Consider the following 72,089-nt stretch of genomic DNA (forward strand, 5'->3'; position numbering starts at 1 on the left):
CTTTGGATGAATAGAATTACATATTGCAGACATGCCAATTTACAAATACATCCCTATGATCATCTGAAATCACACCTAGGATTTGTACAAAGGCATCAGATCCATTAAGTAGGAGGTATGTGTGTTGAATTATAACCTTTGAATAATCCTTACGACAATTAATGGATTTTGATATTAACAAAAGTGCAATGCTTAGCAAGATAATCATAGCATTCCAAATACCTTCTCTGGATTCAGGTGTCTCTTTAAACATTCTAATATTACCAGGGACTTTGGCAATTATGGGTTGGATTTAACTGAAGAACTACCAGCCTTAACAACTGATGAAAGGGAACAACTCTGTTTGGGAAGTAAACGTGGCAGCTGTTGCCACCTCTGACAATACAAAAAGCTGAGATTGTTCTCAGATGTGTAGTCTCTGTACGTAGGCTGGCTGACCATTGCAGTGGGCCTCAGCCCTAAAGAGAAGCCGTTGCAGTGGGCCTCAGCCCTAAAGAGTAGCTGTTGAACAAGTTTTTGCATTGAAAAGCTAGTGCAAGATCCCATTTACCCTTTATCATGCCTTGCATTTTGAAAACTTAAACCCGCCAAACTGCTGTCCATTATGCAGCCGTCAGATGCAAAGTTTAGGAAGCCGTAATAAGGAGGAATTGGGTTGCTACTCTTTAAAAGACCAAAGAAGGCCCTCTGCCCTGAATTGTTGCCCTGTCTTTGACAGCAGTTTGATAGACAGAAATTCCCCATATGAAATGTTTCCTACCACATTCCCAAAGAAGTGTATCTGCTTAAATGTCCATACCCCACGCCATTAAATGCACAGTCAGTAAACAGTAAAAGCTGGGAGAAGGCAGTTGGTGAGCTGCTGTCAGAGTCTGTCATTATGGGGCTAGAAATGTACATCCCTATACATCAGTACATTTATGTATCTTATAATACCATCCCAAGCTGAATTACACCTGTCTAAGCCCACTGATTTCAGCGCACATAAAAAGGTATAACTCTTAAGGGAATCAATAGTGTGTCCACTAATTGCCTTGTTCTAGACTTGTTTTTATTCAGCTGCTTGATAGAATGATGCCTGAGTTTGTGGACATAGGATTGTAGTCTAGTGGTTTACCAATGGGACTGTGTTTCTTTGTTTCCTGCTTTTTCCATGAATCTGATTATCCTTTGTTTTGTTGAAGGAAGCCTGTTTTGTTGAAGGAAGCCTGGAAAAGAATTCCACATGGGCTTCAAAGGATAATATGCAAGACAGGGGAAAGATGAACTGGCATTTTCCTGTGACTCACAAAAACATAACAACGTGACAGGCTAATGAATGCATTTTATTTTCAGTTTTCAAAATCACGGGCTTCAAGAGTCATCTGAGTGAGCTGACAAAGTTTTGGTCGTTGTAGTCTGACTTCACATTCATAATGCAATCTTAATGCAATTTTCATAGCAGCAGCCATGATGAGAGAGAGAAGTGTGCCTAATTCACCCAATTCGCCTTAGGAACAGATCCCAAGTGATTCGAAAAGGCAGGTTAACATTAAGTAATTTCTTCAACAGGTCAGACACAACATTGTACTGAACATTTTGTAACAGTTAAGATGAATTGCATAACCATTGTGTTCATTTGTAGCATGTTCACTACAACAATTCACTTTAGAGCCTCCCCACCCCCTGCCCTCACAACTGCACAACTTCTGGTGCCGAATCTTCCCAAAGAGCATTGGTCATTCCATTTAAATAAATCCATTATTTAACATGGCACACACATAACATAGGATTTTGATTACAATGGTGATTAGAATCACTGTCCATTTACAAACACTTTCATTGAAAGTACCCAAATAATCAATTTATATTAAAAAGGATCAGTTAACCCTCCCCCTTCAAATCCAACAAAAAAAAATAGTCCTTTGCAAAGTGTTTACGCAGTCAGCAGCTCTCAACTGTACAAATTAGTCTTAAAAAATTGTATGTATTGAGACGATGAAGAGTTTGGATTTACACCCTGCTTTTCTCAACCGCAAGGAGTCCCAAAGTGACTTACAAACCCCTTTCTTTCCCCTCCCTACAACTGACACCTTGTGAGGTAGGTGAGGCTGAGAGAATTCTCAGAGAACCATGACTAGTCCAAGGTCACCCAGCAGACTTCAGGTGGAGGAGCAGGGAAACAAGCTTGTTTTACCATATTAGAGTCTGTTGCTCATGTGAAAGAGTAGGGAATCACACCCATTTTGGTTTTATTCAGATTAGAATCCACCTGCTGGCTCTCTAGGTTCATATAGTTATGAAAAGTAGAGATTTTTTAAAAAAAAATCCTCCGTGGACATGTTATATGCAGTGGTGGGATCCAAAATTTTTAGTAACAGGTTCCCATGGTGGTGGGATTCAAACAGTGGTGTAGTGCCAGTGGGGCTGGGCGGGGAATGACGGGGACATGGCCAGGCATTCTGGGGGGGGGGGCATTAATAATTTCTCTGTTACTGGAAAAAACTCTTACTGTAAAAAAAAAGTTCCTAATTTCCAGCTGGTATCTTTCTGTCCATAATTTAAACTCATTATAGCAAGTCCTATTGTCTACTGCCAACAGACACAACTAAAGACTCCCCTGGACCCAATAGTTGTTAAAGGGTCCCCCCTCTTCCTAGCCGGCAAGCTCTGGGCTACAAGAAAGAAGAAGAGAGGGGGAGGCAAGGGTGTGGAGATGGAAAAGTGGACCCAATTAGTAACCCCCTCTCGGCACACACAAATAATTAGTACCCCACTCTCGGGAACTGGTGAGAACCTGCTGGATCCCACCTCTGGTTATATGAGGATGTAATTTGGCACTGCCTATCTACAATTCTCCAATAAGCATTTGGAACCAAGTAAAGTTATTTATCCTTTCTATAGCACTCACCCTCACAATAACACTCTGAAGCAGGTCACTGTTATCTTCCTATTTACTCTGGCTGAGGGACCATGACTGGCTTAATATCGTGTTTCCCCGAAAATAAGACAGTGTCTTATATTAATTTTTGCTCCCAAAGATGCGCTAAGTCTTATTTTCAGGGGATGTCTTATTGTTCCGCTCCACAGGTGCATGCTCTGGTGTTCTGTTCGACGGGCATGCTTCCAAACAAAAACTTTGCTACATCTTACTTTTGGGGGATGCTTTATATTTAGCACTTCAGCAAAACCTCTACTATGTCTTATTTTCAGGGGATGTCTTATTTTCGGGGAAACAGGATGAAGCCCCAAGTGCAATATTTTAAGAGCAGTGGGTATGGTTTGAAAGTACCCTCACTATGTTCAATATGAACATATATTTTTCTACTCTGGAGTGGTCTTCCAAAAACTGTTTCCATGCTTTTAGCACCATTTGGTTTGAACTTGGCAAAAAATGAGTATAGAAATCCCCTACGGGCTAGCACCTGCAGTCACCAACGTATCTCTCCCACCCTAAAGCAGTTTGGTCCCCCATCTTTACAAAAATTTCATAGGGTAAAGGATGAATGAATAGTTCACAAAACATACAGGCACCACTTTAAAATAAAGCAAATTGTGAAGCTGAAATGTTAGTGAAAAATCTGCACTGACTACTGATGAGGGGAGCTGTGACTCTTGAAAGCTACTACCCTGACAATCTTGTTGGTCTCTAAGGTGCTGCTGGAATCGAATCTAGCATTGTCAAAATGCTAGGCCTGCTTCTTTCCCAAAGTGAATTATCTGCTGAGTTTAAAGCAAACATTCCAAGTCTTCCCCCCCACCTTCCCCACTGGCTCATAGTTCAACCTCAGAATTGAAAAGTGCAAAGCAAATGATTGGAAACACGAAGGCTTATTCCCATGTTTCTTAACTGTCTACCAGTAGAGAAAACCCCAAATAACACTCCTAGAAATGCTTCTGAAGCAACAGTGCTCATGTTGCACAACTTAATCACTTGCAAAACGTTAAGAATACAGTATCTTGGCAGACCTATTTCCACATGCCAGCATCAGAAGTCCACTTCCTGTTGGGCCTCATTCTCATAATCTGGCCATTGTTGAACATTACATGCCAATATGTCCTCCTGGTGCGATGAGCACATCCCATTGAACAAAGGAGCACTGTGGATAGTTAATGGCTGCAAAGTGCTGTTGCTGGGATCCGCACGACAATATCACAACCGACATCTGACTATGATGCTAATTGGCACTTTCACAGTAAATGACTGTCAGTCATACACATACTAAGGGTCCATCTAGACCAGGGGTAGGGAACCTGCGGCTCTCCAGATGTTCAGGAACTACAATTCCCATCAGCCCCTACCAGCATGGCCAATTGGCCATGCTGGTAGGGGCTGATGGGAATTGTAGTTCCTGAACATCTGGAGAGCCGCAGGTTCCCTACCCCTGATCTAGACACACATTTTTTTCACTCTGCTGCTGTCATATACAAGAGAAGAATCCACATTGTCATTCTTGAAAGCCATATACTATCTAGATTTCTCACCCCAAAGGTGGACATTTTCTTCTAGACTGAAGGTTTCCACTGTTTCTCCTTCAGGGCATCCTCCTCCACAGGTGATTTTTCTTTACTGATTTTTTCTGAATGAAGTTATTATGCCTATGTACTTCTTCACTTAGACAAGTGGCTAATTTGATCTCTTAGCAGAAATTACAAATGTAGCTGCTCCACGATTTTGTCTCAAGATTCCCTCTCTCATTACTAGTCCTTACTTTGGCATACTTGCAAGACTTCATGGAGGGAGAGGTAAGCTAGTGTATAGGTACCCAGGTGTAATTAGGGCGGAGGAGGAGGAGAGTTGGAGGAGTTTTGATTACACCCCGCTTTTCTCAACCGAAAAAAGTATCAAAGTGACTTACAAACTTCTTCCTCTCTCCACAACAGTCACCTTGTGAGGTAGGTGTGGCTGAGAGTGTGTGGAGAGAATTGTGACAAGCCCAAGATCACCCAGCAGGCTTCATGTGTAGAAGTGGGGAATCAAATCCTACTTAGAGACCACCTGCTCTTAAACTCTGCATTACATTGGCTCTCCATATCTAAAATAGGCACAGAATTCTGGGAGAGGGAAATGTTTGTCCTGTGACAGGAGGCACAAATATGAAGAGAAATGAGGCAGAAGCACTTGTGTGGACACACACCTAATACTTAGATCTGATATACATACTGGATATGAAAAGAAAGACCAGACAATGAGCGTCTTGAAAGCCTTCAGTAGTTTTTAGAAATGGTCGGAGCAGACACAGCACTGAATCCTTTGGTCACTAGGAGTTCATGAACAACCTTTGTTCTGAGGTTCACACAATCGCTTCTCCTCTTGGGTCATGAACAGATCCAAGACTGAAGACTTCTTATATTATGGGTTAAAAATCCCAGTTTGTTGGCAAGGAAATGCTTCAGTGTGTTGAATTCCCCAAATTAAGATGTCACATCAAATGAAAGACTTCCTAAATCAGGAAGTGTTCAATCCTGGTTGTTTTTGTTGTGGGAGGAGGAGAGATTCATGAGCACAAAAACAAACGAAGTGCATTCTCATCATGAACACACTCTGGTTTATAATTCCAAAGAGCTCGATTTCACAAAGGCTTATTTGGGAATAAAATCTTCTTGGTTTTTAAGGTGCCACTAGACTCTTGTTCATTTAAACATCAAAATGCAGTTTAGGTATTCCTATAATTTTTCAACCAAATGAGCTGTCTGACTGCGGCATTCTCCAAGTTGTTCCCTATTATTCTTAACATAACTGTTTTGTTCCACCTCATGAGGCTGTGCCCCCTCATTTGCAAAGGGCCTGTGCAAACCTGAAAGGAACAATGGAGGGAAAATATGCCTTGTTTTCCTAACTATTATATTCCCATTTGTTGCATGTAGTTTTCTCCCCAATTTGCTGCCTGATCTCAGAAGGATCTTTAAAACCCTGAGCTCTCAGTCATCACCTTGGGCAAAGCTTGTTCATCTGATTAACAAAGTCTGCTCTTTATTCTAAGGAGTGGCAGATGCAGCTAGGTAGCCCCCACCCCAGACAAATGGGACAAAAGAGATCCTGTGCTTGATGCTGACTGATTTCGGTGCCCAGATCTGAAGGTAGTTGCTCCCTCTCAAAGATGCTTTGCTCATGATCTACTCAGTGAGTTCAAAGTGATATTCTGAACATCTTCCAGAAGAAAGGTGGTGTTGGTATTTTCCAAATGCATGTTGGCCCAGGCAGGGAACGTGCCTATCTGGAAGATGCTCTTAGCCCAAGTGTTGATAGCCAGGCTCAGAAGTAAAACCCCCATCAGATTCATAAGCAGACCAGCCTTCGCCTATAAGAGGAAAAAACAAAGGAATGAGTTGCTTCTGATTCACAGAATACAGGGAATTGAAGGGATGGGTCATGGCTTAGTAGTAGAGAATTTGCCTTAAATGCTGAAGGTCCCAGGTGCTCTGTCATCTCCAGTTAAAGAGAACAGGTAGGAGGTGATATCAAAGGCCTCTCTCCTGAGACTGAGGGGTAGACTTGTCCTTCACAAAAGCAGGGCTTACTTAGATAGATGCTGGGGAGGCTGGCGGTCTACTGTGAGATGGACAAGCTAAAAATCAATCACAGTAAAACTAAAGTAGTAAGTGTTGGAAATAATAAAATCCAGCACAAATGGGTTATTCAGTGACAGGAAACAGAACAATGTTTTTCCCTCAGATATCTGGGTATAAATTTGCAGTCCACTCTACCATGGCAAGCAAATCTCCATAGTCCCAGAAATCTTTAATGCAAATCTCATTACAGCATGATGTACAATAGGTGATCTACTAAAATTTTACTATTCAAAGGGTGGCCAGTTGGTCGTGCCAGCTCTTAATGTGTTTCAGAACAAAGTACTTGCCCAACTTCTTTATGATTCAGAAATCTCGGGCAGGAAATTGAGTTTCGCTGAAAAACTAGAAACCACCCAGAACAAATTTCTGAGGAAGATCCTGGGTCTCCAACAAGCTACCCCTGCAGCACTGTTACGATTGGAGGTGGGCCTCCCTGCCATTTCTACAAGGATTAATCTCAGACTGCTACTTTGTTACATAAAACTAGAAAGTATATCTGAAGACCATTTAGTGAAGTTCTACTCTTGGCATTTGGAGAAAGACAACTTTTTTTCAGGATGGTTTCATAGTTTTCCGAATGATTAATGGTATTCCAGAATTTTCTGGGACTATGGAAATGCATCCTGTACATTTCTGTAATAGGGATGGGGAGTGTTCAGGTTTGGGCTTTGCTTTGCCAGCTTCAGTAGTTTTGTTTTTCTTCAAATGTACTGATTTCCTGAGCAATAGAGGGGAGATACCATTGCCTTCTAATGGGATCACTGGGAAGGATCAAGAGAGCATTTCCAGTAGCCCGTCGCATGAGTCCAGTCTCCAAGACAATCTCCAGAGAAAGTTACTTTAAGGGAGGATAGTTGTTGTATGACTCTCCCCACCTTCCTGTTTGCTTCTGTTCTAGGAGTTGTGACCTTTTTAAAAAATCTGGTTTGTCCTCTGATTTGCTTTTATATGGACCTGGTGTGATTTTTGGATCGGCTTTTTCATTATTTGTACTTTTTTGTTATGCGGAGCTGTTGTGTGGGCAGCCAAGCCTTGTGGGATTCCAGAAGCCCGTTTGAAAGCCTGACCACCTTTTCTCCATATGTTGGGCTGGGCCTTTGATGCCAGTGATGGGGGCATTACATCTGGAAGGGAGAGCTGCAATGTGGCCCTAAGCCACCAATGGGGTCAATGCCGCCCAGAAAAGTCTGTGCCTGATTAGGTCTTCCTAAGCATTAAACTATAAAATAGGAAGTTCAGCATGGTAATCACCCCCCCTCCCCCCATGTGGAATGTACTATTTTCAGGAGTCTGTGAAACCACATCCCTTTGCTGAATTCTTGTGAAATGGTATTTTTTTGCGGGGGGGGGGGGGCTTTTGAGTAGAGGGAAGACATTCAGCACAAATGTGGTGTCATAAGCTTAAAAGAATAAGTTGCCTCAGACCCTCCACATTGATTTTCCTGTAGGAAAGAACGTATCGTTAACCTGAAATTGGGGGGGGGGGGGAGGAGAGCAGAACAGAATCCCAGAACAGTAACCAAAATTCCACAATAATGAAAAAAATGACCCCTTGAATTGGCCCCAGATTTTTTTCCCCTTGTGCACACCACTAATTAATATAGACGTGACCACAGACAATAACTACTGGTTCATTTGTAATTTTCTGATAAATTCAAGGATACTAAACCACGTGTTCCTACCACGATCTGTGATATGAATAGAACATAGGACAACTTACCATATCTTTGACCATTAAGTGCCCGGAAGCAAAAGCAATTGAATTTGGGGGTGTGGCGACTGGAAGCATGAAGGCAAATGAGCATCCTATCGTTCCTGGAACCATTAAGTAGAGGGGATTCACTTTCAGATGAATGGCCTTAAAAGAACAAAGCAAACATTAGGGAACTGGTATGCTGATATTTATTAGCTGGATTGTAGTCACCTGATAAAACTCTTCAAAAGACTATTAAAGCAGTAGTGGTGTGCATTATTAATTCTATATGTTTCCACTACAGGATCCTCTTTGAACATTCTGGACAGAGTCTACTATTCAACCTTCTCCTTGGGTTCATTTCTCCAGAAGGCCCACAGTTAAGATTTCCTTCCACCCCTGCTGTGTATTTCGAAAGAAAGGAAGAAAAAATAGACAAATGAACACACATGACACTGCCTTATTCTGAATCAGACCATTCGTTCGTCAAGGTCAGTACTGTCCTGTTCCACACTGCCTACTCCCTGGTCCTCTCAAATGGAGATGCCAGGGATTGAACCGGGGACCTCCTGCATGCCAAGTTCTACCAGTGAGCCATGGACCCTCCTCTAAATGGCCCCTAACTCTTGGATCATGAATTCAAACCTCTAATCCAGCTGCAGTTCAACCCCATTCTTTCCCTTCTCCTGAGCTAGGATTAGAGCAGGGGTAGGGAACCTGCGGCTCTCCAGATGTTCAGGAACTACAATTCCCATCAGCCCCTACCAGCATGGCCAATTGGCCATGCTGGTAGGGGCTGATGGGAATTGTAGTTCCTGAACATCTGGAGAGCTGCAGGTTCCCTACCCCTGGATTAGAGTTTTCCACTATCAGAGAATGAAGGCCCAGTGCAGAAGGTTGAAGCTTCATTAGTTTCAGATTCAACCAGACCCTTATTGGCTTGGGATCCTGCTAATCCCATCTCGGTCATGTTAACCTCTCTTCTGCCATAATCTGCTTCGCTCTTCCAGCTCCCATTTGCCCTTCTCTGCTTCCCCACATGCGTAATTACTTCCTTGGATTTTCATCCCAGCTTCTAGTCATACTTTTTGGCACTTACCTTGGAGACTTAACAATAAGGCTCACGGCTAAGTCTGGAGGACCAGAAGGATTACTGAACTCATCAACCACCACCAGCTATCTCCTGTGCCAGCTGACAGATTTCTAGCAGCCTGTGCTGCTCACCACCGCCAATGTGGGCCTATATTGTCCTCCCACAAGGATACAGAAGTTGGCAGCCAGGCATGAGAAAATCACACAAAGCAGCAGCAGCATCTGTTGCTATTGTGTGCCATGTGTAGCATTCATTGCTACCCCTGCAGTGCATGGACTGGAATGAGGATTCCTTGCATCTAGAGACAAGACAGGAATGGGGTGTGGTGGGGTGTGGAGGAACAGATCGTTTGCCTGGTACACATGCTGCTCTAATGCAAAGCAGGGATGAGTTTCAAAGCAGATGAAAAGTGTCCGTCCAGCATTAATATTCAGGACTTGGCACTAGCAGAGCCTTTTCCCTGGCAATGAGCAGAAGAAATTGTTGCATGGATGGGTGACTTGACTCGTTTTCAGTTACACACCCCATTCTGGCAACAGGTACTAGGATTCCTCCTTCTTTGATGAACATGATTTGTTAAAAACAAAGGCAGCTCAAGCATACTATTTACACGAATTCAGGCTGCTCCTACATGGAGGTTTTCCTCAGCTTTGGCTTCCTTACAGAAGTGTTGTTTTGGTCCACATGACATTGTCCTCCCCTTTTCCCTGACTTGGCTGCAATATTTGCTAAACCTAATTTGATGCTTTAAAAAAAATTAAAGACTGAAAATGCTTTCTGATGGTGGAAGGGGCAGCCACTGTGACTGTGGCAAGGAAAGAAGAAGAGTTTGGATTTATATCCCCCCCTTTCTCTCCTGTATGGAGACTCAAAGGGGATTACAAACTCCTTCCCTTCCTTTCCCCGCAACAGACACCATGTGAGGTAGGTGGGGCTGAGAGAGCTCTGAGAGAACTGTGACTTACCCAAGTCCACCCAGCAGTTTTTGTGTAGGAGTGGGGAATCAAACCCAGTTCTCCAGATTAGAGTCCACCTGCTGTTAACCACTACACCACACTAGCTCTAAGAAAGGGGAAAAGTTTCATGTGGACACTCTGTTGCCACTGTGACTGCCTCTGCATGGGAAGCAGCAATGAGAGCTACACAGAGACTCATCTCCGGGTGGAAGCAGCCCACAAGTCAGCTGTATGGTATTTGGAGCTGAGCTGCTGATTATGTCATGTGTCCACGCTGTTAACCAACACCAGAAGGGAATTGGTGTGGACCACTGTGGGCTTTATGTTTGAGCTGATTTAATCTTCACGTGTGAGAAAGGCCTTCATTGATGCAGCTGCTATGTGGCTGGGAGATTTGCAAGCATTTCTTACCAATTCTGCCAGAACGGGAAGGAATATTATGATCGTGGCAGTGTTACTAGCAAATTCAGTGAACATGGCAATCACTATGGTGATGAGAATAACAGCCAAGGGAGGAGGGAGATTCTCCAGAGGGCCCAGGCGGCCTCCAATCCAGATGGACAAGCCCGATTCCTACAATGGGAAAGAAAATCCAGACGTTTCCATAAGAGAGTTGACTTGACTGTATTTTTGTGACTTCAGCTCTGCTTGCAAAATGATAAATTGAAGGCATGAAATAGTTGTACCAGAGGAGTATACACAGAGACTAGCTAGGACCTCAGCGAACAGAAGCAGAATATGTTTGAATGCCAGTTGCTGAGAGGAAATGAAAGGGGAGTTTTTGGCCTCTCTATGCCCTCTTTCTGGCTGTTTTAAGAAGGCATCTAGTTGGCCTGTCTGAGAAACAGGGTGCTAAAACAGATGGACCTTTGAACAGACCCAGTACAACTGTCATGCTCTGATAATGTCATGTGCAGGGATGGGGGGGGGGGGGGCAGAATACAAGTGGCCATTTTACCTCACTTTCTAGCTAATTAGCATGGTGCAATAGTAAGAGTATTGAACTAGGATCTGGAAGACTCTGCCAGGAAAACTTGCTGGGTGACCTATCTCCTAGAGCTGTCATTAGACTGAAAATGGAGGAAGGGCAAACAATGTCAGCTATCCTGAGTTCCATGGAGGAGAAGCAGGATAAAAATGGGGCACTGCTCTCCAAAATCCTAATACTACTTCAAATTAAGGCCAACTTTCATGGCAATGTATGAGTCCTGGAAAGCCCCTCTGCAGTGGCTTTTCTCTCTGTATAATGTTTTCGCAAAGATCTGGAGATTATTATCATATGCCCTGCCCCCTTTATCCTCAAAACAATCAATTGAGTTAGGTTAGGCTGGCAGAGAGTAACTGGTCTATGGTCACCAGTGAATTTCAAGACAGTGCAGTGATTTGAATAATGGTTTCCTCAGTCAGACATTTTAACCACTCCACCACTGCAGCTCTTGAACCGCAGATACAACTTTTCCAGGAAAAGTCAGTACTTAGAAAACTGGATATTAGACAAGCATACCTCACACCCTTTGGCCATAGCAAAACCTCCTCCGAGCAACAAAATTATGCTCCAAGGTACGCTTTCTTCAGCTTTTCTCCATGATAGCAAGGGTTTGCTTTCAGTGTTTGGTGCTACACAAACAAATTAATGACACAGAAAAGAAACAGATTATCATCATCATCATCATCATCATCATCATCATCATCATCATCATCATCATCATCATCATCATCATCATCATCATTATTATTATTATTATTATTAATTACATTTTTAAACCGCCCTCCCCTGGAGGCTCAGGGCGATGTACAACATTTTCATATCAAACAATACAATAAAACCAATATAAAACAGTAGATTAAAATTCCCAGCTCAACAATTGTATACAAGTATGGCGACTTCATTCTCCCAACCCCAACCCCGCCCACGGGAGGCCTAGATGATATGGGGTCTGATGGTTATCTCGGCTGGCCAACCTGCAATTCCTCCCCACCCACCCCCCACACCACTTGCTATTAAACCATGAGTCTAAATCATGGCCCAAGGTTGGTTTGGAAACTTGGCTCACAGGCCAGGGAATAACTACACGATGTTGTTCTGTGAGGTTTAAATGGCATGGGGAATGTACAAACCTTTATTGTTTGAGCTGGGGGCAAGGGAGGGGAAGAGAAACCATGAGAATGTTAGCCTGAAGATTTCCAACCACGTTCCTATTAAAGGCACACCCCAATTTGTTATTATGACTTACTGCAATTTCACATTAGTTTCCATACACAGAATTTCATATCTATATATTGAAAGTTGTATATCTGGACAATATACCAATGGTCATGGTATGGGGGTTGTTCCATTTGGAAAATGGTAAAAGTGGTACATAACTTTGTGATGAGTGGTAACATAACATGGTAAAAGTGTACATAACTTTGTGATGAGTGAAAGAGGTGAGAAATGATCTCCCTGTATCATAATTCCAGAAGTTGGTATTTGGTAGTACTAACTTTAGAAAATCAGCATGGCATCGTGGTTAGGAGTGGCAGATGAATCTAGCAAACTGGGTTTGAGTCCCTATTCCATGAAGCCTGCTGGGTGACCTTGTCCTAGTCACAGTTCTCTCAGAACTCTCCCCATGGGGAGACAGGCAATGGCAAACAGCCTTTGAACGTCTATTGCCGTGAAAACCCCCTTTGTTTGTATGGGAGGGGTCACCTGGTTTCTTTAACAGGCAAGGGCATTTTCTTCAAATGTCATCGGGCATCTTGTGAACTGTGAAAAGAGTGTGGCTATTACACAAGAATATGAGCTGATGCAAACAGGAAGATCCTCTGAAAATTGATGTGCGTAAATGCCTAGGATGAGGCACAACAAGCACAGTCATAGCACAAGATTATAAATGAACATCAGAATGGGAGGAGAGCATTTAATACCAACACAGTTAGTGCTCTTGTTAAATTGATGCCCTTGCCTGTTAAAGAAACCAGGTGACCCCTCCCATACAAACAAAGTGACAGTGACCGAGACAGCCAGCTGCTTCTTGCATATTCATTGGAAATTAGCTTGATGATAATGTCTACAGAAAACTCAGAAGACAAGAACAGGGTCTTGGTGTTGGCCAAACAGCTCCTTACCTTTCAAGTCAAACCACCATTTAAGGGATGGCCTTTTTGAAGGGAAGAAGAACAGCACTGTCACTATTGTGACTCCAGTGACTGCATCTGTGACAAAACTGAAAAAAGAAGAAGGAAGAGATACACTGAAAGTAGAAAAAGACCATCCTTATTCACAGAGAAAGGAATGGAAGAGAATCAGGGATCTGTCAAAGAAGTTTTTGCACCAGATATCAGTAACACTCATGGTTTGTGTCTCTCTTTCTCTTCTGTGAATTACAGGCCCACAATTGGCTACCTTTTCAATGGCAAAACTAGCTATAAATCTAAATAAAAATTAAAGAGAACATGAAGTCCTAATCTCGTATAAAGACTTGTCTCCTGCAATTTGTTTGATTATTGATAGAATGATTGATGATATAGGCCCAATGGCAGCCATCGTCTTCTGTCAGGACATCAGAAGGTTAACTCCCCCTTAGGATAAAGAGTCTTCTGAGAGAACTTTTGAGCTATCTGCAAAGGAAACTTTGATAAATTGATCTAATTTGGTTAGGAATTATGATCCCTTTGTGATAAACAGAGACACCAACAGGATAAGTTAATTATGCAATCATTTGTCTTCATTCAGCAGAAAAATTTAACTGTCTTTTTATGACTCATGCAACTGTGTTGTTAAGCTTTATGTACTTCATCAATTTGAACAGGAAAGAAGACAAGAAGGCCCAAAATATTGTTTGCGGTGCATAGAATATGGCTGCAGTCCAGTTTCTCTAACATGCCTTTTGGAGAAAAGTTTGGAATGCAATGCATATTGAGGGTGCAGCAGAGGCATATGGCCTATAGGGACATGGGGTCACCCATGTCCCCGAGTGTTTGCCTTTTGGTCACATGACAAAATGGCATGCGCCCCAACAGCACACCACTGAGCCCACCCCTCTTGCAGGGAGGTCGGGTGGGGCTTGGCTGCTGGTGGCCACGGCGCCCACCTGGGCCACACCACCATCAAGCCCCGCCCCCAGCCTCCATGCAGGCCGGCTTTTGCCCTCCCCAGGCCCTGGGGACAGCAGGAGCCAGCCTGCAGAGAGGCGGTGGTGGGGCATGAGCCCCACCCCCCACCCCCGAATGGGAAGGTGCAGGGGTGGGGGGGCATGGGTGGGGGGGTGCCTGGAGGAGGTGTTGTCTCCGGGTGCCATTTCCCCTCAATACGCTTCTGGGTTCCGCAGAAAAATTCAGTGGACTATGTAATTTGGCCTTAAATATGTTTGTAGAAAGTATTCCCAAAACCAATATTCTGAAGTTGAGGTGGTAGCAATGATGTCGGTCCTCTCTTTTTTTTTACTGAATTAACAGAGAGTTCAAGCACTTTTCACATTTCAAGGATCTCATCTATTTATTTATTTGTTTATTTATTTGTTTGTTTGTTTGTTTGTTTGTTTCACTTGTATACCGCCCTCCCCCAAGGGGCTCAGGGTGGTTTACAACATTTAGGTGATACAGTTTGAACATTTAGGTGATACAGTTACAGGAAAAAATTAAATTGCTTTTTAATGGAGGTAAGAGTGGCTTCCTTATCTTGAAACATTAGATGTAAATCATATACACATGCTGGTTGGCTTATCTGAACTTATGTTATCTAGTTATAAACAAATAAATCAAGATATGATTACATGATTATATCAGGTTTAGAGAAAGATAAGATTGATATTTTTCTATAAATATCTACTTCTGTGACAAGCAAATCAGATTTCTTTGGCTGAAAGTCTCAGAAGAAGAATAGATGAGATCTCTACGTGAGATTTCTTGGGTAACTTGTGCTTTTTAATAATCCATAAAAACGGTGAGACAAAAAGCTGAAAACCTGATTTGCTTTATAAAACTATTACTTGCTACTATGATTAAGGAATGCTAGGAACATTGATCATTACTTATCACAGTAATTGTAGGAGTAATTTTTTCATGCTTGTATTTTTTCCTATCTTGCTCAAGGAAAGAATATTTTCTTTTCTCAAATAAAAGATCATAGTTTCTACAGATGTTCTGCCTGGTTTGTTGATTAACAGTTCAGAGAACCGAACAATCCCCCCTATTTGTTTGTATTATCAGAGTTTAAGGTTGTGAATCACTTTTAATATGATAAATCCTGGAGAACTCGGCAGCTAAACAGTTTTGCACAGGCAAAGCCTTTAAAATTCTTTAATACAGATCCTCTAATAGGTTACAGGAGAGAATATCTCATTACCAACTCCCGGCAATACATATGCCAGTTAAGAGGACATTTTCATGGCTTGCATTGCTTGAAAGATTGTCACCTTTCCATGACAATCAGATTGGCTTTTTCAAGAAATGTATGAATGAACATTTAGTTTATTTAATCTGTTCAAGCTGGACAATACTATGAAGGGAACCAAGTGTGATCATACCGCATGGAAGCATGGAAGAAGTGCCTTACCCTGGTGTGAAAAAGTTTGCCCAGCCTGTAATAAATTTCGGGTCTCTGGAGAACAGCAGGATGGCAAATAAGCAGAAGAGAACCAAAACTGCCTGTTCTGCAAACCTGCAGGGGAACAAAACATAATGAGTCATTCATCGAATGTTTCATATCCTAAAGTTGCTTACAAGTACAACTAGATTCTCTGGATGGAACCCTATATAACAGTGGTGGCGAACCTTTGGCACTCCAGATGTTATGGACTACAATTCCCATCAGCCCCGCCAGCATGGCCAATTAGCTGGCAGGGGCTTATGGGAATTGTAGTCCATAGCATCTGGAGTGCCAAAGGTTCGCCACCACGGCTATATAACATGGGTCCGAGCAGCTCTCAGTTTGTGAATAAATTATAACCCAAGGTTCAGCAAAGCATCTAACACTGAAGATCAGTGAGGGGATTTTTGTTGTTGTGCATTACAACATCTCATGAGAGTGAAATACTTGGATCAGTCATCCAAACAAAACAGTGAGTATGGCTGTACAGAACTTGAATATATTTTTTCTATTGAATGCAATAAAAATTGTGGGGGAAAGTTTGAGGGATTCAGGAAGAGAAAGAAATCCTGTAAATGAGCAGTTATATAGGAGCTCACTCAGTTATACTTTATTCTTTCGGGCATTCTATTTTCAGAAAATTCTAGGGTCCAAATCACAAAACATTAGATGTAAGGGCAGCAGAGATGCTGATGCCAGGCATTAGAAATCTGGAGTTGCTAATCAAATTGGCAATGACCGGTTTAATGTACTCTCAGTGCTCTTAGAATAGGGAAAAGAGCCTTTGATTCCAAAGATGACACTCTGCAGGATGCTGGCAGAGGAAGAAGGGAGAAGGCTAATTTCTTTCATTTAAAGCTAGCAGAACAAGTTACTTCTGAAGGAACATTTGAATTAATAATTAGGTTGACCTCGAACTGGTGTCTGACTGCGTGAGATGAATCCTGTGACTATGACAAGCATTTTTCTTTATCAAGTCATATCTGCACAGGGCTGCAGGTGTGGCGTGTATGTATTGGGATATGCTGGAGAAGGGACCAGGTAGATGAGGATATGCTGGAGAGGGGACCAGATTGGCTGAAAAGTTAAACTCTCTCCATCAAGGCCCTGCATTGTTGCTATTGACTAAGGAAAACCACTTGGTAGTTCTGAACACAAGTCCCATTTCTCATCTCTTTTCATCAGACAGTCCATGTAATATTCAAAACACATGTGCCAGAAATCTGAAAACGACCCAGTGTTTGTTGCTGTATACAGGGGCAGAGTGAGGAGAAACTGCGCCCAAGGCATGCGTGTGCCCCGCGCCCCTGCCACACCCTGGAATACCCTGGAACGCCCCTCCACTGTTGGCGCTACGCCACAGGCTGTATATGGATGCATGCTCAAATACTAAACAGATCCTATAACTTTCAACTTCTTCCTTTCTTAACTTAAGAAATTAGCACCAGTTTCCTCTGACAAAACATTAAAGAGAAAGGAATACTCTCCACTGAGTAATGTATTAAACCATACTCTCTTAATTACTTTTGTGCAACCTGAGCAGAACTGTTAGTTCTCAGCAGTCATTATGTCAACAATAATTCATTAAGTCTTCAGTAGCGCATCATTTGTCTATGGGATTGTTCATGAACATTTCACTACAAATATTCAAAACTCAGCAGGCTGGCTAATTAGAGAATTAGTCTGTTCATTGGTTAAGTAATTTAGAAGGTGTAATTAACCAACAAATTCTCAGCTGGGGTAATTCAAATTGACTCTGCAATTTGAAATTCACTTTGGAGGTTTACTTGATACAGGCCTTCTGAAGCCCCTTTAATGTGAATTGAAAGTGGAAATGGTTGTGAAAAGCAAATTTTAAAAAGAATCTGGAAAGGATTGGACAGAGGTTTCCAGTGATTAAAAAATGAAGGGAAGTCTAATAAAATTGACACAAAGAGTCAAACTGCACATTACATTTTTTTTGCCATTTTTCTTCTGAAAATGCAGCTGACAGGAACACTTTTTTCAAGGAGAAGAGTGGCATGAAGGAGGTGAAGAGTTCTTTTTCCCCCCTCCCCTGGTGTTCTCTTGCTGAAAAAATCCATTCACAAACTACTTACTACTAGTGGAGAAATAGACTATTTCCTTTGGAAGGAGCTACCTGGCTGGCTTTATTTTTCAGAAACGAAATAGCCGAGGACCGATAATCCCCTCCACTCATCCATTAACATGAAATAAACCATAAGGTATCATATGGCACCAAAAGCAAAAAAAAGAAAAAATCCCTCGTCACAAATGATTAATTAGCACTTGGAACATAGGATGGAAGCACATTATACGTCAGGAAGTTTATGTTCCCGAGCCCACTTTTCCAAGATAACATCTGCCTGTGTCTGTGTAGGTGGGATGCCATTTTGGAAAGAAAATCAGTTTAGAGGGTGAAGAGATGTGATTAATCCTTCGTAAACCCACCAATGTTCCCCCACCTCCTCATAACAAGGATGACATTTTCCCTTCAGGCGGGTTGACTTCTGATCTTAAAGCCTCGCCAGAGGCAAAACAAGACAAAGACAGTATGACGGACATACTACTCCCTAGGAATATGATTGGCAAAACCAGGGGAGACATGTGAACTGACCCTCTCATCGGGGATGGATTTCTGTGTCCCAGTGGCCAAAGTCCAACACTCTAGCATTGCACTGGGTCTCTGTACCATGCTTTCTAATATTTGGTTCATTGCTTACTTCAGGCCACGTAGAGAGCTTTATGTCTGAGAAAAGAATATGAAGACTTTTTTTCAACATCTGAACTCAGAAATCTGTCTGCTGAGCTATACTGTGTGTCTCTTCCCACATTCTGGCCACTGACTTTGGAATAACTACTAATGAAACAAACCAAGGATTGGTTGCCTGCGTTGGGATACTGGGGACTTAAATGAAAAGTGGATTTTGTCATCATGAGCATGACTTACTTGTGGATTTTCTTGTTTTAATTTAATTTAATTTTTCACAAAACAGACATAATACAGAACAAAAACCAAAGGGGGGAAAATGAGACTACATTAGTAACAGATTATACCAAAGGAACACCAAATACATTCAAAAAGAAAAATGTAACAGCTTCTACGTTATCATGCTCATATAATTAATTCATTTAAGATTATTAATCATTATCTATATCCAGCCCTTTACATTCTTGTCCGTCTTAAATATTTTAACATGCAGAAAATCTTGCACATTGTGCAGATCCAATCTAAAAAGATCCTTTTTTCCTTCACTATTTTGAAAATCTTGCTGTAGATCCAGTAAAGAGACTTTGAAAAGACACTAACAACAATAATTTTAAAAAACACAGAGAGAAAGTGAAAGTAGGAAATTGGACAGAAAAAAATGAGAACTGCTGCTTCTGGCAAACGGCATGCTTGCATTTACTGATCCTAGTTGTCATCAGAGCTGTTGGGTCGTAAATCAACCCAATCTAGTTCACCTGTTGAAATTAAAAGTCTCCAGAGCTTCTGAAGAGGCTAGAGGTCTGCTCTAATGCTGGCTAGTAATCACCTCTTTCAGTAAGTGCAGCCGGGAAAGCTCTACCATTGGAAAGCTGAAAGCTCTACCATTGGAAGTGCCATTTTCTCCATAAGTCCTCACCTACTTGTGGATTTTCTTGAGGCTCTTGGCTAGCTACTTCCAAATGAATTTAAAACTACATGGATGACAAGTCTAACCCAAACTGGAAACGGTCATGTTTACTTGTATTCTTACGCTGATTGATTTAGAATGTTTTTATTCCACCCTTCATCCAAGATGGTCAGGGTGATATACATCATTGTCCATTCATTCATTTTATCCTCAGAACAACCCTGTGAGGCAGGCAAGGCTGGTTCAGGGTCACTCAGCAGGCTCCATGGCAGAGTAGGGATCTGAAACCAGACCCGCCTAGTCCAATACTCCATCCGCTATACGAAGCTGTTACAATACTCCACGCAACTGTCTCACGGTAATAGTCCTGGCTCTTCCACTGATATTCTTCACCTCTGGTTTAATTCTTGCATTGTTTTATTTGTGACTTACTTCATTGGACCCAGTTTCTGGTATTCATCTCTTATTACTGATTTGGCTTTGGCTTCTGCATCGGCTCTGATTTCTGATTTCTTTGTTCTCCTATCAACACGGGAAGAAAAAAAAACTTTTTTAGTTCTCATATTGTAAGTACATGATGATATTTTCCCATTACTCCACAGAAAACTTCCTTGTGGGAAAGTTTAAGGTGTTATGGGTGCTTCTATTATCTTATCAGTGCACCTACAGGGAAACAGTTCAGGTCAATTCATTTTAGGAGGCCCTTTTAATTGAATATATATATATATATTTACTGTTGTTGACTACAGCTTTCTATAACAGGTACACCTAGCTTACCTAGGAGAATCATCTGCCACTCCAAATGTAAGTACAGCATAAAACATCAAATACAAAAAGCTGCAGCAGAGGAGGAAAGATATTGCAAGACTCTCTGCTGCTTCATTTCCCTTCTATGGATCAGAAGTTTAAAAAGCCCAGAAGAAGAAGTCAGGGAAACTGTGCAGGTGAAGGCACTTTTTGTTTTAACCTCCACTGAACGCTACCATTGTACTGCAATAGGGAGAACAAGGTACAAATTAAATTAAAAAATAATCAAAATCTGGCCTTCATCAACCTAGAACAGTGGTGGCGAACCTACGGCACTCCAGATGTTCGTGGACTACAATTCCCATCAGCCCCTGCCAGCACGGCCAATTTGCCATGCTGGCAGGGGCTGATGGGAATTGTAGTCCACGAACATCTGGAGTGCCGTAGGTTTGCCACCACAGACCTAGAAAAAAGTTTTTAAACATTTCTGGGAGTGCAAAAAAAACCCACAAAGCACCTCAGACAGGGTTCTTGATTCTGGAGAGCCACTGCCAGTCTAACTGAACTAGACAGACCAGTGCTCTGACTCAGTATGTGAGACATCTTCATATGATAAGCTGACAACCACAGAAGTCTAATTACTTCACCTTAGAAGCTCAAGAAGTCACTGGAGTTTCACGTGCTGTTAGTCACCCTCTTCCAACCACGCTCACAAGGACAAATCCAGCCTCTACATCTATGCAAAAGGTACTCCATTTCCCACGATCAGCCTTTTTGTAACTATCAAAATTTCTATTCACAAAAAGTAATCTAAACACAAATCAGGCTAAATGTATCAGAACTGCAATAATTTATCATCCACATGCAGCCTCGCTAGTAACAGATGCCTGATTCAGGGAGACATGAAAGAGACGAATTGATTGCTCAAGCATAACCATAAATTGTCTGCATCATTTACTTTATGCAAAGCACTACATGATGACAAAATAAAGACTTCTGATGTAATAAAGACTGAAACGCTAACGTTTTCCTGTCCATTTTATTCAGGGCTGAACATCTTAAGCAGACAACACTAGACTCAAGGGTGCTTGGCTCTTTGCTGCGCTTCTACACACTTTTCCTCTCATCTTGCATGGGTGCATTAGAAAGACATATCCATTTCAACCCTTTTCATGTTAATAACATTGGGCTGTTGACATACACTTCTGACATTCCCTAGACTTCCATTAACCCTACTAAAAACTAAATAAATCCATCATACATACAGTCTACCTTTTGCTTGGGATGCTGTAAATAGGAAGAGCATTCTGCTGAAAAAGGAAGGTTAAATATACTTCAGGGGCTTCTTATTTCCAAAGCAAGAGCAACTGGAAACCAGGGGTTCCACCTCCTGCCCAAGGGTGCCACTTTAGAGCCGGGGTCCCAGGGGGGGGGGGCATTGTCAGGCCTCCTCCTTCCCTCACAACTCTCCCTTACCTCCCAAACTCCATGTGGAATTCAGAAGCAGGGGAGAATTTGAACACTGAACAGGCCAGTGTTTATCGGGGCTTGCCCCGCTCAAACTCCATATGACGATCTGGAGCAGGTGGGCCTGTTTGATGCTGGGCTCAGCTTGGCCCAAACCTGGGGGGACATGTGCCCCAGGTTGGGAACCATAGGGTCTATGTCCCTAAGGCATAAATGACATTGGTGAGGTCTGCATTTTCCAGCACATAGCTCAGTCAAAACTAGTAATAGGCACTGTAGACTACATCCAACACCTAAATATCTATGATTAGTGCAAGTTCTAGATCATGTGAAACAGCAAGGTTGGATCACCCAAGCTGGACACCTGACCTTTCAAGGAGAGCATGACCTATCCAAGACATGTCTTCATTTTGACTGGGACATGGAACCTCCCACTATTGTTATGTTCATTTAGTCTAGACCAGGGGTAGGGAACCTGCGGCTCTCCAGATGTTCAGGAACTACAATTCCCATCAGCCTCTGTCAGCATGGCCAATTGGCCATGCTGGTAGGGGCTGATGGGAATTGTAGTTCCTGAACATGCTGGAGAAGTCAGATGGGGAATTCCTACCCCTGGTCTAGACTGAGTTTAAGTTTATTCACCTTCATCCAGTCCATTACAGAATTCAAACACAACTTCAGGACCAACATCACCACAAATGAGAAAGATGAAAAGGAACTATGTCACATGTATGTTATATCCAGCTTTTGTAACAAGTGAGTTTGACACTCCTGGTCTACAGAGTTTGCTAATTTGCCGTGATGAAGGTAGAATTCAAAGGGTTTTTTCCCCTCAAAATGTTCTGTTGATTATACTACCACTACATTTCTGAGCTTTTGGTACCTGTGTGCATTGTACTCGCTTAAGTTCATCACGGCAAGGAGACATCTCTGGTGCAAAATTTGTGGTTTGGTAATGAACTTGCCACTATCTTTTTCAGGCACGATGTTCACGCTATGTTACCCTCATGGGTATAAAGTCTGTGGCTGGAAAATCTGGCCCAGAATTCGTGACATCGTGACAAGGATTAAACTTCAGTTAAACTTGTTAATCTGTCACTGAGCAGTAACATGGTTTTGTGGCAGATCTTTCCCTAATCTGAGTATTTACAACATCCCCTCCCCCATCAACTCTTTCACTTGGAACATTTTGACTTGAGGCACTGCTGATGACAGTCAGTAAAACAGATTTTTCTGCTTACTGCACATGTGATGTAGCCCTTTCCAGGAACATTGCTGCAGTGTTGCTAAAACACATTTCTGACAGTTCCTGTAATTTTTATCAAATTTGCGAATCTAACTGGATGATTCGTTTCATCACATTACACTTTGTGCTTGGGCATTTCTCAGCTAGATAGATCAGAGGGAAGGGAGCATTGTCAGTAAGTGAGGAGACATGCACATTAGAACAGTTAAAGTGGTCTTATGCTGTGGCAGAGCATCGCTCCATGTTAGCCCAACAATAGAAGCTGCTTTCTAAAGTCCCAGGCAGTGCATCTTCCCCCATGTTGACATGCCAATCTTTTTATCTGGAGATCAACAGGGATTTAACAAGAGACCTAACCTAGTTGGAATCTTTGAGCTATAGCATCTCCTTGAATTACTGTAATAATTATATTAGTGGTCTTATTTTTAGCTAAACCTGACATCTCTTCAAAAAGTAAACAGCAGCCATGTAAACCACCCCCAATCTGGACTGTGGAAGTGACATAGAGAGTGGGATATTCCCTTGAATTAAACCCTTTTCCTGCACTGTTTTACTGCTGGACATCATCGACATATACAGGAGAAGCTGCTATTGGGGAAAATATTCAAAGGGCAAATTTCTATTCTGGGCCATTCTAAGAAAATGGCATGGAGTGAAATTTCCCTTCACCCATGCTATGGCCTTATTTGAACTGGTGCTGCTATTCATATTGAGTCTGGCCTTTTCTGAAGTGGTATACTTTCACCACAAGACTTCAGGTGGAAGCTTACATGATGAAATATTCACACACACTCACACATATACATGGGGGAAATAACTGTACACATCAGGTTAGGAATGAAACTTGGGCTGTTTCCGCACAGCCAGATTTGCGGGGCTGCATCGGCATGATTCATGCCAATGCAAGCCCTGGGGGCTTGCAAATTTGCATTACAAATGGCCCCGTGGGCTCCACAGCTGGCGGAGCAGACTCTGCACAGCCGTGCAGCCCCCCAAGGGCTTCTTACCTTGTCCTGGTTTCTGTCACTCTGAGGAGGCCAGGGGACATGCCCCCATGGCCAGAGCAATGGCTGCAGCGACGGAGGCCAGGAGCAACGGAAGCCAGAACAAGGTAAGCTGTTTAGGGCCAGCACAGGGAATACGCTGGCTTCTACTTGTTGCCGTTTACTCGGCTACGGGTTGAAGCCGGCGTATTCCAAAAACCTCGCCCCCCACCCCCCCGGGCAAGGTTTGAAAGCGGCGTCTTCATATCTTTTTATTGTTGTTATTTGTTTTTTAACATGGTGTCTCCAAAAACAAATATGGACTTTTGAAACATGTAAAGTCTTTTCCAAATTGAAAAGAGGACCGGAGGAATGGCAGGACACAGACAGCAATTTGCAGAAAGTATATACTTTGGAGAGGAAAGGGAAATCAATGGATATATTGTTATAGAATTAACCTTCCAAAATAGCCATCTTTTTCAGGTGAACTGATCTCTGTTGCCTGGAGATCAGTTGTAATCCCAAGAGATCTCCAGACAGTACTCGGAAGTTGGCAACCCTCATGTAGGCTATAATTGCTTTGTGGATGTACCAGCAATAATTATGCTTGCTCTGTTTAAAGACCAGGCTGAGAAACACCAATAGAGCTTCCCTTTTTATTCTGTATCAGGTTTTTTTGAGGTACAAAAAAAAATGTCCTCCATAAAAATTGGCTATTTCCAAAGTCTAAAGTAACTCTATCTTGTACTCACTGAAGCAGATTCCTCATGGACCAAAAACATCAGTGTGAAAACAGTGTAAAATGGTTTAAAACAGTGTAAAAAGGTTTGCACCATTTTCACACCGTTTTCACACTGCTGTTTTTGGCCCATGTGGAAACCGCTTGAATGAAGATTTCTCTCTATCGCTTCTTTACACAAGACCCCATCAGTGGTGGGATCCAAAAATTTTAGTAACAGGTTCCCATGGTGGTGGGATTCAAACTGTGGCGTAGCGCCAACGGGGATGGGTGGGGCACGACGGGGGCGTGGCCGGGCATTCCGGGGGTGAGGCATTCCTGGGCGGGGCTGTGGCAAGGACACAGCCGCTGCACCGGTCCTTGGGCAGGAAACGAATGCACGCAGGCGCAGGCTGCCACACACAGCGGTGCACCTCCCGCTAGACTGCTTCAAATTCTGTGCGCTATTGCTGAGAGGAGGGGCATAACTAAGGCAAATATCACGTGGCATAATCACCAATTAGTAACCCCCTCTTGGCACACACAAATAATTAGTAACCTATTCTCGGGAACCTGTGAGAACCTGCTGGATCCCACCTCTGGACCCCACCCTATGCACTAGTGAGAATTGGATCCCAATGGGGAGCATTTCTTTCCAACAGCAATTTCCCAACCCAACATAATCTCGACGGTGTGACTTGGCCCATTAGAAAAACCATATCTGGTCATTTACTGTAAATAAAGTCTTCTTCTTCATTAGAAAAACCAATGTTTTTTCATTCCACATATTTACGTATTTGTCCCATTAGCCCATTTGTCCCGTATTTGTCTCCCTCCCATCCTATCTTGGATCAGGAAAATCTGATTTGTGAATTGGAGTATTACTTTGACTACATTAATAACTACAGCTAAGTTATATAAATAAGTCAGACCAAAAAAAGGTACCTCAAGGTGATGCATCCGTATAGGAAGGAGATCCAAAGCCACCCGAAAAACAGAAAAAGCACCATTAAGGGAAACGCAAACACAAACCAAGAGCCAAAGTTTATAACGTCACATTCTGGAAAAAAGCTTTGAAAAGAAGAGAAACCAATTAATACGTTAAATGGAGGTGGAGAGAAGGATGTTACATCTGCAACTAAAGTCAACATAGTACACAAAAATTTCAGATATGAAATTTTAACCATCTTCCTAATGTAAAACATCCCAAGAGTAGCCAAAATTTCTATTGGCTGATTGACACTGTATTCCAGCATGAATGATCTACATATTCCGAAAGTATTTGTATGCACAGACACATATTCTGTATATGCAAAGGGTTGGATCCAACAAAAATTTCCATCTATGGAAGAGGTGATTTTTATCAGTTCCCTCCTCCTGTAGCAAACCTCCAACTCTTTTGGGACTGCAGCAGAAGGAGGAAGTAGCGAAATCACTTCAGTGACAAGATATTCATCCAGCCAGCAGAGGTTCTGCACTCTTATCAAACCCTAAGTTTGCACTCTTATCAAACCCTGAGCCCTTTGGGGGAGGGCGGTATAAAAGTGGAATAAATAAATAAAAAATAAGTGCACACCATAAAAAAATAGACAGCTCACATTCATGCATACATACACATGTACATTCTGGATCATACATAACAACCTTTTAAAGAGCACACAAGAGCCCAGGACTTATTCATGTGCTCCACTGCATGCAGAACCTACAAAATGCCAAAGAGGCAGAACATACAAACTGCAGGGCTGGCCTTGAGCCACATATAAGAGCCCTACGGTCAAGTATGATCAAAAAGCTACTCCACTAAAAACCATTCCACACCCGTCCTTCTACTTCTGCGGAGCACTATTCTACCTTCTTTCCAAGAATCCTCTGGGAGATACCCTTTTCCCTCCCCCAATTCAGAGGTCACACTGGGGCTGTCATTGTCACTTCCTCTGTTCCCAATGCAAAACGGGCAAAATGCAAATTCCCGTTAAATCGCCACAACATATTAACTACAGAAGTCTTCTTTGTCCACTCTGCCCGGCTGTCACATTTTTACCAGTTAAAAAACATGTGCAGTTCCTGAGTCAAACCTTGGCAACTCCTGATATTGGCGGTGCCAGTACATTAATCCCATCCCCCATACCTCTTTAGCTGCCCCAAAAGAAGGAGATTTGGCGCCGTTCCAGTCAGTGTCGCCGTCCCACCAATACTGGCAGAGTAAGGGATGGAAATGAGGAAACCTTTCCAAATGTTAGTCTTGTATTCTTCTTCCTTCTTTAAGTCTGAGGAAACGTCAATGGTCACCTTCTTCTCAGTCAAGTCATTTCTTTAAAACATTCCAAAGCACAGTTCTTGAAAACTTGTTATTCCCTTGTGTGGGTACTGTTTCTTTTCTTTTCTTTATTTTTTTAGTTTGATTTGGTTTTGCCTTCAGAGCTGAAATTTCCACTGTGCTGCTTTTGCCGAAAATACCACGAAGGGATTTTCTATAAACCTACTGCTCATGGTTTCAAAGTGGTAGAATTAAAACCAGGCCCACTGAATGACTTTTGCTTAGATGTCTATTTTAAATGGCCTACACTCTGCCTCACAATGTTTTGTGTGCAAGGCTGAAATCAGCTTGTTTTGTGTAAATGTAAAACATATAATGCCTCTTTCATTTTCTGCCTTTTCTACCAAGCATTAACAAGAAGGTAAAAAAATACAAGAGAGGCATTTTCAGTATCATGTGTGAAAAGTTCCACCCTTCAGATATATATATATCTTAATTTAAAATGGTTCTGTTCTTGCTTCCTCTCTAGCATAACATGAGTGAAATATACCAAAGTAAAAAATATAGTTAGAATCAATTGAAACATTTGTCCATTTGTCCGTTTAGTTACTCACAGATACATTTAAAATGGATGGATGGGTACCTGAGGCATAAGAATTAATTATATATATATATATATATGAACAGCCATACAGCCCAGTTCTATGGGGGTGGGGGGCAACAGGCCAATGGAAGCAGTCTGGGGCTGTGCCAATGCATTTGCCTCTTCTACTGGCATCAGAGGCACCCCTCTGGCAGAAAGGGTAAAAGCGTTGGTAGCTGGGCAGCCCCCAGCTCCAAAGCAGTGAAACCCAGAAGTGGGGCCACCACTGAGCTATGTTGGTGTTTAGTTGGACACCAGCAGAGGATGGTGTTCCCAGAAGTGGAGCTGACCATAGTCAGGGAGTGCTGCGGCCAGAACCTCAGACATCGCTGCCATCACCACCATTTTGTGGAATAGCCTGTTTGTGGTCAGGAATACTTCCATGTTTCTCCTCCCTATCATCAAAGGTTATGTACATGCAATGGGGATTGTGTAGACTCCACAGACCATGTCCTATTCTACTGCCCCCTTATGCCTTACCCAGAACCAAATATCTTCCTTCCCCTTTTTTCTCTTCTTTTTAATGTATAAAATTCATTTTATATTTTTAAATTTATATCCATAATTTTATGCCAGTTTTTTCTCTCCTTATTCAGTTGAATGAACCTTATGTACACAACACTGTATTATTACTATGCCAATAAAGATTCCTTGATTGATTGATTGATTGATTGATTGATTGATTGATTGATTGATTGATTGATTGATTGATTGTTCCATGTTTCTGCTTTTCCAAAAACTATGTAAAACAGAATTGTTCAACAGGGGTTTTTTATATAGGTATAGGGCTACATTACAATGGAAAGGATTGAGAAGATGCTTTTATAAAAAGGAACAGGACTACGAATTTTATTAATGTACTTGGTGGGTATTATCTGTTAGGGGTATGTATTATCTGTTTGGGGTATGTATTATCCTGCTCTCACTCCACTATCTTCTACTTCTGCAAAACCATTTTCTGCCTTGTTTAATATACCATATGTAATAGTTTATGCTTTGTTTCAAATTGCTGTCCTAGTCTTATTAAATTGCTTTTTAGATGTTTTGCTCTACTTATTTCACTGACTTTGAATCTTGAGTCTCATTGTGAAAGGCAGACTAGGAACACAGTATGTTGTACAGAATATTGTTAGCTACCCCGAGCCTGACCTTTGGCCAGGAAAAAGCAGGATAGTAAGTCAAAACAAATAAATAAATAAACTCTCCATAATGATAACTTACTCGTCAACATTGGTAAGGGGCTGCATTTCAGTTGACACCGTGTGAAGTTTATCATTTTGCATGGAAGCTGGAAGAGAAAGCATTTCAAAGAACTTTGAAATATAGAAAAATGCTTCCCAGACCATATCTATAAAATGAGAGGATTACTGTTTTTATTCAAAATAATGTTAAATTCCAGCCATTGGGAATAATTAAAGTATCACCTGAAACACAATTAAATCAGTTAACACATTTTACTGCAAGTAATCAGGTAACTACACAGGTAATGGGAGCTAAGTGAGGAGGAGGAGAAATGACGTAGTGGTTAAGAGCAGGTGCACTCTAATCTGGAGAACTGGGTTTGATTCCCCGCTTTGCCACTTGAGCTGTGGAGGCTTATCTGGATATCTAGATTAGCCTGTGCACTCCAACACACGCCAGCTGGGTGACCTTGGGCTAGTCACAGCTCTATGGAGCTCTCTCAGCCCCACCCACCTCACAGCATATTTGTTGTGGGGGGAAGGAGATTGTAAGTCCCTTTGAGTCTCCTACAGAAGAGAAAGGGGGGATATAAATCCAAACTCCTCCTCCTCCTCCTCCTCCTCCTCCTCTTCTTCTTCTTCATCATGTGGATTTGGCCTGGAGTAACTCTGCAGAGACTTGCACTGTATACATGGGATCTTCTGTACTCAAAGCACATACTTTTAAACACTGAGCCATTAACTCTCCCTACTTGTGAATGCTGACAATATCCAATAAAGTCTTTGAATATCTAAATACCTGAGGAGACTTGAGTGAAAGCAGACACTGTACACTTTCATTCATGCAGGTTCAAAAACAAGGAAATATAATTCTGGGGACATCTTAAAATCGATACACGTGTTCTAATTTTCCAGACATGAGCCGAGGAATATTGACAAGTGACTAAGGCTTAGGCTCCAACCCCATGGGTCTAAGCAGCTGTGGGGTCAAAAACAAGAACCCACAGATCAGTCCTAATGTTTTTGTAACCCTTCTGTTGTGGCGTATGTTTCTGTTTGATATTATATACAGACACATGAATCGTCTGTCTCTGTGATTCTGTTCATGTCAGATTATTCTGCCACTGGTTAGTTACTTTTATCCTGCTGTGGTCACTGAGATTGCAATGGAGTATTCCACATTACCGACTTCATGGTATAGTGGCTACTCTATCCACTCTGGTCACCTCATTAATCAATATATTTTGATTCTCCCTGACTGTCAAATTCAAAGGTGGAGAATAGTTATAATTTAAGTGCATGTTTGTGTCTTTAACTTGTATGCCTCTCCCAATGTTATAGTATATTTGTTTCTCTTTTATACTATATTTCCATGCTTGACAGAAGTACTGTGAGATTTTAGTATGCAAAGAATAGAACAGATACAGTTGCCATTTTTCTTTGTTTATACTATTTTAACATATACCTGGCAGTCTTCAGTGAAATCACATAATTGAATGAATTGAGGGTTTTTTTTAATTTTAAGAGGCAGAACTGATTTGAATGCAAAAATTCAATCTCTAGAAAGTCCAATTAAAAGGATCAAGTAGTAGGCAATGTGAAAGTCCTTTCCTTTATTATGTGCTGTAATCTGGGAAGAAGGGGGAGGAAGTTATTTTCCAAGTTATTTCAGGAAGGGGTTGTTTGGTCATGGTTAGGGAAGACGCCCCATAGGGCAGAAAATTCAAATTTTGCACCATGCTACACTTTACCTAAATATACTTCTGCCTTAGAGTATGGTGGAGTCTCCTTCTTTGGAGGTTTTGCTTTGATTGTGTATTTCTGCATGGCAAGGGGTTGGACTTGATGGACTTTGTGTTCACTTTCAACATTCTATGAGCATACTTAAAAAGATATAACATTACAATGTTATAAAAATCTTAAAACATAAATTAGAAGTCCTTTTCCTGAAACTCTGGACTAGCACTGCCCATCAGAGTAGACAATACTGAACTTGTTAGACCAATGATCTGACTCTGTACAAGGCAGTTCATGACTAATTTTTTTAATGAGTTCCTGTGTAATTTTTCAAAAATGAAATTATCTTTTTCTCTTGAATATAGTAGTTGAGTTTCATTTCCTGAGTTTCATTTCCTGTAAACTGTGTCTGGGATCACTAAACATTGGAATGCTTTTTGCTAGGAATGAATGCTGTTTGGACCAAGATTCCCTTATGAGAATATTGCCTTTTCTTATTCATTTCCACATGTTGAGAAATTACAAGAAAAGTAAATCATGGTCAAAGTCTATGGAGTTGTTCACCTTACCGTAAAAGGCATGTAAGTGTACACTGCTCAATGATCCATTGACTTTTGCAGTGTCATGTTTTACATTTCAATTATTTATCAGTACAATGCTCAGTGAAGCAATACAAATGAGGTTCACTTCCATGAACCCAGTAATAAATTGGAAAACACTGTAAGGCAGAATATGAACGCATTGGCATCCAAGTTGGTCTCCCTACTCTCCAACATGTTGAAATCATTCAAGCCTTAGATTATGAACAAACTACTGCCTGTGAAAAATATTAATGGTTGTATATAGCCATTGCTTGTAGTACAAACAATATACAGTAGTACAGAAAAAGTCCACATGGAGGTGCTGGTGCAAAGAGCTCATGTTCAAGGGTGCCATCAATGGTACTTTGCAGTAGCACCCCTACCCACCTAATAGACTGCTGCCTCAAAAGATCTTCTGACCTTTCAAGGTAGCTTTTCTCAGGGTTTCACACAGTGGTGGGATTCAGCAGGTTTGCACCACTTCGGCAGAACCGGTTGTTAAAATGCCTCCTGTATACAACCAATTGTTAAATTATTTAAATCCCACCACCGGAACCGGTTGTTAAATTGAATTCCACCACTGGTTTCACAGTATTCTAGACTTATTAGTAATAAAACAAAATGATGAAACATCTTAATTTCAGGAAGAAGCAAGGCGGCAGCTGCTTGGTGAATGATTTATTTATCATATAATTTTAAAAAATATCGCCAACATCACTTAGGTGAAATATGTTCCTTGGTGCCATAAAACTATTGTGAGCAATTTTTCATGGCTGTCTTATGCTGCCGCCTTAAAGAGTTAAATCCATCTAGGCCATTAACTTTCAATGGATTTAGAAGATTGTAACTTTGCTAAGAATGAGACTGCTAGAATTTTACTACTCAAACACAGTTTGAGTCCAGTAGCACCTTACAGACCAGCAAAAATTTTCCAGGCTTTACACTTTTGAGCTGAGGTCCCTGATATGAATGTCCAGACTAGCCTGGTCTCATCAGATCTTGGAAGCTAAACCAAGTGAGCCCTGATTAGTACTTTGACAGGAGTCTAGGGTTGCTATGCAGAGGCAGGTGTGACTGTTACCTACCTTGGCCTTATTTTCTGCAAGAGGACTGCAGCCCACAAAGAGTCAAGTCAGGGCTGCTTTGTGACTGGCTGGCTGTGAAAGGCAGAATTCTAAAAGACTGTGTGAAGAGATTTTGAGGGAGTTTGGATGAGAGACCCCAAGTGAATGGATGTGTGCTGAGTGGGCTCTGTTCAAAGTTGATTAGGCTACTCTGTTTGAGGGACTGGATGGTCATATTAAAAGAAGAATCTGTACTGCATTCCTGAGGTTAACAAAAACAGTGCCATTGTATACATACATGGGTTGTTTGGTTGTTTTGGTCTCTGATAAAAACTCCACTCAGATATTAAGCAGGAAGCTTATGAGAGTAGAGGCAGAGATAAAGGCTCATTCCGCACATGCAGAATAATGCACTTTCAAACTGCTTTCAACGCTCTTTGAAGCTGTGCGGAATGGCAAAATCCACTTGCAAACAGTTGTGAAAGTGGTTTGAAAACGCATTATTTTGTGTGTGCGGAAGGAGCCAAAGAGAGGAACTGGCTTCCTGAGGGTTAGCTGGAATTCCTTCTCTGTTAAGCACCGCATAGGAGCTAGACATATCTCGTGGAAAGGATTGTCTAGAATATAATGTTTTAAGGAACTGTTTTTGAAATACTTACCTGAGGTTAAAAGAAAGGTCTTTTAAAACCGAGACTGGTGTGTGTATATATATGGTTAAATAAATTGAATAACATCTTGAAAACAATAAGCTAATGACCTGAGCCAAACTTGTAGCTTTTGTGAAGAGAGATACTGTAACATCTTGCATACAGTAACCACTCAATACCTGCTTCTTGTATCATAATATTTGTTCCTTTGCCAAAATCATTTTTCTTTCTTCATGTAAATAAAACCTTCTTGTTTCATCATTTTTAAAGAACCTCTGGTGCCTGCTTTTTATTTTTTCTGACAGAAGGAAAAGGGGTTATTTTTGTGTTCCCTCAGAGCGGTTTCTCTGCTGGACTGTGAGATGCCCAGCTGAGCAGCTGAAGAACATTTTACTGTTTATTATAAAGATGGGGAAAAAACACAAAGTGATAAGAAATGAAGTAAAATCACCACATTCACACTACTGCGTCACAATATTAACAGACCAAAGGGCTGCTCAGGCAAAGCATTGTGACAGTTGGAACTTTTGGAGGGAAAATCTCCTCAGAGCACTACAGGACAGAGGTAAGGTGCTTGGGGGTGTGCAACAGCAGGCAATGGTAAACCACCTAGGAACCTTTCTTGCTTTGCACACCCTATGGCGTCTCCATAAGCTAGCTGTGACTCAGCAAGGAGGGGAAAGCAAATGTGGAGAGAAGATCACAGTGTGTGTGCAATAGTCAAGATGATCAGTGAGAAGCCCCTTAGGAGACTTTGGGTCATTAACAATGTAAGCCAGTTGCATTTGAGGAGATTCTATTTCACGTCCTAATAGATTTCATTGCTCTTTTTTAGAACCAATATCGATTGCAGGCATGACAATCTTCTGTTCTAATGCAACCAACCTTCAAGATGTAAAGAAACCAATCACAGAATGATGCACTCGTCTCTCTGAAATTCAGCACTACAAATCACTGATGCTGTTTCACAAGTTCTGGCTGCCAGTTCATACATGATCCCTGTGCATCATATATGGGATCAAGGAAAGCAGCAGAAAGCAGAGAATACAGATGACACATTGTAGAGTTCTCTTAGCTCACAAGAGAATCCTGTTGCTCTACTATCAGTTCAATATTTTACTACCAAAATTATATAGCCTCATTTTTCCCCCACCCTCTGTTTTGGCTGCAGATATAAGGCCGCCACTGCTGATAGTCCCACCCTTGAGACCTGGCCATCCAAGCCTGGAGTTATAAGGTCTCTGCTATTGCCAGCTAGCTCTCCCTCCTGCCAGACCCCTCCCTCTTTACATTTGTTTGGTTAGGGACAGGTAGATGGTGCCAAGCTCTTATAACTGGGTTTGAACTGTGGTGGATTTGTGAACTCAGCTTGCAATGGGCTTGTGCAGTAGCAGAGCAAATCCTCCCCAATTCTGTGCTAATTCCAATGTTTCAGTTTTAATCGGATATTTTTCAGGTGAGTACACAAAACAGTTTTTCAAATACCAGGCAACAGCCACATTCCAGCATTGTGCATATTTTGCCATTATTGTTTTAATGTTGGATTGATGTTTCATAGTTGTTTTAAATTGTAATTTTACTGTTGCTTGCCGCCCTGGGCCCAGTTGGGAGAGGCGGGGTATAAATGTGAATATAAAATAAAAAAAATTAAAAAATAATAAATGGAAGGTTACAAAGATTCCATGCTACAACTTAACCATTGGTCGGTTTCCATTTTGCCATTAAAAAGTCACAACACTGGTAGTGTATACTGACTTACCTTGATTTTCCTCATTCTCCCTGCTTGATATTTCTCTCTCTCCAAAAAGACTCTTCAGAATTGCTGTTGCAATTGGTAGCATCATGGCTGTTGAAGCTGTGTTACTCAGCCACATAGACAGGAAGGAAGTTGTCATCATCATTCCTAAAATGAGTCTGGAAGGAAGGAAGGAAGGAAGGAAGGAAGGAAGGAAGAGTTTTACAACACTGCATTTTGGGAGGAAAATTTCCAGTCACATACCAAGGCCTTATGATTAATCAGAACAAAACTCTGATTATACTTCCTAAGACGTCCAAGCCTATACAGCTGGGATCAGTGTTAATCAGATTCCAACAATATTGAAGGTCCTACATTTCTCCTCTTTTACTAGTTTAGAGGGGGAAAGCAGGGATTTTTCACAATTTAAACAAATTCAATTTCTTATTTCTGTGGCTCTCCACGTGTATGAATCTAGTCATGCTTTGTGATCTAACGGGTCTCCTATTCGCACAATTCCAGGCAGGCAGCAACAATAGAAGGCTTATGCTGATGTTGAATTATATAGGAAATGATCCAACATGTGTCATGCCTGTAGCCCACCATCAGTCACACACCATATCTAGTTCACATACTGTAGTGAGATATCTAGCACTATTTTTTTTCTTTTCTTAAGACAATTCTAGGTAAGCATATACCATCACTGGAGAATGAAGTCTTCAAAAACTAAATTAATATAAGATGGGCTGTGGCTCAGTTGCACAGCATCTGTTTGCATGAAGAATGTTTTAGGTTTACTCCCAGCACCTCCAGTTAAAAGGAGTAGAAAACAAGTGATGTGAAAGGTCTCTATCTGGGACCATGGAAACCTCCTGCCAATCAGAAAGGGCATTACTGAGTTTGACAGAGCAACATTCTGGCTTAGCATAAGGAACAGTCAGGCATTTAGAAGATTCACAGTAAACACAGATGTTGCAAAGGAAAGGGGGGGCTCTTGTTTACGTTGGCAATTTTTAATATGAACACTCGAGTAGTATGTTATATGAACACTTGAGTAGTATGTTAACACAAGCTCTAACATATCCATATGGATGGAAGTGTAGTCAAGTCGTGAGTGACTTATGGTGACCCCAGCAAGTGAGAAGCAGAGGTGGTTTCCTCTTCCTTGGTGATCTCCAATCCAAGTACTAACAAGAGTCAACTCTGTTCAGCTTCCATTGTTCTCTATCAGGGTAGACTGGGCCTCCCGACTGGAGAGCTCAGGTTTACACCCTAAGGAAATCCTTTAACATTTAAAGGGCCAAGGTCTGACTCTCAGCTACAGATCTGTCCCTGCTTCCTAGACACTGCTGTATCCCAGGTATGACTCAATATCTCAATATTATCGGGAATGATAAAAGCAGAACAGAGAGACAGCAGTAGGGATGAATACTGCCAACCTGACCTGATACACTAAATATCAAGCATCTTAAGGGTCATAGCTGACTGTGCACTCCTAGTGGCAATTGTATTGCCTACTCAACAGATCCTTTTGACGGATCCCTTACTTTCCACTTTTGCAATCAAGTTAACAACAAACTCAGATACTGCCTCAGTCACCTGGCTGGCTGGACTCCCACAAACATGAGGATTCTCAGAGCCATCCTGCGATGCAGATTCCACTCTTCAATGGCAGCTGCCATGATTAAGCCACTCAGGAAGAGGAAATTGGTATCTAAAAAATACTGGGGGCAAACTTTGTTGGCGGGGAGAATCCCCAGGAAGGGAAAGAGAATGATGGGAAGAAGGGCTGTCACAGACAATGGCAATGCTTCGGTGCACCAGTAGAAGGCCATGAGTAGAATAACGTAGAGACATTTTCCTTCCTGAAAGAAAACCAAAGGAGAAAAAGGTAAGAGATAATATTATGCATTGTTTAGCTCCTGAGAATGTACAAAAATGTACACTTCATATTATTGTTATCTTGCTCATGTTAATATCATCCAACAAATTAGGTAACCAACATTTCCTTTTTTAAAATTTGACGTTGTCACACCCATATTTGTTTATAGCCAGCTTCCTTCCCAGAGCTGAAGATAAATTATTTATTTGTATTTATTTGTTATCTTTTACAGTGCACCTGTCTACTTAGCCTAGACTTCTAGGGCAACCAGTAGCCCAAATGAAAACTACAATTTTTAACAACAAATTGTAAACTCTTAAACAATAGAAGAGCTCCCCTACCCCAAATACACACATGTACACAAAACAGAAATCAGATGCCGCCAATGGTCTGGCAGAATAAAGGCATTTATTTTTCAGCTGTATTGAGAAGAAATACTGTTCTATAGATGCCTGATGGACTTGTCTGGAAACCATATTCTGAAGTCTGGGTGCCTCCATAGGAATAAGTTTGCCATCAGGAGAAAAATGTTCAGTCCATTTAATAGCAACTTAATTATGGTATTATTTAGCTTTAGGCTATGAGAAATGTCAGGCACCCATTTCTACATACAAGAGGACATTTTTCTCCAGGCATACTGGCCACACTACACAGGAAAGACCCTTTTTCCAATAGCCACCTTCTTCATTTTATAACAATCAAAGCCTGAAGGAAAAAGTAGACGGTCTTATTCTGAATTTCCAATTCAAATTACAGTCTTGAGTGGCCAAGGACAGACTTCCCGTTCTCTGCCACTGCTCTACTGATTGGGGTGGGAGGAATCGGAGGCCTTGCCAACACTGCAGATCAGACAGCACAAAAATAGCAGTGACCTGCAGGGCGATGTGAGTTGTTGGGATGGAGCTCTATGTGTGGCCCAAACTCTATGGTTTAATCATAGAGTTTGGGGCAAATCCTAGTGCCTCCCCACCCCCCATGCACCAGAAGTGCACCAGAAGTGGCATACTGTGTCAAAGTAATGCCAGGGAAACTGTTTCTATGCTCCCCAGCATCTCCCAGTAGGTTATCTCCTGGCCTTTCCTAATCTCCTTATATGGCCTCCCACAACTGCTTTTTTAAAAATGAACATGGATGGCAAATATTCACATTATGGAGTAACACATGTAATGTTTACCCCTCCTCATCTCAGCCTGAGATAGTCTTGGGCAAAGTGCAGTCTCTCTGGATTCTTCATGAAAGCCCAAACTCTCACCAATACTTGACTCATGGGCTATGCATTCACTGGACCTACCTGCCTTCACTGTTGCACTTAACGCTGCTAAGCTGTATAACATCCTGTCTTGTTGTGGTTTAGAAAAGCAAAGTCCGTGCTGTGTGTCCATGTGATAGAAGAGGCCAAAGTGCACTAGTTTCAATGTAAATGGCAAAGGAATGGGAATAGTATCCTTTCTGACTACCTTTGACTTCCCAAATCAGTAGAAACTCTCCACCCTTATATATATGCTTGGTTGGTACTGGGAAATGGTTCAGCATGGCACGCTTCAGTTCTAGGGCTGCCAACCTCTAGGCGGGGCCTGGAAATCTCCTGGTATTATAATTGATCTACAGAAATCAGTTCCCCTGAAGAAAACAGCTGCCTTAGCAGGTGGACTCTCTATGACAATATACCCCACTGAGGTCCCTCCAACCCCAGGCTCCACTCCCCCCCCCTGCCCCCCGCTGCCTGAATCTCCAGGTATTTCCCAACCCAGAGCTGGCAACCCAACCCTATGACCTTAGCAGGTCCTTCATAGATCCCTCATTTGACCATAAAGTGCATTTTGATAATGGTAGCCATTTTCAGTGTGGTTAAGAGCAATGGACTATAATCTGGTGAACCAGGTTAAGAACATAAGAATATAAGAACTAGCCTGCTGGATCAGACCAGAGTCCATCTAGTCCAGCACTCTGCTACTCGCAGTGACCCACCAGACTTGTAGTGGCCCACCAGTGGCCAAGGAGAGACTTTCTGGGTTTGTTTCCCTACTCCTACACATGCAGCCTGCTGAATGACCACAGGCTAGGCCCAGTTCTCTGAGAACTCCCTCAGAGAGTTGATGGTTGTGGGGAGGGGAAGGAAAGGCAATTGTAAGTCACTTTGAGACTCTCTAAAGTTGAGGAAAGGTTTCTTCTTTTTCACCTTGGAGCAGTTACTTTTGCAAAACAAATAACTATTCAAACTATCATATTTGGTCTCAGATATAGACTTTCTTATACATCTTGTGACTCAGTCAATTTTTCAGCCATGTGAACGATTAACAGCAAAGAACTCAGGAATGCCTTGGGGTTTTCTTCAGTTACACAAGAGATTCTTTATATAAACGCTTCTGTTAAGACAGAGAAGGGAGACGATAAGAATATTGTGGTTTCACTTTACAAAACAGAATGTCCTATTTATGGGAACCTACAAAGTAGAAGTGAAACTACCTAGCTAGCACATACCTCTAAGCATGCTATAGACAGCTGTGAATCACCCACCAGCTGCAGTTGCCTCTGGGGGTGGGATGGGTGGAGCCAAGGTGACCGCTTCCGCTTAACTGAGGGCGGAAGCGAAGCCCAGGCCATGTTGGGCAAGGACTGACGTCACCAGGAGGGGAGGGCGGATTGACCCTTTAAAGGGGAAAGCCCTCCTTTGTTCTGGCCATGTGCTTCGGCCAGCTGGCGATTTGCCCACCCACCTCTCCCTGGGTTCATTCGGTTGTTGCATGTTTCTGTCATAGCTGTTTGGCGGTGGCGCATGGGTAATGATCTGGAAGTGCTGATGGCGGCAAGAGGCAACCGCCCTGCCAAACCGGCAAATGGGGATCACGTCTTGCCAGGAGCGTCTGCCCAGCAGAACCCCTTCAGCGGAGCGAAGTCCAATACAGGGCATCCGCCCATTGGAGCGTCGCTATGAAGCAGACAGGCCAGATCAAGACCCATGCTACGCCTCACGTTTCTGTTTTTGGTTGGCTAATAAAATGGCTATGGCCAAAATGTTTATCCCAGCAAAGAGTCCAGTGTGGTTATTGGAGAGGATTCACCCTGGTGGTTCCCACCCTCAGAAGGCAAAGAACTTGCCAAAACGTTTCCTATTACTCATTTCCTTCTTCCCTAAAGAGTCAATCCTGCCTCTTTGTAGCAGGAGGTGCTCCAGAAAGGCCCGGGAGATTCCATTTTTCTGTTTGCAGGGAGCACCCAATCTGAAACAGCTATTTGGAAACTCCTAATTTTTTGCCTGTGGTAATGTTACCTTAGAGCAATGGTTCTCAACCTGTGGGTCGCGAGCCTTTTGGGGGTCGAACGACCCTTCCACAGGGGTCGCCTAAGACTCTTCTGCATCAGTGTTCTCCATCTGTAAAATGGATAAATGTTAGGGTTGGGGGTCACCACAACATAAGGAACTGTGTTAAAGGGTCGCGGCATTAGGAAGGTTGAGAACCACTGCCTTAGAGTTTGGTTTGGGCTGTGTAAGAGGGATGCTGCTTGTAGAAGAAAGTCCACATGAGGCTTGTTGCTTTTAAAAAAAGAAGTAGAAGAGAAAAAGTACTGAAGAATATTCTTGCCATCTAAATCGTTATGGAGAGAAACTGAATGGAGCATGCTTTGCTCACATGATAGTTAGGGAGAGAGAAAGGGAAGGTGTTGGAAAGAAGGCATCCCTAAGAGTAGCAAACAAAAGGATGCTGCTGGCTCCACCGCCTCCTCTGAAGGACCAACACTTTGTAAAAAGGAACATTGCATTCCTCCACTTCCAACACTAGCAGTAGGGTTGCCATCCTCCAGGTGGCAGCTGGAGGTCTCCCATTATTATAATTTAATCTCTAGGCAGCAGATCAGTTAACGAGGAAGAGGAAGAGGAAGAAGAAGATTTGGGTGCTGTGTGGTTTCCGGGCTGTATGGCCGTGTTCTAGCAGCATTCTCTCCTGACGTTTCGTCTGCATCTGTGGCTGGCATCTTCAGAGGATCAGGCATCTTCAGAGGATCATCTTCAGAGATCCTCTGAAGATGCCAGCCACAGATGCAGGCGAAACGTCAGGAGAGAATGCTGCTAGAACACGGCCATACAGCCCGGAAACCACACAGCACCCAAGTGATTCCAGCCGTGAAAGCCTTCGACAATACACAGAAGAAGAAGAGTTGGATTTATATCCCCCCCTTTCTCTCCTGTAGGAGACTCAAAGGGGCTTACAAACTCCTTTCCCTTCCCCCTTCACAACAAACACCGTGTGAGGTAGGTGGGGCTGAGAGAGCTCAGAAGAACTGTGACTAGCCCAAGGTCACCCAGCTGGCGTGTGTGGGAGTGCGCGGGCTAATTTGAATTCCCCAGATAAGCCTCCACAGTTCAGGCGGCAGAGCTGGGAATCAAACCCGGTTCCTCCAGATTAAAGTACACCTGCTCTTAACCACTACGCAGCTGCTGCAAATAGCACCTTTAGAAGGGGGACTCTATGGCATTATTGTTGGAAATGAGGGACTTTACACTGTCTCTCAGACTCCAGAGGGGACATAATACCCGAGAGCACTAATTATTTTGAGCCACTCTGACATTCCTGGCTAAGATCTTGTCTGTATGATATATCTGAAAAATAAGTGGTTCAACTTACAAGGTCCCACCTTGCTGCTGCTTTAGATGACCAGAGGGAGAGTTTAAACACATTTCGATTCATAGTACGTTGGCTAATTCATAGCTGCACCGATAGGATGGGAATGAACAGCCAATCTGCCTTCTGACCCAGCTAATAATACCTGCGCTAAGAGCAGTCCAGGAAAACATTTGAACACATCAGTTCTCCTGAAAACTGTTAATTCTTTCTGAAATAGGTCTACTTAGCGGGGAAAAATGGGCTAGCCTATTCTGCAGAGCAATTAACATAAATCTATACTGGAATAACTGGTTTCTCTGTGTGGATTTTTTTCACTTAATTTATGAGCCTTTGAAGAATAAAAGGAAGTACGGGAGTTTGCAAAGATTCTGGGAAAGCCTCATTTATCTCCCCTAGCCCATGCTGGCAAGAGCTGTTCAATTACACACCCTTCTTCTGACCTCAGTCATAAGGCAAGAAATGTAGCTTGGGTATCCCCCCTTATGTAAAGGAAACAGTCAAGCTATGTTACAGCAGCAGCCGCTCATACTGCCTCCAGTCTCTCTTGGGCCCTTTTCGTACACAAGGTTTGCTCTGGAATTACTGCAACGCGCATCGACATCCCGACCTTTTTGTTGCCGGTTCGTTGCTTGACATCATTCGTACTTCGGCCAGTTGTTCTGGAACCGCATCTGAATCCAGAAACCCCGATAGTTTGCATTGCCGCGGAATGCGATGCAAACGAGAGTTCTGATTGGCTGCTTGGCCGTTCCTGGGCGTGTCGTTTGTGACGTTTGGCCCCGTCATCACGTTGTCACGCTGTGACGTGGCTTTCAATTTGTGATGATGACATGCCACATCTTTCCATTGGCTGGACATTAATAATTCTAGATGTCTTGCATTGAGTGTGCTGAGGCGCTGTCCCTCAACACAGCATCGGCAGAAGCTCCCACTACACATTCCGTCACTCTGAGCTGGTGCGGCGGGTTAACGCTTCTGCCCCCCCCCCCCCCAAAATATCTGCTCCAGCTCTTCAAAGTAAGGCATGGTCCGAGGACCATTACCGGAAGTCTTGTTGGGCTGATTAACTCTTTTGAAGTCACGTTTTAAAGTGTTTGCTTTTATCCTACATTCAAGAGCAGTTCTCTTGTGCCCCCTGAGGTGCATCTCCGCCACCACTTTCTCAAAAACATTTACGTTTCTGTAGCTGGACTTTAGGGAGCGCTGTACTTCCTCCTCCCTCCATACTGCAATCAGATCCCTCATCTCGTCGTTCCGCCAAGACACATCCCTCCCAAGAGCTTTGTCTGAGTTGGTGGCTGAGCTGTTCGGCCCATCCATTTGATCTCCCCGGGCGCGGACGTAACGCAGCCAATGAGCTACCAATTAAGCGTTATCTCACAGTCTCACGGCACTGTTGCGCAGAGATCTCGTTTTCTCGAGACCTCACTGCAGCGAGACAATGCAATGCCTGACCAAGCGTGAGGAGAGGCGGGAGGCGAGTGAGACGGAAATGAAACAGTAAAATCTGTGTGCGCAACTGGCAAATTCTTTGCTTCTCTTGATTGGCTGGGAGAAATCGCATCTCCGCGAGGGCGTGATTCTTAAAACCTGCTTGGTAGTGTGACGTTTCACACATAGGGGCAGAAATGTGGAGGGAAACAGTTTTATCTGAAAAAGTTGCAGAAGCATCGAGTGACAGGGAAAATGTGAGGCGACGCCTTGATTGGGCGACAGAGTAGGGGTCGAACTGCATTCCAGAGCTGGTATGTGCGAACAACAAGCAGAAACCGTGACGACCACAAATATTTAATCCAGAACAAACCGTGTGTGCGAAAAGGGCCTCTGTCTCCCCATCTCAGTTATTGCAGTGTCCTGAAGTAGCTCCATTACTGTAGTGGAAAACTTTGGTAACCTGGCCTTGGATTACGGCTAAGAACCTCCTACTGTGAAGCCTCCATTCTGGCACCTACTACTAGCTGTCAAGCCTGGGTACTGCTGACAACAGTCCATTAGAAGCTGTTGTGACAAGACTTTTGCACACCTCATTAGCTATGTCCCTTGAACCCTGCCAAGAACATGGATGCCTCCTGTGTTGCCTGTTCCCCTTGCAATCATTCACCGTGCACAAGAACGGTTTGTTGGCTGCATTGACTCCTGAGTTAAGCATTCTGCAATTTTAGCAGCAGTCAACCGCATGAGATGAGGCGTGGCTAAGTGTTTCTGGTGCATACCCTTTTTTAAAAAAAAAAAGCACACTTCCTAAGGAAAATTTAAATTGCTGCTTTAAAGGAGTGATCAGTATGTTCGGCTGCATAGCCTATCCAGAGAAAAGAACCTTTCCTATGATAATAATGCTTCTGGCTGCAACTTCAGGAAAAGCTTCTTGCCTAACTGCTGGGACACCTGAAAAACAGTCTTTTGTCAGCCTGGCAGGAAAGCTTTTACAGACAAGTTTCCCTCTCCTTTAACTCACAAATGTACCTATGTGAATACAGCATGCTTGCAGTGATAGCCAAGTAATCAAGTCAGTGGTTAAAAATCATTTTACTGAGGAGAGGAATGTTATCTAGGAATGGGGTCAGGGCTCTCCACCTCAAGAAATAGTGACAGAATCAGTTATCCCTTCCACTGTTTATATGGGCAACAGTTCCTGGAGTTCCCACCTGCACTCACCTTGCTTTCGTATCACCCCACAGCACAAGCCAGAAAATGTGCTGATTTGTTGTTGGGAACGAATAGCTCAGCCTAGAATCTCTCATAAGTAGAATGGCTTACAATTCTAGTATAGTCATCTTATTTCCAGCATAAAATTCTAGTATAGTCATCTTGTTTCCAATATAAAATTGAACTGGATTTCTCTCTGTTTTCTAATGGAGAGGATTTCACCACAGAAAGACACCACTTTTCACGCATAGATCATAATAGCCAACAGCTGTTGAATATTAGAAATTCAGATATAGTAACAATAGACTTTTGTTTTCCTGTTTCTCTAAGTGCTTCTAAGAATGTCTCCAAGTCCTTTTCCTAACCCTGTCCACCCCTATCTAGAAGTTACAGTCCAAAAAGGAGCAGCAGTGGCGTAGGAGGTTAAGAGCTCGTGTATCTAATCTGGAGGAACCGGGTTTGATTCCCAGCTCTGGCGCCTGAGCTATGGAGGCTTATCTGGGGAATTCAGATTAGCCTGTGCACTCCCACACATGCCAGCTGGGTGACCTTGGGCTAGTCACAGCTTCTCGGAGCTCTCTCAGCCCCACCCACCTCACAGAGTGTTTGTTGTGAGGGGGGAAGGGCAAGGAGATTGTCAGCCCCTTTGAGTCTCCTGCGGGAGAGAAAGGGGGGGATATAAATCCAAACTCTTCTTCTCTTCTTCAAAAAGAAAGTTTCTTCCTGTCTCCAATGGCAAGTCCATCCTAGCAAAAGGGTGAGACTGAGTAAAGCCTCGGGGCCTTTTGAATTGTGGCCCAACAGAACCATCAGTTTTCTGAGATCTGATCTTCTAGACCACGGACCGTCTGTAGAAATGTTTTTCTTAAGCTTGCTTTTAAAGAGTAGTAGCTGATAAAGATCACACCGTATTTTGAGACACGAGAGGGCAGAAGGCTCCATTGGTTAGTTCAGGTACAGCTTGAAAAAGCCTTCCAGTGTGGTGTGGTGTGGTGTGCCAGTGAGGGATGAGACGACTTGGGACCATGAACATTTGTAATCAAAACAGGAGCTCTCAAGTTGCTCAAGCTTCAGAGCCGCTGCACTATCCCACCCTTGCTTTTTCCCTTTGCGACTATAGTTCAATGAATATGTATTTATTTAATAAACATAAATATACGCAGATCTAATTGGTTAAAACTCATGCATCCTAATATTCTGTTCTAATGGTATTCTATTGAAGCCTGAAGCTTAAATGCCTTCAAACTCATATGATTGGTCAGCCCAGATTTAGAACAATTAACCGATCATTTTGTGGGCTAGTAACTTTTTTCATAGAAATATTTTATTTTGCATTTGATTAGCTCTTTGATGACGAAGCCTCAAATACTCAGGGAAACTCTCACTTGTTAGAAGCAAGCTAGTTGCAGCTGAAGTTCGTCTGGGAAGACCCCCATCCCCACTCCTCTTCTGGCAGGTATTTAGTTTAGCACATGCTATGCACGTACTAGCTAATCGCACATGCTCATGGGCAATAGCAAAGGCAGTAAACTCCTGGCAACTTAACCTATGGCTCATGAGTTTGCCAGAAATCTGGCAGCAGGCGGGTGCATGGGAAGGCATTGTCATGCATACAAGAATAACATTTCTGGTGATTCCCAGAGTGGACTAACATTACATAGGCTGATTCCGCATGGGCCAAAAACAGCAGTGTGAAAATGGTGTAAAAGGGTTTAAAACGGTGTAAAAGGGTTTATACTGTTTTCACACCGTTTTCACACCGCTGTTTTTGGCCCATGCGGAATCAGCCTTAGTGGCAATTTTTCCAGTACTTTTTCCCAGCTGGCCCCCTCCCCTAGCTTTTTTGTTCTCAATCTTAAAATTTGGTGTTCAATGCAAAGAGCTTGAGCCAGATTGACATACAAATGCCCACAACTGTTTGAGCAGGGTTGGGATTTGTCTATTCTTCATGAATTCCATGGTGAAGTGGTTAAGAGCAGGTGAATTCTAATCTGAAGAACCGGGTTTGATTCCCCACTCCTCCACCTAAATGGCAGAGGCTTATCTGGTGAACCAGATGTGTTTCTGCACTCCTACATTCCTGCTGGGTGATCTTGGGCTAGTCACCGTTCTTCAGAACTCTCTCAGCTACACCTACCTCACAAGGTGTCTGTTGTGGGGAGAGGAAGGGAAAGGAGCTTGTAAGCCACCTTGAGTCTCCTTACAGGAGAAAAAGGTAAGATATAAATCCAAACTTTTCTTCTTCCCCTCCTTGAAAAGCAGTGTTATTTTCCATGATTGCACCATCACCAGCAATGCAGGCCCACCTTAATGAACCAGGGAATGCAGTTTAAATGGTATTTTTCTAAGATATATCCTGACCTTTATGGTGGGACCAAAAAATCAGAGGGGTGTGTGGAGGGCGGGGGCGGGGAATGAATGGGATGGTGATGCCTAAATAAGCAAAGGAAAAGATTTCCAAAACAATCATGTTTTTAATAACTTCTTTACCCAATCTCTGTTGATCCCTTTCTTCTCTGGAACATGGCAGGATGGTCACGAGACTTCTTTGCTCCAAGCAAAAAAGCTGCTGGTTTCACTGGTCCTTAATAGCCACCTTGATATAAACCAGCAAGGCTATGAAAAGGTGGCAGCAGCTGCCCAATTACCATCTTTTAATTGTGAGGGACAAATTGTATGTTTCCCCCCTTTCCCTTGTTTGTGGATTCCCTGTCTTGGATGATGATATGCAGAAGAATGGTTAAGAAGATCTACCAAGAAGGGTAGCTACAAATATAATAGGTTACTATAGATATTGTTGAGTATTATCCACCATTAATGAGTTTTTAGTGTAAGCTTTAATGGAGTATTATTTTATGGTAATATTCTATTGTAATGTTATTTTTTAAACTTTTGTAAGCTGCCCTGAGCCCAACTTTGGTTGGGAATGGGTGGGGTAGAAATTTAGTAAAAAAAAATTTTAAATTATGGTGAAGAAATCACCAGCCTACCAAATACAGGGAGCTGCTACAGGCTAAAGACAAGCACTCACAGCACTTTTGTGAGTCCTTGGTATCAAAAAAGACAAGAAAATAAAAGATGATTTCTTCCACCTTTAGGACAGTGGTCTCCTGGGGGAAAAACATGTCTGCTATCAGTATGCCAAATGAAAAACTTAATATCAGTATACCCACTAAATGCAGTATGAATTTTGTTATCTCCACTGACAGTCTGGGGAGCAAAACTCCACTAGCAGATGAAAACTCTAGACTAACTTAAGACTTGCATAACTTCAGAAATGCATTAAGCACAAGCTTCCCTTCATCTCTGTGTGCCGTCCGGAATCCAGCCACATGAAGTTCCTTTGCCTGCTGCGACTGTGCCTTTCTTGTTCCCCTTGGCACTTTTCAAGAGGCTGTTAAAAAAATGTAACCTGTAACCACTCCCGCCCCATTACTTGCTGGCTGTAGTTTTACAGAACAAACTTGAGCAAAACCCTCAGTGTCAGAAGTTTAATCCCTCTTGGGAACAAAAAACAACTCTGGCAGCCAAAATAAAATAAAGCTATTTATTTTTAACCCCAAGAAATCTGTTTGCCCACAGCATACAAAAAAATTTACCTTGGGAGAGTGCAAATTGTATGTTAGGCAACCACAAGATACAAAGAGAGAAACTGCAGTTCTCTCTGAGTTAGTGTGATAAAATCAATAGCAAATTTAGCATCAAAGAGGTCTGTAGTAGTGATATACCAGAGAAGCACACACAGGTTTTCCCTATCACTCAGTCAGAAAATAAGAGCCAACCATGCTAGATTGGACCAAAGATCTTTCTAGTCCAGCATCCTACTTTCCTCAGAGTGGCCAAACAGATGCCCTTGGAAAAGCCATTAGTTTGGATCCGGAGCAAAGGAGTGTGTGTGTGTGTGTGTGTGTGATATTTACTTATTTGCAAAAAATTGTAGTGTGTGTGTGTGATTTACTTATTTGCAAAAAAATTGTATCTTGCCTTTCTGTCCTTACAAGAACCACCAAAACATATCATAATAAAATCCACCCCACCCAAGCAGGAATCGGTGAAGATACCTCCCAAAAGTCCTCCTTAAATTTCTTACAATTACGGGAGTGAAAACTGCACCTGAGCCTTGTACTTTACAGGTTCTTTTGTATCAGATGGGTGGACTTTCTTTATTCGAATGCTGTGATTACTCTTGTAGGAGTTGCTTGCAGCCATCAAGACAGCAGCCTGCGACATGGCAAGCACCCCACTCTCCCTGCTTCTTGCCGGGGGTCCTCCATAGCCTTCCTTTATGCTAGTGAGCTGTAAATGTGTGTAGAGGAACCTGCAAATCTGACGAAGCTGCCAGCACAGGTGGAAGTATCACCGGAAGTCCTGTACATATCTATTCATTTTAAATTTTTCATTCAATAAAATTGCAATTTCTTTCTCACTTTATAATTTTGTCTTGGGGTACTCCTACTGGGATATACCCTAGTATACATAGACTACAAGGTCTTACAGTATTCCTTTCTGGAACCCATTTTAGCTAATCTCCCTGGGTTGAGGTTCAGTTTGGGGTAACAAATAAGGGAATAGGTCCTACAGGTGTGTAGGTACCAAACCATATATGGCTTTGAAGGTCAAGACCACAACTTTGAATTGTGCCTAGAAACAAACTGGGAGTCAGCATAGGTGGCCCAAGACTGGAATAATATAGTTCACTCCAATCAACATCCTGGCTGCAGCAATCTGTACCAGTTGAAGTTTCCAAACACACTGAATGGGCAACTGCACATAGAGTGTATTGCAGTTATCTAATCAAGATGTAATCAGAGCATGCACTACAGCATCCAGACTTTTTCTGCCGTAGAAAAAAGGCAGGAAAGGCCATAGCTTGCTAAGCAGTCAACGCCCGTAAAAGACACTCCTGGCCATGGAGGCCACCTGCTTATCTACCAGTAGGCCTGGGTCCAAGAGCCCCCTCCAGACTATGGACCTGTTCCTTCAAGAGAGCACATTCCCTAGGAGCAGCATTTCAGGAGGCCCTCTGGACTGTACCAAGATGGCAGAGGTGAGAAAGATCCATTCTGCTGATAGAAATCCCCTCTAGTAGATCCAATCTCAAGTCTATTAAATAGGGGTTTCTCCCAGAAAAGCATTCTTAGAATTGCACTAGAAGTCTGAGAACTCTCTTGAACTGATCCACAGAGCCTCCATGCATTTTCTCCTCTTCTTATGGTTTACAACTAGAGATGAGTGCCAGTTCCCCCTCCATAGTTCTTTATGTTGCTGCACCAATAAATGGCTGCCACAAATGAACAGGCAGTACCAGAGGCATAGCGCGAAGGGGACAGGGGGGTGGCGCGATGCACCGAGCGGGCGCCCCTGCGGAGGCGTTCCGGGGGCATGGTGGGGGTGGTACGGGGTGTTCCGGGACAGGGCGTTCCAGAGGCTTGGAGGGGTGCATGGCACGCACACGCACGCATCAGGCACACTTCCCCCTAGCTCTGTCCTTGGACAATGCAATGCCCCTATTGACTCACTCAGGGGTAATGGTTACAGTAATGGACTGAAAGCCAAGTTCAAATTCCTACTCAGTCACGAACTCCTCCCAGACTAACCTACCTCACAGAGTAAATCTGAAGATAAAACAGAAAGGGGAGAGCCTTCTAACCGCACAGGGTGGGGGAGAAAAAAACAGATAAGTGCTCAGTCAACTGCAGAGCAATCCTAAGCAGGTCTGCTCAGAATCCTAGAGAATCCTACTGAGGTCTATTCAATGAGACTTACTTCCAGGACTCTCAGGACTACATTGTTGATCGTCGATTCTTTCTGTTATATTTTGTCATGAGCAAAAAATGTGGGCTGCTGTTTACCTATGTAACAAATTGTGTCAGCGTACATAAGTAAAACAGTATGTCCCCATTACAGCACAAAGTAACCCATCAGGCCAATCACCGCTGCCTCTACATGTACGGTGGCCTGCGAGGTTTGACAATACCTGATCTCTGGTAGAACTTCCAAGGAGGAAAAAGAAACAGATGTTTATTGAGCCTCTAGAGCAGGGGTCTGCAACCTGCAGCTCTCCAGATGTTCATGGACTACAAATCCCATCACCCCCTGCCAATTGGCCATGCTGGCAGGGGCTGATGGGATTTGCAGTCCATGAACACCTGGAGAGCAGCAGGTTGCAGACCCCTGCTCTAGAGGTACCATTCATGTCCCCTGGTCTGCAGCTGATAACAAATTGTGAAGGCCTGCTACTGTGCAAAAAAAATATGGCTCAATAATTCAGCATAAATCCCTGCCACGTAGAGTACATTATTTATGCAAAATCCAATATCTGGGCACCTTTAAAGAGAATATTCTGCCTTTAGAACACAACAGACATTTTGCTCCTCTTGTCCTATATGTAGGCTTGTATCTGCAACATCTTCAAAAGACATTACAAACTATTAAAGCTGTTTGTCAAGCTAATGTGCAATAACTGGCTAATATGAGATATTTACTAGCCACTAAAAGGAATTAGATATGTTATGTAATTCTGGTTCTACTCAATGAACAAAATGAAACATTACATATGCACCTACAAAACACTGAACAATTATTCCAAAAGGAAACCTTTTAAACCTTTAAAAAAGGACCTTTTAAAAAACCTTTTAAAAGGAAACCTTTAAAGAAGCTGTTCCATCCTATGAGCAATTGAAGCAATGTATTTCTCCTCTTTCTTTTATGCTGAGGATGTTGTAAACGAGGGAAATAACAGCACAATCCAGTGTCTTATCTAAGTAAAGACCCAAAGTAGATATGTCAAGTAAATAAGCCCCATAAAAATCTATCACAACTCTTTCACAACATGTGTTTCTTTCAAATACTCCTTTGGTCATTCCCTCCTCCCCAAGGGTATACAAAGTATGGCCCACGGACCCTTTTCATCCATGATCACACAAGGATATAATTGAAACCAAAAAACAAATCAGGGGTGATCAAGTGACATGGTCAACTCTGTGCCTCCAACAACATACCGTACTTGGAAATAAACCAGGTACCCCAGTGCCATTCCAGCATTTGTAAAGGGGAATAGAGTCTTCTCTTTACAGAAAGTGTCTCTCTCTAAGGCTCATTCCGCACATGCAAAATAATGCACTTTCAAACTGCTTTCAGTGCTCTTTGAAGCTGTGCGGAATAGCAAAACCCACTTGCAAACAGTTGTGAAAGTGGTTTGAAAATGCATTATTTTGCGTGTGTGGAAGGGGCCTAAAGGACAGGTTCTATCCTCCTTTACAAGACAGAACAGCTGAAGCATGTATGGTTAAGATAGGAGTAAAGGGGGTAGACCCCCATCCTGGCCCTGCCTACCAAATGGCCTCTGTATCTCAATATGGCCCTCAGGCCAAAAGATTTTGATCATTATTATTATTATTTGAATGCAATTGCATGTGTAGGTAAAAATACCACAGCGAATCTCACAGAACTAGTGATTTCAGCTCAAGATTTCCAGATAAGTAGTGGTCAAAGACTTGGTAAAACTGGAGTTATTCATTATTCTTTCAGGATCCTCTGTAAATCTGTTACAATTTCATCCTAAAAAAACAAGACGTGTCAGCCACTATAGCTGTTGTAGTTCCCATGAAAATGTCCTTCGGAGTTTGGTAACAGCCACCTTCTCCCTTGGAGATTTTTAATACCCAACATTTCTTTTACTACCTAGACGTTACAGCTGTATCTATATCTACGGTCCAGGAAGTTGATGAAAATTGGAAGCTTTCCTTTTGTGTTCCCGGGAACAAAAGATATCACCTGGCCATCATGGAATTAAGTATCTCCTATGCATTTTACCCCCAAATGGCTCTCTCTCTCCAAGCATGATACCTTTAGAATTTTGGAAACGCAGGTTGAAATATCCTGGTCAAAATTTAAATTACAAACTCCTCAGGACAGGAGTTTTTGTCTACATTTTTAACAGCTCAATCCAGAGCTGAGGCAGACAGGAATGGTGCTGCTTGAGCATCAATTTGCCCACTCCATGGGGATTTCCCGCAGCATGGGAAGCCCAATTTTTTTAAAGTCCAACCCCCCCCCCCACACACACACACACACACACACGCAGGGGAGAATAGAGATATTCTACAAAAATTGCAGTGGTAGCTAGAGATTGCTACTTGACACAGCAGTCCCCTTAGAAAACCAGGTGGCTGTGGTGATTTTGAGCGTTTTTGCTCAGCTTTGGCTGGTGCATCACTGTGTCCATTCCTGGGTCAATCAGACCTAGCCACAGGGTTCTATGCTTTAGATCAAGGCTACTTCAATGTGGTGTACTTGAAGAGCGTTTGGAAGTTGCAGCTAGTGCAGAATGCTACTGTTACACTGTTGGTCAAGGCCAATTATCGGGAGAATACATCCCCAAAATGAGCCCAAATCAAAGGTGTTGATTTTGATCTTAAAAGCCCTACATGGCTTGTGATTGAAGTATCTGAAGGACTGTCTTCTTTCATATATTTCTGACTGGGAATTAAGATCACAGGAAAAGGTCCTCCGAACTGTCCCATCAATCAAAGAAGATCATTTGGTGGGTGCACAACAGAGGCCCTTTTCAGTGGCAGCTCTGGTTATGGAAAGACCTCCCCAGAGAGGTATGCCTGGCCTTCTCACTTGTGATCCTTAGGAGGCAGCTTTGCTTAGAATTGATTAATTGATTACTGATTATTAATTGATTTAAAACTGATTCATTTTCTAGCAGTCCAAAACTGTGATTTTAAATTTTGGTTTTATCTGTTTGTATGTAACCCTTTTTATTTATATCATAAGCCACCTTGTGCTCTGTGAGGGGGAAAAAAGCAGCTAATAAATGTTTTAAGTAATAAAATAAAAAGAAACCAGGTGGGACTTTTAACCAGCTTTTATTCAAGCATAAGCATTTGTGGACAAGACCAGAACTGCCTAAATGTTCTAGAAAAGCAAACCCTCACACACACACACACACAAGCAGGAGGGGGACTTTTTTTTACAACACAGCTAGGATGTGAATCCACAACCAAACAGGATGAACAAAGTCCAGATGAAAATGCTCTCCTGGGAATTTTCTTTCTAGTACCCTCTTCTTAGTTAAACCAAATGTTCAGTCCTATGTGCACAAGTCTAACAGTGCAATCTAATTTAATCCCATTGAAATGAATGAATTTAAAATTAAGTAAGCATCCTTAGGATTGCACTGTAAATGAATTCAGTGGCACTAACTAGGCTAACGTGTGTCATCACACTACTTCTAGACTACTCTTCTCCAGAAAAAACAGGTTCCATGCATGCTCAAAGCATTTTACAGGCCCAGTAGACACAAAAGCACACACTATAATATAGTGTACAAACATCCCACATGGTATATTGTGACTGTTCCTGTGGATCCTAACCAGCTGTCTGTTTCAGAATTCCAACGCTACTACTGAAAAGCCCCAGAATGGGACTCCACCCTGTGCTCCCTTTGGGCTGTTACAAAGAGGAAGAACTGATATGATAAATGGAGCTGGCATATAAATTCATGCAGGGTGAAATTTTTTATAACAAGGCAAGCCAGATTCCTTTCAGGTTATTGTGAAGATTAAATGAGAGAATACACAGTCTAACCCGTTCCTAGCCCTTGGGAAAATGTGAAAAAATCACAGTGAAGTATGCATTATGAAACAGATAAATATCCTTTTGCCTGAATATCAGCATCAATGTCCTCCTTAAATCTGCATAAGCGAATATTTATATAAGGCTGATCTGTCAAAGAAATAAGCTTGTTACAGTTTCATCACCTGGTTATCTTGGAAGTAAAAATAATGTCGTCTGGTTGGAATGATATATAATAATAATTTATGCTGCATTTTTATTGCCCTGCCACACAATAAGAACAAGGAATGAAGGAAAAAATAAAGTAGCATCTCAGGACTTGAGAGGCACATTGAGTTGATGGAACCAATTCAATTATTCCAGCAACAAAAGAGGGATGTTTTCATTGCATTTTCTGAGAAACTTGGGTGGGATTGATTTTCATATGAAAATATTATTTAACAGACCCTGCAGGGCAGATATACAGGAACAGTCACAATATACAAAATGGGATGTTCATGATTTACTGTAACTTGCTCAAGGAAGCAACTTTCTGGCTGAGAGGATCAGAAGATATAAATGCTTAAAATAAATAAATAGCTTGTGAGACAACTATGAGGCCCATGAACGACATTATAGACATTCCAAGATACCATGTGTTCTAAGAGATTCACAGTGCCATCTTAAGCAGAGTTACAGCCCTCTTAACCCACTGATGAACATAGAAGGGTGTCTGCTTAGTTGGCATTTGGGAAACAGCAGGAAAACAAGAAAAAAAAAATATTTTGCCAGAGACTGCAAACTATGTGTGTCCAGGCACTGGTCTCCATTGAAACTTGGCAAAAAGCAAAAGAGAAAGTAGACAATTCTGGTTTGGAGAACAGTTCCGGCTGATTTTCTGCATGTTGATCTTTTAATATATTTTCAGTTCCTGCACTTATGTGTATAAATTAGCCACCATCTCCTCTTTAAATTGTGGGACAGAGGGAACTGGAATTAAAAGCCTGTAATATACGGTATATTATATACCCTAGTGTTGTCAAGGCAATACTACCTAAAGTGGAAAAATGTGGGAACTATTACAAAGAACTGTGATAGAAATTGCAGGCAGGTACAAAAAGTCTGAGAGCAACAGTATATTTGCTAGGGCGCACCGAGAATAAGCTTTGAAGCTTGTGAGAACTCTTTATCAGGATTTATCAGGCTCTTTATCAACAACCGGAAAAAAGGAGTGGGGGATATTGTGTCGGCTGCAAAGCCCAATTCTGAAACTGTTATGCAACCCAATTGCTTAGGAAGTTGTCGTAGGCTTTGTCTATACATTAAGCTGGACCCTGTGCAACATCTGCACTGACCCTGTGCAACATCTGAATTTCCACCCCTTGGCACAGGAGTTTTCCACCTGCTACATCTCGTACAGCCCCAAATTCCTCATGACAAGTTGTTCCTGGGATCCCTTGACCAAGGGGCAGGGGTACAGGCTTGCTGCAGGAGAGAGGAATCTGCAAAAATTGTGACCTCTTGTCCCATCCATCAGTGGGAATTTCCTGCTAGATCCAACCCATAGAGCAAAATGCTGAGGTGGTAGAACAAACTCTTCTACTTCAGACTACAGGTGAAATATGCAACCTTTGCATTTTGTCTGGCATTTAAAATCAAGGAAATTTCTCCCTTGCTTTTGTCAGCCTGGCTTGAATGTAGAATCCTCCACATTAGGAGGTAGTCATCCTCTGACTCCCAGTCCCAGCAGGCAACGGAAGGTCTCGGCTTCTATGCCCTGTTGTTGGCCCTCCAGAAGAACTGGTTGGCCAGTGTAAGAGACAGGATCCTGATCTGGACTAGTTAGACCACTGGTCTAATCCAACAGGGCTCTTATATTCTGTTTCTGCCATGCTGATTTCCTTTTCCATGGATTTTTGCCCCACAGGAAACATTCCAAAATGTGCTTCTCCACCTGAATCCAAAATGGTACACTACCACTTCTGCATGGTGTCACCTCACTCTGCCTCATGGGGAAGCCCAGACACAGTCTTTGTTGCATCTGCACATCGGGGCATCTTCTGTGAATGAGACTCTAACTGTGAGCCAACTGAAAGGAAGGCAAGTCAGACTGATTGAAGAACAGACACAAAAAACTGGTGAACTGGTAGGCCTGACTAGTTTGGAGAACTAGCATAAAACAATCCCTAGACAAGGAAGAAAGGGCATTCCTGAGAGGAACTGTGGACAAGACCAAGACGAGAATTTATGTCTTTCTGGTTATGAAAGAGAGGGAGAAAGAACTATTATCTAAGCACAGCTGCTAGAAGAAAAGGTCGCAATCCAGAACTGGGATTTCTATGCTACTGGGAGGGAGGGAGTGTTCTCTAGAAATCAAGGAAATAATTTTATCCTTAGAATGAAACATAATGCTCTGGATAGAGGGGATAATACTCATGAAACAAGGGCACCTGGATCTCCAATAGAGAACATAAGAAAGAGCTTGCTGGATCAGACCAGAGTCCATCTAGTCCAGCACTCTGCTACTCGCACTGGCTCACCAGTTGCCTTTGGGAGCTCACATGCAGGATGTGAAAGCAATGGCCTTCTGCTGTTGCTGCTGCTGAACATCCGGTCTGCTAAGGCATTTGCAATCTGAGATCCAGGAGGATCAAGATTGGTAGCCATAGATCGACTTCTCCATAAATCTGTCCCAGTCCTTTTTAAAGCTATCCGGTTAGTGGCCATCACCACCTCCTGTGGCAGCATATTCCAAACACCAATCACGTGTTGCATGAAGAACTGTTTCCTTTTATTAGTCCTAATTCTTCCCCCCAGCATTTTCAATGTATGCCCCCTGGTTCTAGTATTGTGAGAAAGAGAGAACAATTTCTCTCTGTCAACATTTTCTACCCTATGAATAATTTTATGGACTTCACTTATATCCCCCCTCAGACGTCTCCTCTCCAAACTAAAGAGTCCCAAACGCTGCAGCCTCTCCTCATAGGGAAGGTGCTCCAAAAGCATGGCCTACTACACAAATAATAATGCTTCTCATACTGTTTCTACATTAAAAATGTCTTGAGGGACAAGGCAGGAACTGGTCTTCCCTCAGCAGCAGGTTCTAAGCCCACTTGGGCTTTCCTTTATTTTTTTAAAAGCTATTCCTCACAGCTGCTGTATAGCAGAAGAGAACCTGAACTGGGGTCCTGGGTCCAGCTTGGTAAAAACCCGAACGTGTAGTTTAAACCAAAGCCTGCTATGGAGTTCATTTTCTACCCTTGGAGAACTACTCTTGGAGGAGGCAAGCAAGAACTTTGTGGGGGTGAGAATTCAAGGAGATGCCCTGCAGATCAGATTTAAAAACAGAAAGAACGGAAGACAAGGGAGGGGGAGGAAGGACAGTTTTTTCTTGCATGAGCTCTTGACAGATTTCTTGGGGAATTTCCTTCCATTAGTAAGAGGCAGAGGATTTGCTGTTAGTGCATCTCACATAGACAATGGCTGTAAGTGCTCTTCGTGGGAACAAGAGTCAAGAAATTTCGTCAGGGACTTCAAAGGAAGCAACTTGGCTGTCTTCAGAGGATCATTCTTAGTGGTTCCCCAAAAGCCATCAAGGACATACATGTGGAAAGTGTCATGGAGAGTCTTGGTGGGGGGAGAGGCTACTCTAAAATCCCTTGGATGGGATTCAAAGAAGGATCATTGTTATGGAAGCAAAAAATGTATAAGCTACAAAGAAAGGTATGAAGAAAGGCAGGATCTTGGTCTAGAAAGGTAGGACCAGCTCCAGGTTTGGGGGGGGGGGGCTAAGCAAAGAGAACCCAGGGGGCCCCATGCCAACTACCAGGCCTCTCTTTCAGCCCATCTGCCCATGAGTCCCCCGACTTGTTTGCCCACTATTCTCCATCTTGCAAGCTCTCCCATCACCTGAAGGAACAGCTGCCACCATAAAAGTAAGTACCAATGGTGATGGGTGGGTAGTAGGGAGTCAGTAGCAGAAGGCCCCGCCAGAAGCCACAACCCTGGTGCCTGCGCCACTTCAGAGTATGTTGATGCTGACCCTGACAAAACTTGTCTAGAGGTGGTGTAGGAGGGACAGGGGCTCAGCGGTGAGAAAAAGGAACCACCACTGGTACTTTTTCACTGTTGTAGGATGAAGGATTCCCTTGAACATGTTAAAGAGAGTGCTTGTTAGGGGCGCTGTAACTCAAGAGCAAGCAGGAAACAGGTTCATAATGGAGGGGTCTGGTAATGAGAGCATTATCATTTTCTGGGAGGGCTCTTATGAAGACAAACCCAACAGCGATCCCAGACAGAAAGTCACCAGGGAAAACTCTTCAGAGCCTAGAAATGCAGAGGTGAGAAAAGCTTCTGCTGTTGATGCTCAGGTTCTGCATGGCAGAGGCTGACAAGAAAATAAGAAAAGCTCTGGGGGTTCAGACTCATCAAGTCCGGCATTCTGCTTCCTACAGACCAAATGCCTACAATACGGCAGGAAAGCCAAAGCTGCTTCGAATCCACCCCCTGCCACTAGCATTCACAGATATACTGCCTCTGAACATGGAGGCTCAATGCGAAGAAGGAAAAAGCCATTGTCAATAAGAACGGAAACAAGAGAGGCTTTCAAAAGTTCCTGTGGTGGGCTGCGTCTTTCAAACGGGAGGGGGGGTTAGGAGGGGGAGAAAGAAGAAGCCGGTCCCTGGGGGGGGGGGGCATCACTAGCCAAAGGTTACCTTGGGGGGCAGGCTGAAGAGGATGGGCAGCAGCACCAGCGGGGCGCAGAGAAGCACCAGGAAGCTGCGGATACTCCACAATTTCTTCACTAGGGCTCCCACCGCTGCCATCACCCGAGAGGCACCCGGAGGAGAAACCGGCTTGAGAGACCGGCTGCGGCGCCAGGGTTGCCGTTTTATCCGGAGGGAGGCCGGGAGGAGGGGAAGGAAGGAGGCCGGGCTCTTGCCCCCAGGCGGCGGCACGGAGCAGGGCGCGCGTCCTGCGCCCGGCGCCCACCTGCGCCTCCCGCTTTAGATTGGAGGGCGCAGATTCCTCCTGCCCCCCGCAAAGGGTTTGGGGTCAGCGCCACCCCCCACCTCTTCCCCCCACCCCCCGCGGCGGGGAGTCAAAAGGGAAGCCGGGAAGGGGGCTGGCCCTGTGCCAAGGGGAATGCGCAACTGGGAGCCGGCGGCACAAGGTGCCCTGCGTTTGCAAGGAAGGCGGGTAGAGTCAGGGTTTCCGGGGGCATTGCGTGGGAAATGACTGGGCTACCGACGCAAACCGGGATTGCGAAAGCCACGCGCGATAGAAACCAAAAGCACCCTCCCTCGTGCCTTTTCATTGAGTGGTGCAAAGTGGCATTAAGTCGCAGCCGAGGGTTTGCAAAGCAAGTGACCCGCAGAAGTGATTTTCGCCATTGACTTCTTCTGTGCAGGGGCCTGCTGCCTGGCATGTCTTGGTGGTCTCCCATCCAACATCCAAACACCGACTCCGGCTGAGCCTTGCTTTCATTGAGAGATCGTGTTTGTACAGATTTTTCAGCCCCCCCCCCCCCCCCCCGCGACGAAGCAAGTCGAGCATCTGCTCTTCCAAAAGTCGTCGGGTTCAATCCCCAGGAGATGCAGTTAGGAGGTGATGTGGGAAATTTGTTCTGAAAAAGTTGCAGTCGCGGATAGTGAACACTATTCGTTTTCGTAGGCCTGTGGGCTGATTCTGTATACAGTAGTTTTAAGGAAGTGGAAGGATTGTAGGTTGTTTTGTATTATTTGTTTGGTCCTAAAGCTTTTGGGTGTTCTCTGCATCACTGTTTAATCCTCTTTCCACACAATAGGGGAATAGGAAGAAGCGACCAAGCAGGGATTAGAGACAATACAAGTCAGATCTACATGAATTTTCAAAAGATTTTTATTTACATGGAGCCCACTCTTCCACCCATCAGCAAATCAGAGTATTGGGCTGTTTTATTAAGCTGGTTTAAAATTTTGATGTGTATGATTTACATAAATGGCTTTGAGTTAGCTATGCATGTAAAAATGGTATAAAAGTAAATCTTTAAAAATACTTAAATATCTAATGTATGTATATATCCTCCTGGAAGGGATGCGTCTGGAGCTTAAAGTTGTAGAGGCATGGTCTCTCTGCACAATCTTGAACCCTGGAAAAGCTGATGAAATATGTATGTGCATACCAGTTATCAAATAGTCATACAAAAGCAGACCTATGTTCAAATCTCCACTCGATTTCTTTAGGTATTAAATCATTTTCTCCTCAATTAGGAGTCCAGCATCATCCGCTCCTCCATATTCTCTTTACCACAACAACCCTTTGAGGCAGGTTATGTGACTGGCTGAAGGTCACCCAGCAACCTTCGGTGTCTGAGTGAGGGGTCTGAACTTGACTCTCCCTGATGCTAGTCCAACACTCTAACCCCATGGTGGCGAACCTTTGGCACTCCAGATGTTATGGACTACAATTCCCATCAGCCCCTTCCAGCATGGCCACCCTTCGTAGGCTATGTCAGAAAACTCAGTCAGTGATAATTGGCTGGCTATTAAAAGGTGTATGTAAACGGATCCACACACCACTCTCAGCTTTAATGATAATGATGATGACACATGTATGTGTAGACAGTGTGGAAATCTTGCTGCTGAGCTTGAGCTTTTTTATCCACTCAGCTTCACCTCTAGTTGTCATCTGTTGTTTTTTTTAAAAACTTGAAAGCGTCCCTGTTTTGTTAAGGGTTGCTTATTTGATGTTTATATTGTGATAAGATGTTATGTACTTGTTAACCACCTTGGGTGTTCTTTCAACAGGAAGGTGGGATGTAAATAAATAAAATGAATGCACATATAGATATGAGAAATGATGTGTTGAATCGGATCAGTGGTCCATCTAGTCCAGCATTCTGTTTCACTCAGCAGCCAACCAGTGGCCCTGGATTTTTGCTTTATATTTATTTCATTTCTTCCTCACCTTTTCCCCATAGCTGCTTACATCATTCTCCTTTCCAGGTTGCTATAAGTCAGGTATGACTTCAGTGTAGGGTAGTTTGTGCATGCTCTAAAACAGTGGTGGTGAACCTTTTCGAGACCGAGTGCCCAAATTGCAACCCAAAACCCACTTATTTATCACAAAGTGCCAACACGGCAATTTAACCTGAATACTGAGGTTTTAGTTTAGAAAAAGCAGTTGGCTCCGAGGCATGCTTTTACTCAGAAGCAAGCCCCATTGCCAGCAACCGAGCTTACTCCCAGGTAAAGGATTGCACTTTAGTTCTTCACGTGAAAATCAGTGAGGTTTAACAGCACTTAACAGGGTTACCTACACTGCTTCCCCAAAACTAGGTCTTAGGTTTAATGCTAATAATTGAGCCCAGCGGCCCAGGCCAGCCTAGATCTGTATGTGGGGGTGGGGGGACTCTGTTTGCTCATGCCCACAGAGAGGGCTCTGAGTGCCACCTCTGGCACCCGTGCCATAGGTTCGCCACCACTGCTCTAAAAGATTCTGGAAAACACTACCAAAAATGCTCTAAGACTTTTTTTTAAACAAAACAGCTTTTATTTCATAGGAATTTTCTGTGTGCTGTTTAATTTCATTTCAGATGCTATTCCTACTCTACATTCTGTTTCTATGCCAGGGCAAAAATTGGTCACATGTTTTTTGTGGGGAGAAGGTAATAGCTGAGAATTTTCATCATTCAAAAGAAGTTCTAGTTAAAGAAAAAGTCAGGGATCCCTAAGGTCAAGTAATGAGAAACATTGTGAAAATGGAAGTTATAAATCCCCAAAGTTGCATAACATTCTTCAGTAACTACTGACATACATCATAAAGAACAATGTCCTTATTTAATTAAAGTTGCACCTATTGGGGCAAACAATGAGCTGAATATTTTGATTTCCCTTTAGATTTGTGGGTACCATAATTGCATCCTGCTTGGGACTTTATTTTTTTTTTATGCTGATAACTAGTTATGAGGCTATGAATCAATATGAATTGATGATGTTTTCCTCTTTGATTTTACCATAAACTAACTTCAACATATTGTGGCATAATAAGATATATACAATTCCTACTCCAGTAACTCACATTAATGGGATTTTTCAAAGGTATTTTGCAAACAACGAAAACAGTAGAAAAAGTTGGGCTTCTGCTTTACCAGGAATGAGCATCAGAAAATAGCAATTGCCATCCTGGTACAGAGGGGTTTTTGGAGCCAACAAATGTACTTTTTTGTTTGGAAATTAAATGTGAGGTTCCCTGGATACTGGACCCTAATCAAAATTCCATCCTTGGAAGTCTGAGTACTTTGCCATTCACACTCACGCTATTAGTGCTAGCCTATGCACAATATACCCAAGTGTGCTGCTCCAGGGATGCAGTTTGCAGTCAAGAGAACATGAGAGCTATCGCTGGAAAACTCTGGCTTCTCTCCTTTTTGGGGAAATTCAGAATGCCTTGAAAGAATTCCCAGGTTTTCTTTCTCATCTAGCACTGGCTTAGGCCTCTTCCACACATGCAGAATAATGCACTTTCAATCCGCTTTCACAATTGTTTGCAAGTGGATTTTGCTATTCCGCACGGTAAAATCCAGCTGCAAAGTGAATTTAAAGTTCATTATTCTGCATGTGCGGAAGGGGCTCAAGATGGTGCTGGCTAAACTTTTATAATAATCATAATTTACTGACCTGATGACACTTAACACGTTATTCTAAAGTTCAGCTCTAGACATACCTTGCAAAGCTGCCTCAGGCCCCTTCTGCATATGCAGAATAATGCACTTTCAATCCACTTTCAATGCACTTTGCAGCTGGATTTTACTGTGCAGAATAGCAAAATCCACTTTCAAACAGTTGTGAAACTGGATTGAATGTGCATTATTCTGCATGTGTGGAAGGGGCCTCAAACTATCATGTCATTTTAAAAAAAAATAGAAAAAATAAAAACAAAAAAATCAAGAGACACTTTTTCCCCTCCTGCTTTTACCATTTTTCAATTACAATGCATTACAAAATATAATTTGCCAGTAAAATTTATTTGTTTACTTAATTTAAACCTCACTTTTCTCTGGAATGGGGTCACAGAGTGGCTTATGTCACTCTCCTTGCCTTCCTGTTTATTCTCACAACAACCCTGTATGGTAGCTTTGGCTGAGAATGTGGCCCAAGGTCATCCAGCAAGATTTCAGTGGGAAAAGTGGGGATTCAAACTTGGAGCTCCCCAGGTCATAGTCTGACACTCTAACCACTACACCACACTGGCTACACTATATGATCAACAAAGCAAAAAATGCTCTGCATGTTAACAGGGTACAAAAGAAAAGGAGATAGGAGAAGAACAGTTCTCCCCCAGAGTTACACTGTTCTAAGCCTATCGAGTAAAATGGATTTAGGAGGGTGTAATTCTGCTTAGGATGGCAGTATTAACGTTTAGCAAGACTTAGCTGAGGGTGACACAGATATTGTGTCTGAATCGGCAGAAGAGCATGTGGCTTTCAGTCTTGCAAAGGGTTTTGAGCATAGCTAGCATGTTGAATCAAAAGGATCAGTGCCTGCACTTTGTGCATAGGCTGGCACTAACAGGGTGAGTGTGAATGGCAAAGTACTCAGACTCTTACTGACTGCAGGCTCTAGCTCCTTCAATCCTAGTATGGTGCTTATTCGGGTACCAATTGTAGGGTCCAGATTCAGGCATTCCCATGTTGAAAGAGCAAAGACCACTCTCTCTGTCCTGACCAATGGGATTGTTGCATGCATGTATTGGAGGCTTTAAAAATTCCTTCATGAGGTTTGCCAAGTGCGCAAGTCAGTTCAAAGAGCATCTTCTCATTCGTAATCATGTTGCTCCTTCCAAAACGGACGTTCATATTGTTGCTCCAAAGACCTCATTTAAGATGTTAACCATTAAAAAGGACCCTGACCAGTATTAACGAGAAGAATTTTAACTTGAGCATAGTTGGGATGCACAAGACACTTAACATCAGGAGGGTAAAGGTGGTGCTTAGGATAAATCTTCCACACCAGAAAGCCATTTAAACTTTGCAAAGCTTAACGGGGGTTACTTTAAGACAAGGCTTCACATAACCTGCAAACAAACCATTCCACAGCGAAGATCTGGGTGGACATTATATATAAAATCCAGGCTAGAGGTGCTCTGGTAAATGAATATTTTGGATTGGCCTATTTATTAACCAGGATTTTGAGAGCACAGATCCACACCCAACCCCTGCTGCATACTTAATCATCAGATCCATATGGCGACCAGAGGAAAGAAGCAATACTCTTTTGCAGCCTTTGTTGATTTATCACCAGCATTTGATTCATATAGATGGTGACTGATTACTGTAGGAGCACTTTGAAGCATGAGCTGAATATGTTGGAATGTTCTCAGGGCTAGCTCAAGGAATGCATGTTGTTGCAGCCCCATGAGCCAGTCTTGTATCTTTACTGGGCAGCAACAACTGATGCGATCCCTATTCTCATGCAGGGAAAAGTCCCTGTGTGGTTCAGAAGGGCCATGCATGACATTTGGGGGAAATGGTTGGCGAGTGTTTAAACCAATCAGGCAGGGAAAAGACAACGTATAAATGAAGTAAATAAAATATAACACTATGGGGGTACGGCTACTACTGATTTTTAAAAGCTGGCGAAGACTTGTCCAGCGGTGCCTGGAGGGGTGGTAATGCCAAGGGCAAGGGAATACTCAGGAAGACATGGATTATTCATACATGTGGTATTGCCTTGGCCAATGGGAATGTTTTTACATTAGCAGGAAGAGAAGGAGGAGGAGGAGGAGGAGGAGGAGGAGTTTGGATTTATACCCCATCTTTCTCTCCTGTAAGAAGACTCAAGGCTTACAAGCTCCTTTCCCTTCCTCTCCCCACAACAGACACCTTGTGAGGTCAGTGGGGCTGAAAGAGTTCCGAAGAACTGTGACTAGCCCAAGGTCACCCAGCAGGAATGTAGGAGTGTGGAAACACATCTGATTCACCAGATAAACCTCTGACGCTCAGGTGGAGGAGTGGGGAATTAAACCTGGTTCTCCAGATTAGAATCCACCTGTTCTTAACCACCACACCACATTTCCCCTTTTGGAAGCTCCCTTGGCCATGGAAGGCATTCAGAAGTTATTCAAAGCAATTAAAATATGCCAAAGATCTGGCTGGCTGAGCCCTTCAAAGTCTTGCAACATAAAACCATCTCAGTAGTGGGTAGGGCTGTTCTTTTAGTTACTGTACTAGGAGAAAGTAGATAGCACGAAGAGAGAAGAGATTATTCCTTTTAGCAGTATAAAAAGGAAGAGAATCCCAGCCGTGAGGCCATAGGGTAAAGAGCAGAAGATACGGCTTCCATCTCATGCTTTATAATCAAATTGAAGAACAGATCAAAGGCATAAGAGATGTGAAGAAAATTACCCACTGAATGTTCTCCTTGCCTTGTTTGTGTCAGAGAGAACAAGGACGATATCGGAAAGCAAAAGAAATGGATCTCATTTTTTAGTTCACAGCGTTCTTGATGCATCTTAACACCAATTAAATCCTACAATATATCTGAAAGATGGGGGGGAGGAGCGATTTGGTAGATTAGTTAGAAAAACAGGCTTTCTCTGTCATAGATAATTACCCATCAAGAGAGTAACAGGTAATGGAGAAGCTAATCAAAGTCAAATAAATATATAGCATTAAAATAAAAAAGTGAGTTTGCAAAAACGGCCCGCAAAAAAACTTCCGAAGATTCATTGCTGATCACATTCAATGCATGCTAACCCCAGTGAACCTCAGAGGCTGATGGAACCTAGCAGAGAAGTTAGTTTCCAATTCATATTTCAGATGTGAGGTTACACCTGGAGTACCCTGTTCACTTGGGTGCTGTGTGGTTTCCGGGCTGTATGGCCATGTTCTAGCAGCATTCACTGTTCACTGTACCCTGTTCACTGTTGGAGAATCCTAATGGGTACCACGGGTACCACAAGGAAACATTATCAAGCTAACAAGACAGGATGTGCTTCGGCTCCTATGTATCCCCCTTACAAGAGAGAAAGGGGGAATATAAATCCAAACTCCTCCTCCTCCTCCTCCTCTTCTGACCTGAGAAATGTTTCTTAAACAGAGAAATAGGGCAAGGAGATGGACTCATGGGCAGGCAAAAGGTCTACCCAGCACCATTTGTGTGGGGAGGGATCAGTTCTTGAAATTGTGGTTACAAAATGGGCTTGTGCTGCAGTTCTGCTTTACACGGCAGTGCAAAATATTCCTTGGATCCATTGTGGAACTTGACACTATGACAGAGCATTTGTCTCCAGAAGAAACACGAAATGTAAAAAAGCGCTTCAATTTGTTCACTGACTGGGGCTTTGTTGGTAAATTACCGACCTTCCTCAGTTGACCTTGGAACACAAATGAGGCTTTATGCTTTTATCGCACTGTCTGTCTTGCTTTTGTCTACCAGAATCAGTAAGAACCTTGATGAATGGCTCAGATAGCACTTTGCAAAATTGATGGATAGTACTAGTGCCTACTGTAAAGAGGGACAAAAAACAGTCAGAAATGGGTGAACACCACTTAATACGAATAGCTTGTCATGAAAAAACACAGGAAGTACAAACCCTGAACAGATGATGAATGGTCCGTATTCGCAAGATAGATGGTCTTCTCCTCTGATTCCAGCAGCTTATCTGCTGATGTGGAAGATGGTATTGGAGGGATGCAGCCAACTGCTCGCTACCTTTTCCAGCTGGTGAAGATCAGCTTATATACAATGAGCTTGTAACAATGCATTCACCCTAAATAGATGCCATATTACTTCCTTATGTTACCATCATAAAGATCTCATGCTCCTTTTCCATAAGCAGAGCAATGTCCAATAGTAACTTAATTGGGCCCATTCCCTTGTGAGTATTGCAGACTTAAGATGTTTTTGTAAATTCACTTTATTTGCAATTATGGAGGGAGAGCAGATGGAAAGCAAGTTGGCACATGGACAAACAATGCTAGTTGCAAAGTCTCTCCCAAAATCAACAGCACAACCCTGCGCCACTACAAGGCTGTTTCTTGACACACACCCTCCCTCCCAAACTCAGTAGACTCCAGACAAACTTTGTCATGATGAAATCAACAGAGCAAGTGAGCATAATTAGTACCATGCTGAATGTTCACAGCTGTTGATTTTCAGGTCATAGATTTTGCTCTTTTGAAAGTCCATGCAAATATTTTCCCTTTCTTCAATCTAGTCCATCACCACTGATTCCCACAACTGCTGCTTCTTGAGGTATCTTTGTTCACCTGGATTCTGTTGCTACTGCTTCCAATCAAGGATAATTCTGTAGTCAACAAAATGACAGCACTGGATGACATAAAATGAAATCTGAACCAGTCAAACATGGTTAGATGATGACATTGAAGCAAAGCTCAAATTACAAGGGGCAAGAGGCATCCAACCACTTATTGGTGGACCCTGTTTGTTATGTGATTTGACCTCCATATACTTCTATTCTAGAACATCCTGTCCAACCTGGAATTGTCTCTCCGAAGCCACCATGTTATGACCCTGCTAGGGTCCCTTTTTATCCTACTGGCTGCCTGTATCCCCTTCTCCCTTCAGGGATCTTATTGAATCAGCTCTTCCCTCCCTCCAGATACTTGTTTGCCACATGGTGCTAAATAGTTATTTAAAACAGCGTTTAAGCCCATTCATATCAATGGCCTTAAGCATTCTTCACATTGTGCTGGACTGCAGCCAAAACATTTAGGATCAGGACTTTGGTCTGCATTGTGTGTTTGATGTTTCCAAAGGTAATTACATCAGAGGTTTATCTACTTAAACTTTGATACTATTAATACAGCCAGGGATTTCAAAGCAGTTCGGAACAGCTAGAAACAATAACATAAAACTGTTCCATAAGAAGTATCTGTAATCCTTACACTTTATAGAGTCTATATTCAGGTATGTAATACTGCTCTAGCAAATCAGTGAGACCTGTAAATACCCACTTGTCTGGCCAGCTGCAGCACATAAGAATCACCTTTCAGGCAACCAGGCAAGGACCTTTTACATTTAAAAAATGCTTCCAGGTGACCAATGGCTAATATAGATGAAGATATGGACTAGTACGCTCAGGATACTGACACCCCAATCCACAGGGCTCCAGCCTCCAGAGGGCTCCAGGTGACACAAGAAGGCAGCAAGCTCCAGAAACTCCATGGCAGCCTGAAAGCGTTTCATAGGGTTAAACGGATGGGTGATGTAAGTCTGAGGCCTGCACCATAGGCGTTCCTGGCTCTAAAGACCCATGCTGACTCCAAGGACTCTCAAAAGAATGCATACACCCCAGGCAAGGCATCCAAAAAGTAGGGTTGCCAACAAGCTTAGAAGAATAGAGGCTAAATATGGGGGAATGAAGCATGAATGAATAGCATGGATGCCTTTTTCCAGGCTTATTAGCAACCGAAGGGTCACCATTACCAGTCACTGGAAAAGAAGAAGAAGGAGAGTTTGGATTTATATCCCCCCTTTCTCTCCTGTAGGAGACTCAAAGGGGCTTACCATCTCCTTTCCCTTCCCCCCTCACAACAAACACTCTGTGAGGTGGTTAGGGCTGAGAGAGCTCAGAAGAACTATGACTAGCCCAAGGTCACCCATCTGGTGTGTGTTGGAGTGTACAGGCTAATCTGAATTCCCCAGATAAGCCTCCACAGCTCAAGCGGCAGAGCAGTTCCTCCAGATTAGAGTACACCTGCTCTTTTTAAAAAAAAAATTAAATGCTTTATTGATTAAAATAAGGATTCTATAAAAAGGGGAAGGGGATGTACAGAAATCAAAACGGGTGAAAGGGCAAAGAAAAATACATTACAAAAGAAAGAAAAAAGAAAAGTTATAAATAATACATCTGTAATCTAATTCATATAATAATTTCATTACATTATCGTTTACTAAGAGGAGAAGAGTACACCTGATCTTAATTACTACGCCACTTCTGCATGTGCGGAAGGGGCCCTTGTGAGGTAGGTGGGGCTGAAAGAGTTCCAAAGAACTGTGACTAGCCCAAGGTCACCCAGCAGGGATGTAGGAGTGCTGAAATACATCTGGTTTACCAGATAAGTCTCTGCCACTCAGGTGGAGGAGTGGGGAACCAAACCTGGTTCTCCAGATTAGACTCCACCTGCTCTTAACCACTACACCAATGCTGGGAAAAGCTGAAGGCAGTAGGAAAAGAGGAAGACCCAGCATGAATTGGATTGACTTGATAAAGGAAGCCACAGCCCTTAGTTTGCAAGACCCGAACAAGGCTGTTAGCAATAGAACTTTGTGGAGGTCATTAATTCATAGGGTCACCATGTCAGAAGCAAATTGACAGCACTTAACATATGTAATAAAATATTATGAATCCTTAACCTTGCAACGATCAGCCCCCAGCAGTAGCAGTATTATAATACAATACAGAGAAAGACCATTGGCTAGGCTGACCAGACGTCCCACTTTTGGCGGGACAGTCCCGCCTTCAAACAATTTGTCCCGCATCCCACGGGTTTTTTCAAGTGTCCCGGTTTTTTGAAGGCTGCCGCACTGCCTTCTGGGGCGCAAGGCAGTGCGGCAGCCTCCCACACGCGGCTGCAGGAGCGCACTGCCTTCTGGGGCGCTCCCTTCCGCCCTGTGACAGGGCGGGAAACGGGAACGCCCCAGAAGGCAGTGCGCTCCTGTGGCTGCGTGCGCATGCGCGGCCGCCCGTCCCGGTTCACAAAGGTGACCATCTGGTCACCTTACCATTGGCCCAAATGTTCTCAGTGGCAGCTGGTCTCAGATCTGTTATGTAAGAGCTACATCTGCTCACACAATGGCAGGTGATCATTCTTATCTCTATGCTATGAAAGGTTTTCAGGGCTGATTTCTGCAAATGTAACTGCTGTTAAAGGCCCCTTCCGCACATGCAGAATAATGCACTTTCAATCCACTTTGCAGCTGGATCTTACTGTGCGGAATAGCAAAACCCACTTGCAAACAATTGTGAAAGTGGATGGAAAGTGTATCATTCTGCATGTGCAGAAGGGGCCAAAGACACAAGGACAAGCCAGGCTGTTCTTTCCTGATCACTTGGCAACACTTCCTGACATCTCAGGTCTTTGTCTCTATTTTAACTATCAGCTGATCTAAGCCATAATTCATATTCATGGGAAAGAAGTCAGTTCAACTAAGACATGATCAGGAATTCTGAATTTTATTCTAGGTGTGTGTCCATGTGCGATGATACTGATATCAATGTGCATTTTTACAACATAAAGCCAATTATTGAGCCATTCTCTTTTAGGGCAAACAAATTAATCCTGACACAACAAACATTCTTGTTCAGAATTTTCCATTTGGAATGCCAGTTGTGTAAACAAGCTATTGAAAATAACAGATTTTATTATTATTAAATAGGTCAGCCCAGCTAACAGCAAGTGTCTGTTTCCAAAATATACACAATTCAAACCAGCTCTCTCCATAGTATACCTCCCTCCCTACTGTTTTCACCATTTATCCCTGGAATGATTTGTTGTCATTCTTTACCAGGCCAGATTCACACTTACAATCAGCTGGTTCACAACTGAAGTCGTTGTTGTCAAAAACTGATCCATTATAAAAGACTCCTCAGTTTCTCAGCATAGCTGGCCAACCGTTCTCATAAAGATCAGCAACCTTTCAATAGTAGGATTCTACTTTTAATAACTGCATAAAGAGAAAATTTCAGTACGCATACTTTGTGGTGTCATAGGGCTGTAAGTGTTTAATGCAGTGTTTTCCAACCTTTTCGACGTCACGGTACCCTTGACCTCACTCTTCATATCTCATGGTACCCCTACCATCCTCCCCCCACCTTCCCCTCCCAGGGTGAAGGGAAGGCGGGGGGGGGGGGGTGGGTGGGAAATGGCTGCTGACCTTGCGGCAGGCCCTGCCCCCTGGGCCAGCTCCATATCCTTGCTGGTGTCAGCGGGAGACACTGCAAATTTGAGGGGGGGCGGTAGTGTTGCCGTGGTACCCCTGGGACATGCTCACGGCACGCCAGGGTACCACGGAACCCTGGTTGGCAATCGCTGGTTTAATGTTTTATTATGTATGTAAATAGTGTCATATGTTGTGTACATAATAAGTAAGGCATCCTTACTTGAAATTAGGAGATTTGTGTGCTTTAACTTGAAGGTAATGGAAAACTCAGTTCTGGTGACTGCAGGGGGTGGCCCTGAAACTCAAGTTTTTAGACATTCGGTCATTAATCTCAAGTTTCAGGTTCATTCTTGGACTATAAGCCAGTCCACACATACATCAAACATTCTTTATGCGTATGTACACTTGAGGCAACAAGTACATGTGACTTGAGGACTGAAGGCAATAATCTGGCACTAACTACATAGTACATTTATTTATTTAAGGCATTTTGTTAAGTACCCCCCCCCCCCAACCCCCAATGCAGCTGCAGGTCACAATCCAGGGCCCCGGCTAGAGTTGCCAGCTCCATGAGAGAACAAAGTAGAAACTTAATATTTTTTAAATGAAAGCTGGGAGTTCAGAGAACTTGTTTACCCTATCTTTACCATGATATATTGATATTTCAGTGCCATCTTTAAAAAATGCAGCCAAGACATCAATAAAAACATGTGCAAAAAAGGGGGAGGGGGATGCTGTGATGCTACCAATGACAACACCACCTCCCACGAAAATCCTGGTGATTTAAGGCTCAAGTAGAAAAAAATTAACTGACTCGACAACTATGAAAATGCAGGGGGGGGGGAGGTGCAGAAGAGGGCTCATGCAGATTCCAAGGGTTGTGGATCAACTTCCAAGAAAATCAGGAGTAAATCAAGGTTCTGGAAAAGTCCCACCCAGCCACCCCACTGCCCAGCCAGCACTTCCTCCAACCACTTCAGAAAGGTTTACATCATCTTCATGTCCTCCATTCCCCCCCCCCAACAACCTTGTGAAGTAGATTAGTCTGAGACAGCATGTGACTGGTCAAAGGCTGACCAGCAAGCTTGAAAGGGGATTTTAAAGAGATCTTCAGGTCTCAGACTAAACAGGTAACCAGTGTATTACACTGGATCTCTTCCAATGGAATCTTACCTAATGGCTCTCAAGAACTCTAAAATTTTCAATTTTTAGCCCCGCTCCTCCATCTTCCACATCCCAGAGGCACGCTAGCTTTTAGAAGTTGGCCAGCCCCTTATTCTTGTACAGGGAGGACTGGCTCAGTTCAGTGATGAAGATTATCTTTCATATCCATGAAACAAAGGCACAGATATTTAACAATGGAATAAAAAGTTATTCCCAAGTCGTTTAAGTTCCTTTCGCACATCAGTTCTCAAATTTAAATAGCCAAATGTGTGTGTGACATCATGAGTTCCGTTTTCCTCGTTGCTGCATCCCACATACATGGAAATGCAGCCAGTTAACAATTGTAACAGAGCAAGTATTGTGCCATTTGAAGCTCAAAATACCAATTCAGTCCAAGTCTTAAAAGTGAAGTACAAACCACAGCTAGAATGGAGGAAGATAATTCTCTAATTAAACCATGGAAAAGCACTTGTAAATTTGTAAACTTCCACTTCATCAGTTGGAGGCGTACAGCGACATCTAGTGGTCAGTGCCAATATTACATTGAACATTTACTGCTTTCATCTTGCTCAGCTATTGAACTTCAGCACATTTGATGCTTCTCTGTTTACTTCCTTCCAATTTTCAGTTCTCTTCCATGAATTCAGTTCAGCCTCTTCCCTCTCAAGCTATAAAGGAAAGGCACAGAATTACCATTCTAGCATGACCATTTAGGAGCAGCAGTGGCGTAGGAGGTCTTAACCTTAAGCTTGTGTATCTAATCTGGAGGAACCGGGTTTGATTCTCCGCTCTGCCGCCTGAGCTATGGAGGCTTATCTGGGGGATTCAGA

The 72,089-nt window shown here is 42.9% G+C and overlaps 1 protein-coding gene across 1 annotated transcript; it reads right to left on the minus strand.

The window, feature by feature from the left end:
* Positions 1 to 4,373: 4,373 nt before the first annotated feature.
* On the minus strand, positions 4,374 to 58,052 carry SLC13A3 (solute carrier family 13 member 3). The gene is made up of 13 exons (XM_048499043.1): positions 57,922 to 58,052; positions 36,089 to 36,354; positions 34,514 to 34,668; positions 28,766 to 28,832; positions 26,773 to 26,955; positions 25,590 to 25,715; positions 19,916 to 20,005; positions 15,834 to 15,938; positions 13,406 to 13,503; positions 11,799 to 11,911; positions 10,706 to 10,867; positions 8,273 to 8,410; positions 4,374 to 6,281 (listed from the first exon to the last, which is right to left on the minus strand). Exons 1-13 carry the CDS (start codon positions 58,030 to 58,032, stop codon positions 6,090 to 6,092), a joined length of 1,806 nt encoding a protein of 601 aa, XP_048355000.1. The 5' UTR covers positions 58,033 to 58,052; the 3' UTR covers positions 4,374 to 6,089.
* Between the last annotated feature and the right edge of the window lie 14,037 nt (positions 58,053 to 72,089).

Source organism: Sphaerodactylus townsendi, linkage group LG05, assembly GCF_021028975.2.
Source record: "Sphaerodactylus townsendi isolate TG3544 linkage group LG05, MPM_Stown_v2.3, whole genome shotgun sequence".
In the NCBI taxonomy this organism is placed as follows: Eukaryota; Metazoa; Chordata; class Lepidosauria; order Squamata; family Sphaerodactylidae; genus Sphaerodactylus; species Sphaerodactylus townsendi.

Coding starts and splice junctions, on each gene's coding strand:
- SLC13A3 (XM_048499043.1), bottom strand. CDS start 58,032: ATGGCAGCGGTGGGAGCCCTAGTGAAGAAATTGTGGAGTATCCGCAGC. Junction 20,006..25,589: donor TACGGATGCATCACCTTGAG/GTACCTTTTTTT, acceptor CCGTGTTGATAG/GAGAACAAAGAAATCAGAAA. Junction 8,411..10,705: donor TTCCCGTTCTGGCAGAATTG/GTAAGAAATGCT, acceptor TGTTCTTTTAAG/GCCATTCATCTGAAAGTGAA.